The 72,089-nt window shown below is 43.9% G+C and overlaps 1 long non-coding RNA gene across 2 annotated transcripts; it reads right to left on the bottom strand.

Annotated features, from left to right (window-relative positions):
* Positions 1-15,417: 15,417 nt before the first annotated feature.
* LOC308597552 lies at positions 15,418-29,320 on the bottom strand. 2 transcript variants are annotated; one of them, XR_014013053.1, is made up of 4 exons: positions 29,271-29,320; positions 28,359-28,552; positions 20,548-20,593; positions 15,418-15,599 (listed from the first exon to the last, which is right to left on the bottom strand). It is a non-coding gene; the product is annotated as an uncharacterized lncRNA (long non-coding RNA). The 2 variants fall into 2 exon arrangements; XR_014013054.1 differs by lacking the exon at positions 29,271-29,320 and adding an exon at positions 29,062-29,254.
* Between the last annotated feature and the right edge of the window lie 42,769 nt (positions 29,321-72,089).

The following is a 72,089-nucleotide window of genomic DNA, read 5'->3' as shown; positions in this document are numbered from 1 at the left end:
TTCACCAGTGTTGGAACTGTCCAAGGTTCTGACTGTTAAACCACACCCATATAAATGTTGTAAACTACAACCAATTCCCCCAGTTTATTTATTTTTAATTCTGTTGAATCCTTTTAAAATTCCAGTTCTTTTTTGCCAATTATTTTTTATTGACTTTCCAAATTTCAACCCAATCTTCACAAACTATTACCAGATTAATACAATTTTAATTAAATGACTTCCCACTCACCATTGTCGATGAGAACTTAGCTTCTAATATTACTGCGTTAAATATTTTACATTATCTCCAATTACAATCCATTACCCAAAATTATCCCTTAATTATCAGCTGTATTCTTAGCAATTTCCATTCGTGTTGAAACATCATTTAAAACATTTGCATAGTTTTGTAAAACTTCAAGTGAGAATATAGTACTTCTTTTCATTTCATTCTGTGTATGACAATTCTAGTATATAGCCTTCATATATAATCTTCATTGGCCTTATCCTCTGCCATTTATATCAAACGTCTCCATTTCCAAAGATGACCTTAAGTGGCATTCCTTTCTGGGCGTCTGCAATGCTGTTATGGTTGTTATTCAGTGCATAGCTGGTATCCCAAGGTTAACTCTGCCCCTCCTCTTCCCAGCTCAGCACTTCCATCCCATTGTGCTCTAAGAAGTACATTGTTGTCCAAAAGCAACAGTCCTCTCCATTGTTTTCAACAGGTTCTCCATTTTTTAAAAAATCCCAGTTCTTGGAAGAATACAGGGGAAAGATCATTTTGTACATCCCATGAAAATGCTATCTTTGGTTGCTGGTAGCAAATTAACACCTAAAATGCCAAATTGAAAAATCCAAATTGAAGAAATAATCCAAAATTATTTCACAAAATCCAAATTGAAGAAATAAAAATAAATATGGATATTTAATTTGATAAATTTGCCATCTCCTGTTTTCAAGCATAAACCCAGACACCATGCAGACCATCTGTACCCTTCCCAGTCCTTACAGCATCCATTTTGTGATGGGGAAGAACTCATTTCAGAAAATGATTCCACCCACCCCACCCAACCCACACACACCTACCATATGCAATATATTAGTGTCATAGTATTGCATACCTTCCAAGCGTCCCTATTTTCCAGGGGCAGTCCCAAAATTACAAAAGCCATCCTGGCTTCTGAGTTGATCCCGGAATGTCTCTATTTTCCCTGCTAGTGCTGTCATCGTCAGGCTTGAGGATGAGGCAGTGTTTGTCCTGAGCAGGGGCAGCAGTGGTGGCTGTGAGGGAGCACCCTGTTGCCTCTTCATGGCCTCTCCACGATGGTGGCTGCCAGCTTCTTCCCTTAGGCAGCCTATAATGGCTGCAGGAGAGTGGGTGAGGAGGAGGAGGAGTAAGAGAAGCTGCCGCTGTCGAGGTTCAGTCTCGTGTGACGCACCAGCTCTGGGATGCAGGCAGAGGGCAGGGCCGCCCTCAGTGGGGAGAAAGGGGGAGTGGAGCAGAGTGCAAGGAGTGTCAATTTTTTTAAAAAAAATAAATGCTTTGTGTGTCCACATCTAATCTTGTCCCTTCCTAAAATTTATTTATTGATGTGTGTTTTTCTTTGTGTAAATGTATCAAAGGATAAAATAAAACAAAAGTGGGATTAAGGGGTTACCTCAGGACGTTGGAGGGCGTATGTGCTGTGCCCCATTGCCGTAGTGGTGGCGGCACTTGCCCTTCTTCTGATAGGAAATGCTCAGGGTAGGGGACAAAAAATGAGAGTTTGAAGAATGTCAGTTGTGTGGGGAGTGACAAATGTCTTTATTTTCATCTGAGGAATGTTGGAAGGTATGATATTACATATTAAATGCAAACCATTTGAGTCGGGGTTGTTGTTTCTTGCCAAAGTATTAAAATTCCGTCTTCCTTCTTGCACTTGTATATAATGAATTAGCTTTGCCATGGTTGTGCAGTCCCACACTTTTACCAAAGTGATTTTCCACTGTTGGAGACTTTGCTTGTCTCCAATTACCGGCGTAAAGTAACCTAGTGACCATAGCTATGTATGAAATTAATTCTTTATCTGTCGCATTTATTCTTGATTTAAATATGAGTTGGAGTGTGGAAGTCAATTCAAAAGTTACAAAGGAGCATAAAATGGGAGAATTTCTGTTTCTGCCTCAGGGAGTGAATCTATGAAGTTCAACCCAGGTCAGGTCTGTGAGCTCGAGATTCCGGTGTTCATGTTGATAAGAGTTTAAATAACACTTTCCTAATAATTCAAAGCATTCCACATACAGTACATGATCTCAGAAAGCCTAATAGCAATCCAGATAATAGCCTAAATCTATTACTACTAAAACCAGCCAGGCCTGGGGTTTTTTGTTGATTTTTTTTTTTTTACAAACTGCCTGGATGGGAGATGTATTGGGAATTATAAGTTGTTGTTGTTGTTTAGTCATTTAGTCATGTCCAACTCTTCGTGACCCCATGGACCAGAGCACGCCAGGCACTCCTGTCTTCCACTGCCTCCCGCAGTTTCGTCAAACTCATGCTGGTAGCTTCGAGAACACTATCCAACCATCTCATCCTCTGTCGTCCCCTTCTCCTTGTGCCCTCCATCTTTCCCAACATCAGGGTCTTTTCCAGGGAGTCTTCTCATGAGGTGGCCAAAGTACTGGAGTCCCAGCTTCTGTCCTTCCAGTGAGCACTTAGAGCTGATTTCCTTAAGAATGGATACATTTGATCTTCTTGCAGTCCATGGGACTCTCAAGAGTCTCCTCCAGCATCATAATTCAAAAGCATCAATTCTTCGGCGATCAGCCTTCTTGATGGTCCAGCTCTCACTTCCATACATCACTACTGGGAAAACCATAGCTTTAACTATACGGACCTTTGTCAGCAAGGTGATGTCTCTGCTTTTTAAGATGCTATCTAGGTTTGTCATCACTTTTCTCCCAAGAAGCAGGTTCTTTAATTCCTCCTCACTTTCTGCCATCAATGTTGTGTCATCTGCATATCTGAGGTTGTTGATATTTCTTCCGGCAATCTTAACTATAAGTATTCCGGCAATCTTAACTATAAGGAACTATAAGGAACCCAATTTAAAACATTTAATTTAAGTATTTGGGAGTGCATCAACACGGAACACACTCAAAAGTATACATCTCCAACAAGAGAGACACAAAACTTTACCCCCAACTGTTTACTGACTTTCGTTCTTTTTCTTCCTTCCATCAACCCCATGTAGCACCTCCCTCAGTTCTTTCAACATTGGGGTCATTGTCTGATACTCCTTAAAAAGAGAGACTATTGAGTAGAAACTACTATAGAGCCCTCCAGATGTTTTTCAACAACACCCACCTTCCATCATCCTTCGCCACTGACTGAGGCCAATGGGAATTGTAGTCCAACAACATCTGGAGTCCAACATTGGGTTGGAGAAGCTTGACATACAGTAAAATGGTGCCCGTGATGTATATGTTTGGGCAGGTTTTTAATTTGGGACTTTCAGACTGCATCAGGATGTTCCATCTTGGCAGCCAAGGCTTTCCTCTGTGGGCCTGTGGTGGACTACAGTTCCTATCAGCCCCAGTAGGCATGACCAAGTAGGCATGATGGGAGTTGTAGTCCAACAAGGTCTGGAAGGCACCATGTTGCCTACTCTTTCACTAGGCTTTCTTTTTCAATGCTTCTCTTCCTGAGACATAAATTTTTAAACTGTCTCCAGATTGCTATGGAATCACTCTGATGTTTCCTTCTACACTTCCCCGTTGTCCTGTTCAAGGCCAAAAATGCTGTGGCTTGTCCTATTAGGGGAGCTATTCCTCAGTGTCAGCTATCGTCAGGCAAAATTTATACAATGCAATCTAATTCTTTGGAGCTTGATTGCATATCAGTGTCAAATGTTAAACACAATCTTTTTTTGTATTCAGGACTCATCAGGGAAATGAGGGGGGAATGATTTATATTACCAGCTTAAACATTTATGAAACTAGATAAAAGCAACAGATGAGAGAATTGACGTACACAAATAACAATCTAATGCCACTATAAACACAATCCTCAGCTTCATTGCTGCCACAGTAACTTATTCATTTTAAATGATCCCTGAATTTCTGGTGTATTATTCATGATACGGGGGGGGAGGGGGGAGGCTTCCCAATGTAGTGAGTGCAGAAGAAACAACCAATTTCTTCAAATCTGGTTCTGTTTGGACATCACAGCACTCTTTTAATGTTTAGAAAAATCAAGCTCAAAGTGTTCCAAATGCTTGGAAGTCTACAAATTCAAGACTCTCCTGCCTACACAAATTCATTCATTTTTCTGTTTTTCTTTTTAAAGGTTTGTTTACTTTAGCTGGCATGTGGATTTTAAGCCAAGGGGTAAACTATAAAAAGGATGTACCATCTCTTTATCTTTTTGTTAAAAAAAAAGCAGCCCCCCTCAGTTGCGATTGCAATGCTGATAATGTAGAGCTGAATAGTTGCTTGCAGTGCTTAAATATTTATTATTGCATTATGTTGTCCATTCAGAAGCATAGATATCTCTCTAAGGCTGCAGTTGAATGCATCTATACATCCTTGCGGTACACCACATGTGCAAATGACACAATCAGCGCTTGCTTTCTTATGGCACACCCCAGAATATTGACATCTTTTGGAGGGGGCACTCAGAGAGAAAGAAATGGAGGGATGTTTTGGGGTGAAAGAGTCACTGTATGTGTGGAGAAATCAGTAGTGTGATCTTCCCAACCGAAATCAGCAGGACATCACTGACTTCCAAGGGTAGCCCTAAGGCTCCCCAGGGGTGGCAGTAGTGGGGGGGCATCTAATTTTGTTAAGCCAGGCCCCATGTCAGTGATTTTGTGTTAAGCCATGCCCCATCAGTGATACCCACAACACTACCAAAAAGAAACCCTAACTTTGTTACGTTTTCATTTTTTAGTTATTTATAACTCAAAGTAATAAACAACATGTAGAAAGTGTTAAACTTTTTTTTTAAAAAAACTTTTATTCTGTACTTTTTATTTTCATAGAGGAAGAGGGTAGAGAAAAAGGGGAGGAATGGGAAAGGCATTTTGCAATTTATCAAGTTGTAGGTACCAGCATCTGATTTGATTTTATTTTTACTCCAAAAAAGCAGCACTGGACTTAATTATGCATTGGCCTGCATATCCAGTCACTGCTCCCCCCCCCCCCCCCATAGATGTGAGATTAATGTTTCAAACCTGCTGCTTGTTTTGGACACTTATTTGCAATAACAAATACACAATTTTCACACCAGGAAGGGGAAATTGCAGACATTCATGGCACCCTGAACCAAAATCCTGGCCTCCGTGCTAAGCCTTAATTGACAATGTCATGCAGATTTGATATGTGCTATTAATAAACCTCCCTAAGTAATGGGAGTGAAAAGGCATCTCATGCAGCCAAAGGATGCTCACTCAGATTTGATGGCTACGCTCAGAAAAAATAAATCAATATGGCTCCATCTTACGTGCATTACGATTTTGTACATTTGTGTCAAATTACTGACAGCCATTTGTGCCTGTCCTCTACATTTAGTAAATCATAAATCCATGTTTACTGCTACAATATAGATGTAAGAAGAAGCATTCAAAAATGCACTGCGGAGCCCTTAAATTAAAGAGGAGATAATTTCAGTCCCATTCACAGTGAAGGGGAAGGTAAGATGTGACTCTCAGCCAGGCAAGATAAGACTCCTCTCAGCTGAAAGGAGGAGAAAAAACTTCCCGAATTCATGGACGTTGCAGGGTTGCCTCTGCCATCCATCCATAATTATAATGTATTATTCCTATATTGGGAGCTCTGTCTATCAAAAGTTGAAAAATTGTCATGCCATCTATTTTTGTTCTCATTAGTTGTTTTCAAGAGAAACAGTCTCAATAGATAACAGTGCAATCTCCTTGAATTACAAGCTACAAATGATGCCTTTGTCACATTTTATTTATTCATGCGTTTATTATGAACATTCCTAGCCTAACTTTCTATCCCTTGCAGAATCCTCCAGGACCAAAACGTAAATACAATGCATCATAAAAAAAAAAACAATTAGAAGAAACAGAGAAGACAACAGCAGGATCACATTATTGGAAGCAAACAAAAATCCAGATAATGTCATGCATGTTGGTACAACAACATTTTACCTGTGTTTTAAAGGTAGAAGATCACTATACACAATAAGAATAGCTTGCTGGATCAGTCCAATGGCCTATCTAGTCCAGCATCCTGCTCTCACCGTGGCCAACCAGATCCCTGTGGGGAAACTTGCAAGCAGGATGCAAGAACCAAAGCACTCTCTCCCCCAGTGGTTTCCAGCAGCTGGTATTCAGAAGCATTACTGCCTCAACCCATGGAGGCTAGCTGAGTCACCCAGGGCATGGTGTTGCACAGTCCGGGCACCACCACCGATAAGGCTCTGTCCTGAAATATCCATTTACTGCCCCATTTTCAGACAGTGAATGGGGGTGGGGGTGGGTACCTGGAGGGCACCTGGTTGGAAAAGACTGGTATATACTAGGATGCCTGGTGACCCTCATACTCAGTAATGGTAGTCTTATATTTAACTTTTTTCTTTTTTAACCAAGCAAGTCAACTCCTCACTCACACCAGAAAATTGGGGGAGCAGCAACAGCACAGCTAGGGTCTTCCTACCTCTCTCATTCATTTCCCAAGTGTGCTGGAAAGTACCCTGTGTGACCACAGATCTGGATGAAAGAGAAGACAGGCTGGCAGCAAATCATGAGCTGTTGGGAGTGAAGGGCAAATCCTGTATTTGTGCTCAATGCCTTTGTTAATAGCCTTGAACGCACTAAAACTCAGCTGAAGTTTTGCAGCTGCAGCGAGATGCCTGGAGGGTAGGCGAGAGGCAGCTTTCGCCATCAAAGGAGCCAGGTCCTACCATTTTCCTTCTCTCTGATGTCTGCTCTTTTGATGCAAATCAGCGATAAGTTCCTGCTATTGGCGATCTAACACATCGGTAGTGTGGAAGGCATTTCCCACAGGCAGCTGGCTTAATTTACCTGGCTTAATTGAAAAGGTTAGCCTTGACATTTGTGTAAAATTTTGTATCACCAAATGCTAGATCCCTCAGTAAAGCAGCTGGCTGCAAAGCTGTGCCCCCCCCCCCTTACCGGTGCTGTTAAGATGTCCAGCTTGGTGAAGTCGCTTTGTACTTTCTATGTATTTTCAGCAGACAATATTCAGCTAATTATCTGTGCTGGTGCAAATGGTAATTACCATTAGTACAATGAGATGTCCCGTCCACGTTCCCCCCGGCACCATCCCCAAGTCTGCTCTGGAGGGATAGCGGGAAACCTAGAACAGATCTGGGGAATTCATGGGGGGGAGAGGGGGGAAATTATGTTTCCTCAAATCTGTTGTTGTTGTTGTTACCCAACCCATCTGGCTGGGTTTCCCTCAGCTACTCTGAGGAGCTTACAGCATATATAAAACATAGTAAAATATCAAACATTAAAACTTCCTGATACAGGGCTGCCTTCAGATGTCTTCTAAAAATTATGTAGTTCTTTACAGTGGTGCCTCGCAAGACGAAATTAATTCGTTCCGCAAGTCTCTTCGTCTTGCGGTTTTTTCGTCTTGCGATGCACGGTTTCCCATAGGAATGCATTGAAAATCAATTAATGCGTTCCTAGGGAAACCGACTTCAGACCAGGTCCGGGGACAGTCTGTCCCCGGACCTCTTCTGAAGGCTGGGGGGGGACAAGGGCTTTTCTTCCCACCCCCAGCATTTTAAAAAACCCTGGGACAGCGGAGGACTTCTCCGCTGTCCGGGGCGATCTTAAAATGCTGGCGGGCGGCATTTTAAAATCGCCCCGGACAGCGGAGGACTTCTCCGCTGTCCGGGGCGATTTAAAAGCCCCTGGGAAGGCAGGCAGGGAGGACAAATACTTTCGCCCCCTGCCCGCCTTCAGAAGGTGTTCCCGCCCCCCCGCCCCGCTTCGGAACAGCGTTCCGAAGTGGGGCGGCTGGGGCAGGTCTTCCCGCCCCCCTCCCCGCTTCGGAAAGCGGGCTAAGCGGGACCTCCCGCCGGGCATGCGAGGCTTGCCGACATCTGTCTGAAGCAGGGGGCGGGCTCCACAGCTCACCCCCTGCTTCGGGATGCAGGCTGCCGCCCCAAGCCTTGCGCGCGAGGCTTGCCGGCATCTCCCCCAAGCAGGGGGTGAGCTGCGGAGCCCGCCCCCTGCTTGGGGGAGATGCCGGCAAGCCTCGCGCGCAAGGCTTGGGGCGGCAGTCTGCATCCCGAAGCAGGCGGTGAGCTGCGGAGCCCGCCCCCTGCTTCAGGCAGATGTCGGCAAGCCTCGCGCGCAAGGCTTGGGGCGGCAGCCTGCATCCCGAAGCAGGGGGTGAGCTGCGGAGCCCGCCCCCTGCTTCAGGCAGATGTCGGCAAGCCTCGCGCGCAAGGCTTGGGGCGGCAGCCTGCATCCCGAAGCAGGGGGTGAGCTGCGGAGCCCGCCCCCTGCTTCAGGCACATGTCGGCAAGCCTCGCGCGCAAGGCTTGGGGCGGCAGCCTGCATCCCGAAGCAGGGGGTGAGCTGCGGAGCCCGCCCCCTGCTTCAGGCAGATGTCGGCAAGCCTCGCGCGCAAGGCTTGGGGCGGCAGCCTGCATCCCGAAGCAGGGGGTGAGCTGCGGAGCCCGCCCCCTGCTTCAGGCAGATGTCGGCAAGCCTCGCATGCCCGGCGGGAGGTCCCGCTTAGCCCGCTGTTCCGAAGCGGGGAGGGGGGCGGGAAGACCCCCCCCTGCCTTCCCCCCGCCTGCCCCGGCGATCTTAAAATGCTGGCGGGCGGGAGCGAAGCGTTCGCTGCCGACCCCCAGCATTTTAAAACCTTCCCGGGACACGGGGAGATTTCAAAATGCTGGGGGTCGGCAGCGAACGCTTCGCTCCCGCCCGCCAGCATTTTAAGATCGCCGGGGCAGGCGGGGGGAAGGCAGGGGGGGAGCAAAGACTTTTGCCCCCCGCCGGCCTTCAGAAGAGGTCCTCTTCTGAAGGCCGGCTGTGGGCAAAAGTCTTTGCTCCCGACCGCCAGCATTTCCCTATGGGCTTTCGTCTTGCGATGCAAGCCCATAGGGAAATTCGTCTTGCGAAGCGCCTCCAAAACAGAAAACCCTTTCGTCTTGCGGGTTTTCCGTCTTGCGAGGCATTCGTCTTGCGGGGTACCACTGTATCTCCTTGAGGGATGTGGGTGGTGCTGTGGTCTAAACCACTAAGCCTAGGGCTTGCTGATTGGAAGGTTGGTGGTTTGAATCTGTGCGATGGAGTGAGCTCCCGTTGCTCGGTCCCAGCTCCTGCCAACCTAGCAGGAGCACATCAAAGTGCAAGTAGATAAATAGGTACCACTCCAGCAGGAAGGTAAACGGCATTTCCGTGCGCTGCTCTGGTTTCGCCAGAAGCGGCTTAGTCATGCTGGCCACATGAGCCGGAAAAACTGTCTGCGGACAAACGTCAGCTCCCTCAGCCAGTAAAGCGAGATAAGCGCCGCAACCCCAGAGTCGTTCATGACTGGACTTAACTGTCAGGGGTCCTTTACCTTTATCCCCTTGACATCTGAAGAGAAGGCGTTCCACTACCGAGAATGCCTTCTGCCTAGTTCTGTTGCTCAGTGAGAAGTCCTTGCTCTGACAGAACACTGTCATAAGAACCGAAGAAGATGCCAGCTAGCTCAGGCCAATGGCCCATCTCCTCCAGCATCCTGTTCTCACAGTGGCCACCCAGATGCCTTTGGGAAACCCTCAAGTAGGACGCAAGCCCAAGAGCACGCTCTCCTCCTGCTGTTTCCAGCAACAGTGGAGGCAGAACATAGCTATCATGGCTTCCCCTTAGTGCTACATGGAATAGAACCCAGGTTTTTTAAATAGAGTTTTGATAAATTATTGAATTTTATTATACTTGCAGGTAGAATGTTCAGGACCGTTCACTGCCATGAGCATCATAGAAGTTACTTCTAAATTTGCACCTATGCATAGAAATTAGCTTGTGTTAAGTTTTATGTACAAATGCAAACCTGCCAAGTGTCCCAGAAAAATTGTGACATCCCGTTTTATTGCATGAGACCATAGCATCCATTTTCGGAGTTGCAATCTCACCCCTCCCCAAAAGTACTTTTCCAGGGCGAGATCGTAGCGCAGGTCATGTGACTCGCCCGAGAGCGCTTCCCAGAAGACCTGCATCCTGGTTTTTTATCTGAACAAGTTGGATAGTATGAAAGTGTGTTCTCGTTTCTCCTGGGGCTTTTTCTGTGATATGTATCTGGCCACCCTAGGTGTAATTATGGGGTCATCCAACCTCAGAGCCCCTCTAACTTAGAGGAAGCCCTGCCTCTGTTGTTTTGGTTTTAATTACATACATACTTATTGCTATCACTCTTACATAAGCTCCAACATTTTCTGTCCCAAATCTGGGATGCTACCCCATCATGCCACCCCTGCCCCCACCCTTCACCTGCCCAGGCCACCACTGCCTGCCCCCGCTGCCTGCAAGTGCACCCAGGCCACTTTGGCCTGCCACTGCCACCTCCCAACCCGCCCAGGCCCTCCCCCCGACTTACCTTCACCAGCTCACCACCACCACTGTGACACCCAGGTCACCTTAGTTAGGCTGCCTCCCCCCCCCCAAAAAAAAAAAAACAACCCACCTGTGAGGCCTGCCATGGTCATTTGGTGTGTGCCTGGATTGGCTTCTGTGATCCGACATGTTCCAGTTAAAACGGGACAGTTGGGGGCTATATTCTTGACGCCAAATTCCCTTCAGTCTACAGTAATGTCCCCATGTGCTTTCCAAAGGTATCTGTGATGTTGCTTGTTGTGGTCTCCTTTGGCAGGAAGGTGGCATGTAAATTTAATAAATAAATATACTTCTTGTTTGCATTTGGGGATCTTCCCTAACTACACAGCTTCATAATTTTTGACACGAGGGCAAAAGCAGTTTTCTTTAGTTTCGCTTTCCTTTCTGTGGTTGGTAGGTAAACCCTTCAGGGCTGGGAAAAAGCCTAGCTCTCTAATAAAGTTCTCAGCCCTGTTCAGCTGCCAGACAGTGGAATTATTACAGTGTTTTTCTTCCCTGGTGAGAGGAAGGTGACGTGATTGTTCTAAAGCCTTTTCTTCATCTTGGCATTGTTTTTCCACTACCCCCAACGCATTTTACAGAACTGTAATTTGGGGACAGACGCTGAAAGGAGGTCACAGCAAGTTGGCAATGCTGTTTGATTTCCTACTGGTACCTGATCACAGACTAAAGAATATACAAAACAGTTGGAACAGTTCAATAATTACTACCCACAATTGCTTTCCTTCTAGGAATAAAATCTTCCTGCCTGCCTTCCTTCACTGAAGATGTATTTCTTGTGATTTGTCCTCAATGCCTAATTCACAAGTTTGTTTATGCTGCTGGTACTTTGCCACCTTGTCATCACAAGGGCTCTTGTGACATTTCTTTTAAATAGTTCCCATGCAGGGGGGAACAAACACCCAACATCTGAGAAAATACTAGTTTTCAAGTATTTTCATGTGTGGGCTAATTCCCTACAGGGAAATGAAGCAATTAAACTGATTTTGCTACTGCCCTGCACAGAAGTCTATATACTTCTTAGCTGGAACCATTGAGGTCAAACAACAAGGGACCCTTGAGGGTCTGTCCAGTTTGTAAATTCCCAGGTGCATCTGTATGGCTGCTCCAGGAAGTAGAATGGTGAGCATTTACTGTGGAATAACCACACGTCTGTTGCAGATATTAATACTGTGCAGTTTGAAGTGGCTGGAAGCATAAGAACTGACTCCTTTTGGAATAAGTCATTGTCCAGACCCATAAAAATAATATTCAAACTTTTACTGGCAGAGCTCTTTAAAATAAAACAGAATACAGCAAATGATACTTCCAAAATATCCACAATGTCTTGTGCTGTCCAGCACAGGCTCAGCATTTTACAAAATATGTAATAATCCAAACAGACCTAAAAGCAAAGGTCTCTCTCTCTCTCTCTCTCTCTCTCTCTCTCTCTCTCTCTCTCTCCACAGCCTGAATTCCAGCCTCGAGGCTGTTTACTCTTCTTTCAGGAGAGCTTCATTTTACATCTTCACTCCATTGAGTTTGGGAGACAAAGACTCAAAGGTAACTCCCTTCAAAATGGAGTTTTTGCAACCCAATACCTCTCACATGATCTAAGGTTACAACACTCACATGTTAGCTACCAAAGAAACAATAGTCAGTTACTTAATCACTAGCAAGAGCTCAAAGTGTTCTCCTTGGGTTTAATATAGCCCCATGGGGAAAAAACCATATTTAACCTTTTCACCAATACGCATTTAGGCATTCTCATTTTAAATCTTCATTAGTACACTTTTAAAAAAAAAATTGTGTGAATTAAATCTGTTATACTTAACAACATCTGTGGAATAGCCACTCACTTTTTATGAGGGATCTGCATGAGGTTGGGAACAAAAATCCTCTCTCGTTTTTTTCTTTTCTCACGAGCTCCTTCACTATGAGTACACAGTACCCAAGGATGGCCAAGTGATTTTGGCCCTCCTAGCCAGTAAACATACAATCCTAATAAATTTAATTAATAATAACTTGTTGATCTTTCACAACACCCAAAATTGGCTGTGTTGCTGCCTAATGGTAGGGCCAAGCAGGCTCATCTTATTGCATGGCTAATTCTGGCCACTTATGCCCTGCATAGCTAGCACCAGCCCTTTCCTCTTCTATGATCTTTCTAAATACATCTTCCTTTCTTTTTCAGTCTGAAGGAACATTCAACTTTATTGTTTGGTTATCCATCTGCATGTTGGAGTGGCACAGTCCCAGGTGAGTTGTACTTTGCTTTTCTTCTAAGCATGTAAAGTTCAATAGAGAAGAATCTCAAATGTATTTCCAAACCCATGTTTTGCAGGGGGGATTAACACTGCATTTTCCTCCCAGAAAGAAGTACGAACAAAATTAAAATTAACCCCATTCTGCTCCACACCTATCCTGATGATCATAGTTATGGCAGGAATATAAATAACATACATTAATCTTCAAAAATACAGATGCCATTATTGAACCTGTCAATGATCCCAGCCCAGGTACAACTGCTCCTCATCGGTGTTCATTTGAAAAGAAAAGAAAAAATAGTTCACCTCATTCAATTTTCAGGTGTCTCCCTCCCTCAAATGAGGCAATGAAAGAGATGGAATTGGATCATTAAATGTCAAACTTTACAGCTGAGGGATGTTTAACCACAGGGCTAAAAGGCAAAGGTGGCAGAATCTTGTGTTTTGCATGCAACAAGGTTGTAGGTTCAATCTTAGGCAGTGATGCTATGAAAGTCTTCAGCCTTAGTCCCTGGAGATTTGCTATCAGTCAAAAGTGATAATATTGGGCCAAATGGCCTGACGCAATCAAATAAACTAAGCATATGACCTCTGAGTGATAGACTAAAGATCTATGGAAATTTGCTCAAAGAAAGTGGAAGGAAGTTTAGCAACATTGGCAGTACGGGCTTGGCTTCCCCCACATACACATGCACACCCACCCAAAATCAGAGTTTAACATTTCCACCAACCACTATCCAAATGATATGGTTGTACAAATCTATTGTGTGAAAGTAGCTACAGGGAAAACTGCAAATGGCCCATCTAGTGCAGCCAGCATCCTATTCCCACAGTGGCCAACCCGTTGTCTGTGGGAAACCCGCCTGCAGGGCCCGAGTGCAAGAGCACTTTCCTCTCCTCCTGTTTCCAGCAATTGGTATAGTGGTACCTTGGTTCTCAAACGCCTTGGTTCTCAAACACCTTGGTTCTCAAGTGCTTTGGTTCTCAAACTCCAAAAACCCAGAAGTTTGTGTTCCGGTTTTTGAACAATTTTTGGAAGCTGAACGTCCAATGTCGTTGTCCGCTGTTGTTTCCAGGGTGCCTGCACCAATCAGAAGCTGCGCCTTGGTTTTTGAACATTTCAGAAGTTAAATGGACTTCCGGAACGGATGAAGTTTGGCCCTTTTGTTTTTGCTATTTATTTTGCATTTTTGTTTTTGAGGCTTTTTCAGTTAATATGTTTTTGTGACTGTGTGGAACCCAGTTCATCTACTGATTGATTGATTGATTGATTGATTGATTGTGTGACTGCAGAAATGGATAAAAGCCCCCCATCCAAACAATGACTATGATCAGTGCAAAAAACCAATTTTAATTTTGATCATCCACAATAGTGTCTTATTTATTTTATAGTACAGTACATTGATTATTGCTTTCATTTTATGGATCTCGCTAGATAGTAAAATCCATGTTAAATTGCTGTTTTAGGGGTTGTTTTTAAAAGTCTGGAACAGATTAATTCATTTTGCATTACTTTCTATGGGAAAGCACACCTTGGTTTTGGAACGGACTTCCGAAACGGATTAAGTTTGAGAACCAAGGTACCACTGTATTCAGAAGCCTTCTCACCGTGAAGGCAGAGTATAGCCGTCATAGGCAGTAGCCATTGACAGCCTTGTCCACCATGAATTTTTCGAATCCTCTTTTTGAGCCATCCATGTTTTAAAGCCATCACTGCCTCCTGTAGGAGCAAGTGCCATCATTTAGCTATATGCTGTGTGAAGAAACACTTCTATCTGTTCTGCACCAGTGGATGTTATGTTCTAGTGTTAGGAGAGTGGGAGAATACTTCTCTAGCCACTGTCTTCATGCCATGTGTAATTTAAAACTTCTGTCATGTCACCTCTCTCACTTAGCTTTCCTCCAAACTAAAAAGTCCCAAATGCTGCAACCTTTCCTCATAGATGAGTCGCTGCAGCCCCTTGATTATTTCTTTTTCCAAAACTTTCCCAACTCCACAATATCCCTTTTTAGGTGAGGCGATCGTAGATCTGTATAATGGCAATATGCTATCAGCAGTTTTCTTTTCAATTCGTTTCCTAATAATCCCTAGCATGGATGTTTCCTTTTTCACAGCTGCTGCACCCTGGGTCAACATCTTCAGCGAGTCATATACTATAACCTCAAGGTCTCGTTCCTGGCCAGTTCAGACCGCATAACCATATTCATTAAATTAATATTTTTCTCTCCAACATACATCACTTTACACTTGCTTACATGGAATTAATTGCATTTGCCATTTCACCTCTCACTCAGTCAGTTTGGAGAGGCCACTTTGGACTTCTTTACCATTTCTTTTAACAACCCTGAACAATTTTGTATCATCTGCAAACTTGGCCATCTCACTGCTCACCCCTAATTCTAGATCGTTTCCCTGATATATCACTGCTAACCTACAGTCTTAAAACATAAAGCAGAAATGACACACACAAAAGCCTGTGAGCATTTGCTGGGGCTTGAGAATGGAACTGTCTGCCGTATGGTTTTTACATCAACAGCTTCTGTCTGTGTTTAAATGTAGGTTAGGCATTTTTGTGTCAGCAATGATTTTAATTGGTGCATCCAGACTTTACTATCAATTTATCAAGTAACACCTAGGCGATGTTTATCTTCCATGGCCATGGGCAAAAGCACATATTATATGAAATGAACATCTTAGTGCCAACTATGTAGAGAGAAAAAGCTCTCCTTTGGGTTAGGCATGGGGGGAACATCACGTGCAGATTCAAGATGTTATCCATGCCTGTGAAGAAAAAAATGAGTTATATAAGATTACTAAGATCAGCATGTGTGTGTATGTTCTTCCACATTTCTCTGTTTTTTGTCATTCTGATATTTTAAACCTAAGCTAAGCAAACAGCTTTACAACTGCTAAATTTTATAAAGCTAAAGTTGCCTCAACAGTTATATTTTTCGTCATCATCAGAGTATCACAAACTAATGGGAAACCTTTTTTTAAAATATTCATACAACACTTACCGTATTTTTCGCCCTATAGGACGCACTTTTTCCCCTCCAAAAATGAAGCTCCGGGGACAGTGGGGAGGTGCAGCGCGTCTTCCCGCTGTCCCCGGACCTGATCTGAAGGCAGGCGGCGGGGAGAAGAGCGCTTCTCCCCGCTGCCGGCCCCACAAGCATCTGGGGGGGGGGAATAATTTTTTCCCCCTTTATTTCGCCCCAAAAAAACTTGATGCGTCCTATGGGCTGGTGCGTCCTATGGGGCGAAAAATACGGTATGTCATGAAGCTTATTCTGAAGGAAGTCCCACTACATTCAAAGGGATTTACTCCTGAGTAAATGTGAGTGCAATCCCAGCCTTTAGTATTTTTAGCAGGTATGAGCCATTGAGTAAAACCATTAGTTATTTAGTTCAATTTGAGTTCAGGTCCAGCTGGAACTGAGTTCTAGTTTGGTTCCAGTTCAGGACAGTAAAAGTCTGACAAATGGTTCAGCACACCAAAACCAGCAGTTCTGTCCTGGTTCATGTGAGAACATTTAAATATAAGGCACATCATGGTGATTATGTTGCTTCTTGCTCATATGTGTTTAACAATAATAATAATAATAATAATAATTTATTATTTATACCCCGCCCATCTGGCTGGGTTTCCCCAGCCACTCTGGGCGGCTTCCAAAAGAATATTAAAATACTATGGTACATCAAACATTAAAAGCTTCCCTAAACAGGGCTGCCTTCAGATGTCTTCTAAAAGTCTGGTAGTTGTTGTTCTTTTTGACATCTGGTGGGAGGGCATTCCACAGGGAGGGCGCCACTACCGAGAAGGCCCTCTGCCTGGTTCCCTGTAACTTGGCTTCTCGCAATGAGGGAACCGCCAGAAGGCCCTCGGTGCTGGACCTCAGTGTCCGGGTAGAACGATGGAGGTGGAGACGCTCCTTCAGGTATACTGGACCGAGGCCGTTTAGGGCTTTAAAGGTCAGCACCAACACTTTGAATTGTGCTCGGAAACGTACTGGGAGCCAATGTAAGTCTTTCAAGACCGGTGTTATATGGTCTCGGCGGCCGCTCCCAGTCACCAGTCTGGCTGCTGCATTCTGGATTAGTTGTAGTTTCCGGGTCACCTTCAAAGGTAGCCCCACATAGAGCGCATTGCAGTAGTCCAAGCGGGAGATAACCAGAGCATGCACCACTCTGGCGAGGCAGTCCGCGGGCAGATAGGGTCTCAGCCTACGTACCAGATGGAGCTGATACACAGCTGCCCTGGACACGGATTTAACCTGTGCCTCCATGGACAGCTGTGAGTCCAAAATGACTCCCAGGCTGCGCACCTGGTCCTTCAGGGGCACGGTTACCCCATTCAGGACCAGGGAATCCCCCACACCTGCCCGCCTCCTGTCCCCCAGAAACAGTACTTCTGTCTTGTCAGGATTCAATCTCAATCTGTTTGCCGCCATCCATCCTCCAACCGCCTCCAGACACTGACACAGGACTGTCACCGCCTTCACTGGTTCTGATTTGAAAGAAAGGTAGAGCTGGGTATCATCTGCATACTGATGAACACCCAGCCCAAACCCCCTGATGATCTCTCCCAGCGGCTGCATGTAGATGTTGAAAAGCATGGGGGAGAGGACAGAACCCTGAGGCACCCCACAAGTGAGAGCCCAGGGGTCTGAACACTCATCCCCCACCACCACTTTCTGAACACGGCCCAGGAGGAAGGAGCGGAACCACTGTATGACAGTGCCCCCAGCTCCCAGCCCCTCAAGACGGTCCAGAAGGATGTTATGGTCGATGGTATCAAACGCCGCTGAGAGATCCAGCAGAACTAGGAAACAGCTCTCACCTTTGTCCCTAGCCCGCCGGAGATCATCAACCAGTGCGACCAAGGCAGTTTCAGTCCCGTGATGAGGCCTGAATCCCGACTGGAAGGGATCCAAATGGTCCGCTTCTTCCAGGCGTGCCTGGAGTTGTTCAGCAACCACTCGCTCAATCACCTTGCCCAAGAATGGAAGATTTGAGACTGGGCGATAGTTGGCCATCGTGGCCGCATCTAAAGATGGTTTTTTAAGAAGCGGTTTAATAACCGCCTCTTTCAGCGGGTCTGGGAAGGCTCCCTCACGGAGGGAAGCATTCACCGCCCCACGAAGCCCATCGCCCAGCCCTTCCCGGCTAGCTTTTATAAGCCAGGATGGGCAAGGATCAAGGAGACAGGTGGTTGGTTTCACTCGTCCAAGCAGCCTGTCCACATCCTCGGAGGTAACAGATTGGAATTGATCCCACTCAACTTGACTAGACAAAACTCTAGCACTCTCCCGCCCCGGCCCTGCTCCCACGGTGGCGTCTACCTCTTCCCGAATCTGAGCGACTTTATCTGCAAAAAACTTTGCAAAATCATTGCAGGAGATCATGTGGCCCGTACTGGGCCCCGATGTAGCAGGTGGTTCCGCTAAATTGCGGACCACCTGAAAAAGTCTCCTGCTGCTGTTTTCTGCAGATGCAATAGAGGCGGCGAAGAAAGCCTTCTTCGCCGTCGCTACCGCCACTTGGTAGGCTCGACACTGAGCTCTAACCTGTGTCCGGTCAGCTTCAGAATGGGTCGTCCGCCACCGGCGCTCTAGCCGTCTCAACGATTGTTTCATTGCCCTCAGATCCGTGGAAAACCACGGGGCTGTCCGGGCTCCATGCAATCGGAGAGGGCGCTAAGTATATTTCCCAATAGTCTGTAAGAGTTGGCACCTTAGCATGGTTTGTACACAAGGACTGAACTTGTAAGCTGAAGAACTTGCGTTTGGGCTTGCTTTTTTCCTCCTCCTTCCCTTTCCCTTCTCCTCATGTGTCATGCCTGTTTAGATTGTGAGCCAGAGAGCTGTGCCTGTCTTAGTGCAGGCAACTGTCAACTTCCATGCTGTGGATAGTGCACAAAGCCAAAATTGTGTATAGTCAAAACACCTTGGGTGCAATGATGGGTGGGGTTGCCAAAAAAATTTCCCAGACGCCTGCCCCCTTACAAGTTCAATGCATGTCACTTGCAACTTACTGGTAGTGATTTTGTAAACCACTCTTGAGAGCTTTTTTAAGCTGGGAGGGGGGAATAAATGCTTTGAGGGAAGGAAGGACTAAGGCAGGCTTCCTCAAACTAGGCCCTCCAGATGTTTTGAGACTACAATTCCCATCATCCATGATCATTGGTACTGCTAGCTAAGGATCATGGGAGTTGTAGGCCAAAAACATCTGGAGGGGCGAGTTTGAGGAAGCCTGGACTAAGGCAACAGGAACAGCATGGTGAACTGAGTCTGTATGGCTCATTGTAAGCCCTGCTTGTTCAATAAACCTGTTTCTTGGCTGCATAGCAGGTAATGGTTTCTATGGAAATGGGGGGGTGCAGCGGATTACAGGAATGCAGTTAAATATCACCTAAAACATTTAATAACAGATCATACAGTATTTCTAAACTAATAGACCTTCTAAAGCCATAGAGCTAGAACACTCTCATGACTGAGTTAACTCATCTTTACTCATTCTCATGGGAAAGTGTCAAAACAAGTAATAACAAATTTATAACTGAAGAAATCTTACGGCATTTCCTCACACACAGAGATGGGATGTCGTGAATGCTTTGTGCTCTTGAGTGAACCACCAATGCCTACATCTCAAAAGTGATTGGTATTTGATACCCTTATTAGAACAATTATCTAAAAAGCCATGGAAAGTCTGAGTTTGCAATGTGGTCCTCTTGAAAGGGGGGTGGGGAAAGTGTTGAGTCAGAGGTGGGTTAAGGGAAAACACACAGCAGGGAGACAAAGCACCTCATTCATATTGGTCTTCTGCTTGACAGCGATCAGGCATGGGTGTCAGCCACCATATTTTAAAGAATATTGAAACACACCTCCAGATAAAGGCTCAAAGAAAACCAATATGGGGCAGATCTCCCAGAATGATTTCAATAGCAGTGTCAAACTGATAAACAAGAAATCAGCAACCTGCTGGTGCCAGTGGGTATTTGGAATTTTGAAAAAGGACTGTGGGCACCAGTCACAAAATGGCTGCCACGAGGGCACAGAATAACCCACAAAATTGCTGCCACATCTAAAAGAGTGGTAAAAAGAGACCACAAATTGGTGCAGACACGTCCGCCATCCAAATCTGCAATGAAATGAGAAGAAAGGCATCTGCATCAACCACGCTCGTGTCTCTCCTCAGTTCAGAACTGAAGAACAAAGGTAGGAAACCTTTCACAACTTCCACAGAAGGTACTGGCAGGCACACAGGATCCCATGGGCACCACATTGTTGACCTTTGTGTTATATTACAATTGAATATTGGTCATGGCCAGGGCTCTTTGTGCATCTGGCACATTGGTAACCAGTCATTCTTTCCTCAACTCAGGAATTGAATTTCAAAAAATTGTGGTGTGTAGAATGTATCTGAGAGCCAGCATTTAAAATAAATATTGGAATACACTCTGCATGGAGATTAGGATAGTGCCAATATTTTGTTCTTTTAGACATCTCCTTTAGAATTTCTTACTCAGGCTTTTTCAGAGTAGCATAGTTCAATATTGATCATGTTTCTTTTACAAGTGGATTGAATATATTCTTATTTTTTTAAAAAAATGTTCATTTTTTCCTCCCCCCCCTTTTTTATGTACACTGCCACAACATTTGCAACTGGAAGACAGTTTATACATTGTTGGACTAAGACCAGGGAAGTCAGGGTTCGAATCCCCACTTACCCATGAAGCTAACTGGGTGTCAGAGATATGGCCAGCAGAGAGGAATCTGCAGAGGGGAAGGAAGAGGCAGAGGAAAATAGAAACTTGATTCTTTCACACAACGAAAGTGAGATAAGCCCCTCTCGCTTGGGAATACTGCCTGTAAGTTTTCGCAGCAGCACAGAGATGAAGGAGCAGGGTGCAGGTGGTAGGAGGGAATTGGATTCAACTCCTGAGGAGGAGGAATTGGCTACACCTGAGTCTCCAAAAAGCAGGAGGCAGAGCAAGCGATGAAAGCAAAGGAAGACCAGCAGGAAACAGGGGTTGGCCCGGGGTATAGCTGGCCTTGGGAAGGGCAGGAAGCCAGTTGAGTCAACTGACTCCGACGGTGAAGAATGAGTTGTGGGAAGCTGGGTTTGCTGAAAGCCTGTTATTGCTAATAAACCTCAACTAGTTAAACTGCCAGCATGTTGTGTCTTGTGTAAGAGAAATGTTAAACCTGACACTGCATGACATTAGACCAGTCTCTGCCTCTCAGGCTAACTTACCTCACAGGAGGAAGGGACATGTGTGTGCCTCCTTGGGCTTCTTGGAAATCTATAAATGGTAATCTATAAATGCCACAGAGAGTTGGGGGAAACCCCAGAACAAATAGCCACCTGCTATTTTAATTCTCCCCACAATGCCTCAGAGTGATGCAATGTCAGGTCCTCTGGGGCATTGTGGAAACATTTGCAGTGCGGTTAACTGACAAGACTGCAGCTTGCAGACTGGGTAAACAGAGGGGCCATGGGTCTTTTGACCAATGGAGCTGTCTGAGATTGCTGGGTACTGATGTCAGACCTACAGTCCATGTTTGCCATCAGTGACTGGAAATCACTGAAACAGCAGGGTTTGATACTGAAGGGGCAAAGTGAGTGCTGAAACCAAGAAAAAACTTCTTGCTGTCTGGCTTTCTGCATGCTGAGGCAAGGCCAGGATATGCACATTTTGTTTTGTTTTGTTGTATGATTGGCTCAACATGTGGCATCAGCAGCTAGAAGTTAATTCAAAGGACTAAAAAACCACGGCTACCACATGCTGAGAAAGGATGCAAAACAGATCCATGCAATACTGGTCATTCCTGTGTTTCCTGTTCTCAGAAAAGGATCTCAACTTATTTAGAAAATTGTGGTGATACAGTAACAGATGGTGTTGGGTTTACAGAGATATTTCTTGTTTCAATATCCAGCACTCATTTACATTTGATAACGTGCCATTTTCAATCAACTGAAGATCCCTGGAACATAGTTGGGGATGTACTTTGCTGCTTCATAAATTTAAATAAGTCAGTCCAATTACTCCATAACTGCAGCCCTGATCAGTTAAAGGAAGTAACAGTTTGCAAGGGCAGCCATGGGTAGAGTATTATCATTGCATTTGTTACTGTTTTGGCTTAGAATCCAAATATATTTCCATAGCTTGTAAACTTTTATGAAGACAGCAGGTTTTTTTCTCCTGAAGTCATCTGGTTTCTAATATCAAAAGACAGAACTGAGTGGGAGTTTGCTTATTAAAAACATTGTTTTTATGACTAAAAATATTACATTTCAGGGTCTACTTTGGAACTGGGCAGGGAGGTGGAATTGCTGCTTTTTTATACTCTAATGCTATTGATCCTTTCTTGGACCACCAAGTTAATGTATTCTTAAATACATTTTCCAGGCAAAAATGATGAGCAGCATATAAGCCAACTTCGGTTTTTGCATTCTACTGTGTCTGACCCTCGTTTAACTTGTCCTCCCAGCTTCATAAAAGGGAAATTGCCAGGTTATATTTTGAAATTATCTATATAAATAAACTGCTGCACTGCCTGAAGGAAACCCCTGAGTCCATATTCGAGTGCAATGCCCCATCCAGGGAACTACCTGGAGCAACTGACAAGTTTCACTTATATTCACCATCTGATTTTTTTTTGATCCTCCACAGTCACTTTTGGGTCCTCAAGAACATAGACAGCAATGGATTCAAACTGAAGCTTGGTCCAAAGCTGGACTTGCTTGACAGTCCAATGCAACCTATTTCATGGGAACATACTGTAGAAACATTTCATAGTCCTACCGAGGAGGGAAACCATTGCTTTGTGAAGAATAGTCAGGCTCAGGGTGCTAATAGGATCCAATAGGAAGCCATGGCTGTTTAAAGTGGGATAGTGCTGTTTTAAAGCTATAGTACAGACTGATCCCATCACCTCCTGGCAAATAGAAGGGGAAGAAATGGAGGCAGTGAGAGATTTTACTTTCTTGGGCTCCATGATCACTGCAGATGGTGACAGCAGCCACGAAATAAAAAGACACCTGCTTCTTGGGAGAAAGGCGATGGCAAACCTAGACAGCATCTTATAAAGCAGAGACATCACCTTGCCAACAAAGGTCCGTATAGTAAAAGCTGTGGTTTTCCCAGTAGTGATGTATGGGAGTGAGAGCTGGACCATAAAGAAGGCTGATCACCAAAGAATTGATGCTTTTGAATTATGGTGCTGGAGGAGACTCTTGAGAGTCCCATGGACTGCAAGAAGATCAAACCTCTCCATTCTGAAGGAAATCAGCCCTGAGTGCTCACTGGAAGGGCAGATCGTGAAGCTGAGGCTCCAATACTTTGGCCACCTCATGAGAAGAGAAGACTCCCTGGGAAAGACCCTGATGTTGGGAAAGATGGAGGGCACAAGGAGAAGGGGACGACAGAGGACGAGATGGTTGGACAGTGTTCTCGAAGCTACAAACATGAGTTTGACCAAACTGCAGGAGGCAGTGGAAGACAGGAGTGCCTGGAGTGCTCTGGTCCATGGGGTCACGAAGAGTCGGACACGACTAAACGATTAAACAACAACAACAAACAACAGCTGGGACCTATTTCATGGAGGATACTACTACTCATGATGGTTACATGGAACCTCCAATTCAGATTCTATATGCCACTGAATACCAGATGAAATATCACTGGAGAGGGCTATTTCTAGCAATCCTTTCTTGAGGACTTCCCAGGGGAATCAGGTTGGCCACTGTGAGCAGGATGCTGGAACAGATCGACCACTAGTCTGATCTATCCGGGAACTCCTTCTGTTCTCATTGGTCTTAAACCCAGTGAGACTTCTTCCTCCATTTTGTTCATGAAAGAGAACGCTTCAGTCTAGATTTCCATTTATTTCTGTCATATGCTCAAAGCTGATAAAAGAAAGTTACAGCCTTGGAGTTCTTAGCGTTTGCATGAAAACATTTTGCCATGGACTTTCATAAGGCTATATATGATAGAGAAGCAATATAACATTTGCAGAGCCTTCCTGATTTTATTAACTTTGGGCACTTTTACTTTGTCAGCACAGTTATAGCAGTGTCTGCCAACACAACAATAAATTGTTGCCCTGTCAGTTTGTAAACCCTCTTGCTCCCAAGAGCCTTGCCTTTATGTAACAACCTTTCATTTCAACAGACGTTAAACTGATTTATGACTTAAATGCTGGAGCTTCACTGACATCACACTGAGGCTGGACTCCTCACCTTCTTGTATCTGCTTTCATGTAGTAAATTATTAGGATTGTTGCTTTAAGAGAACTTTGGCTGAAATCCGAAACACACTATCTAGGAAGCAAGCCCCATTGAACATAATGGTACATGATTCTGAATAAACATGAATATGATTGCACTGTTTATGTGTTGTGGATATGGCAGAAGCTACACATTCAAGTTCATATCTAAGGAACATTTTTTTTGTCAGTGCCTTGATCATCTCATCTGATCACAATCTCTGATGACTCATTAAATCTCAAGAGTATAATGGTAATGGAGACCAGATTCAGACTAGGCTGCTGTACTGCTTACATTATCCCTAGTCAGCATTGCTGGCATCTGTCTGTCTCAAGACAACTGAGTGCACTACTGGGGGTGAAGTCAAACTGTGATTTAGCAGCACCAAAGTGACCTCCCTGGGGTGGAAGTCTGGGCAGTGTGTATAGAGGTCCTGAGATGCCCAGACAACAAGACACACACACCCCTTTGGCCTTGGCAATGTGGTCCAAAGGAAAGCAGAGTAATACGTTTGGCACCAGCTTGGCTGAAGGAGCTGCCAGAAAGAGGTGTACAAGATACCACCCAACCTGTTTGCCTGCATACTTGTGGTATGCCTGCAACTTTGGTGGGATATATAAAAGATATTTAAGCTTCACCTGGGCTATCTGTTGAGGAGAAGCACCCAAATTATTTGGTGTTCTGACAATCAGGTGCACACATACCCCCACCAAAAATTAGGTCGACAAATCACTGGTGGCTTTTTTTTCTTCAGAGCATAATGAATGAGTAAACACATTATTCTCCTAATGCCTTGGGACAATCTATTCCATTAACACTCTTTATACACACTTCAATGCATGTTCTTATCAGGGTCAAATGTATCACACTGCATTCCTCATATTTGAAATTGAATTTACAAGTGAGTTCTTGAACTCTTAAATACAGATTAGTACATACAAATAAGTTTATAGCCTAATCATATGTGGCTATGTAGGAAAATATATTATTTTCAGTATTATGGTATGGCAGCTGCTAGAGGTAGGGAAAGAGGAAAGATTTATTTGCTTGACATTTAAATTTGAACCTACCTAATTCATACTTCCGCAGCCAAAACACAGCTGCCCTTCAAAATTTTCACTTATTTGAATTTTGTAATGCAGCACTTCCTGACCTGAAAAAGCCCCACTGGGGGAGCTACATCTTGACATAAACATAAGAAATGAGTTTAAATTGCTCAAGATAAATTCCTAGTGAATCACATCCCATAGCTATTGCTTGATGTACTGAATTTGTGGCAAACAATTAAGTAGTGACAATAAGACAATCCTAAAGAAAGTGATAAAAAATTAAATGTGCTCATTTGCACATTATTGCACACAGCCCAATTTTATTACCTGATAAGTGGGGAGCAACACAGTAATAAAGTTGCAATGAAAAAGAATTAGCACCCACACAGACCCATAGGGGACACAACAAACAATTTCATTTCAGCCATATCTACTGTTTGTAGACTTCATTGAATAATAGTGGGGAAGTTACATGCAAACAGTTACACAATGCGGGGAAATGGGGTGGTTCAATGTGCACAATTCTTTTCTTATTAGTATTTTACAGCATGGCTGCAAATTAGTATTAGCAGTCATTTTCTAATTTGTTCAAATGGCAAGCTAAAGTAAATAAAGAACTGGCCCTGTAAGTGAAAGAAACCTTAAGCAACAAACCAAAGTAATAAATTGAACCCAGCCATAATAATAATATTGTAGAGAATGTTCAGTATTGAAGGTAACATTGTGATAGGAAGAGATATCAAATTACTGTACTGGGTTTACATTTGTGGACTAGACAAAACATCCTCTTTGTTCTTCAGACCGTTTCCTGAAGAAGCTAAGTCTTGATAACAATATAATATTATTAGACAAATTACAGTAGTATCTAGAGGCCGCTGACAAGATTACAGTCCTGCTGTGCTAGACACTTTTCCATTGCTTCATAATGGAAATCTGTGTTGTGGACGATTTTAAGTCACTGTTTCTTTACTGAATGCGTGGATTATGGTGCCTTTTTAAAGAAGCAACGATAGAAAGTATTCACTTTCTTTCCAGAATTTTCTGGGTAGGGAACCTTTTGCAGCTCAAGGGCCATATTACCTTATTAGCAATCTCCTGGGGGCCGCATGAAAGGGATGGATGGGCTGGAGGAATCATGTGACCCATACCTTCATACAGCAGGCTACATCCGCTGATGATGGTGGCACTACCCCTCCTCCAGGTGGTAGCTGGCTTCCCCTCCCCTCCCCTCCCCCAGGAATGTATCTTGAGAAAAGCCTTTAAAAGACAGGACTCCTTTTTGGAGCCTGAAACAACTCCCTTCATCTGGATCAACCTAGGGACATGGGTGCTTTGGAGGTCCTGACTCAAACCTCCAGAGGCCCCAATCCACTGGACATGATGCTGGGGCCCAAGTATCCTCTGTCAAAACTGGGCTTCTGAATCCCAGCCTCTTTAAGTTTGAAGTGATAACAGGGTTCAGTGAGCAGGAAGAGTCTGTAGCAGAGAACAGTCCAGAACCAGAGGTAGAAGAGAAGGCTAGAAAGGGGGGGGGTGCTGAGAGGCAGCCAGGGTGTCACCCTGTCCTGTGGAGACCAGCTCCTCTCCCCTCTGGTCTCCCAGAACCCACAGAGGTATGAAGAGGGTGGAGCAAAGACAGACATGATAAATGAGCCTCAGATTGCTTAGGAAGGAGCTGGGGGAGGAGGAGACTTAGGGAGCTGTGGGAAGTTGGGGACCTCACAACTGCCTCCTAGGGGCAAGTTCTACTGGGAAGAGTTGTGGTACTCTCTAGGCCTGGCTTCCAGAACTGTCTTGTTTGTTTGAATGAAGAGTTAACTTCATTGAACCCATGTGACTTACTGGTAATCTGCTCCTGGTACCTGCTCCTGTCAATAAATCACACAGAAAGAAATGCAAGGGGTAGTTCTTACACTTAATGTACTTCAACTTTTTTTCCTGGTCTGAGAGTGATGTGTTCCTTATTTATTTATTTATTTATTTCAGGTTTAGAAAGTGCTGCAGCTTCTTAGAAACAAGGTAGACAGAAACACCACTGTTTAAATTGAAAGCATCCGTTTCTGTAATATGAAGAAAAACATTGACAATATAAAGGAATCCATTTAGCTAAATGTTCACTGTCAGACACATAACAATGCATCCGTTTCTTTTATTACCATCTTATGTCGTCTGTAATCTTCTAATGGAAAATAATACGCTAGTGATGAGAACAAATACCAGGCTGAATGGGGCAGAAGGTAGGGAGAGATTTGCTTTCAGGACTTAATGTTCTCTCCCCGAACCCGCTTCCATTGTCTTTGTAACAAATCTTCCTTTGACAAATATTGTATTAATTGACACTGTGCTTTGAAATATTACAGCTGCTTCAGCAAAAGGCAGGGCTTTGGCCCATAAAAAACTCTTGGGTTTTTGGCTGAAGGTCACTAACAAGGTAAATTTCCAACCTCACAGCCTGATCCTCTGCATAGTTAGACATCAGAGCTGGTTCAAGACATTTTGTGGCCAAGGGCAAAGCAGCAAACTCCTGCCCCACAAATCAAGATGCAGAGCACCCAATGCTAGTTGTATTTTTTTGGCTCCTGAGGCAGAAAATTCCACAAGTGCCTCTCCCCATCCCTGGAAGTAAACAGTGCAGTAATGATTATGTTTAATAGAAGAATATTGTTTGGACTCCAACTCCCACCAGCCCTCAACCAGCATGTGCAATGGTCAGGGAAGATGGGAGCAACTTGAGGGTCAGTTTCCCCTGCCTTTGTCATAATGGGTTGGGGCTTTCTAAACCCGCTGCCACTGATGTGTAGTGGAGACCACATATCTTAATAATAACTCAGGAATTATACCAGCAATCCAGGTTGCAAATTTAAATGGTTCATCAGAGTATGAGCCAAGGACCTAGATTTGTGGAACGGGTTAGAAAACAACAGGATCTTGGACATTCAAATTGTGTTTCTCTTTAACCCTGAACTAATCATACCTACTTTATTTTCTGCTGTTGTACCATTCAAAGTTTTAACAAGCAATTGATTTTTATTTTCTAATTCAGACTAACGATGTTTGCATTCCTGACTATGCACCATGAAACTTTAAACCTACTGTCAGTAAAACTGATTAGACAAATAAATGCATTTTATTCCTGTCTGGGAGCAGAATATCAAAACCTTAAAGGCTTTGGAAAGCCAGCTTTTATTGGGCCTTCAGCTGCAGTCTGAAACATACATACCTGAAAATAAATTCCATTGAAATCAACAAGCCATAGCCAAGTGCTTCTTTCCATTCACAGAAAGCTCTTTGATCCAATGGAGGCTTCCATGAATGAAGGGGGACAGAGCTGACCTTCACTGAGTCCCTCTTCTATCGCTTCAAAATCTGTGGATTGGGGAGCCCAGTGGAACAGCACAGGAGGTGGCATCAGAGCTGTAAGAGAATTTTCAAAAAATTATTCCCTCCCCATTCTGTTCATGGAAGTCTCCACTGGATCAAAGACTTCCATGAATGGGAGTCACAGTTGGATGCAAACCAATGTGCCTTAGAGGCAATTTACAGATGCATAATCAGCCAGTAATTAATTGTCAAATCAAGAGTCAAGTGGTGATCTGAGCTGCCTGTGTGAATGAGCCATGCCAGCATTAAAATCACTCTACATTTCATCTCACCCAGTGTCAGCTCAAATGCAATGTGCCTTCCAAGTGGAGCCATTCACACAACTATTATTTATTTAAGAGGATTTATACCCTGTCCTTTCAATGTAAACACATTGCTCAGGGAAGCTTAAAACAAGTTAAAAGCAGCACAGTGAAATGATTAATCTCAAGACACAGCAGATAAAAAAGCACTGGAATTCCACAACTTGGCAGGTTAAATGTCTGCTGTAAGAAAAATGTCTTAACTAAATAGCAGAAGGTTAGGAGATAGTCCAGGAGCACCTCTTGAAATATGGAGTTCCATAATCAAGAATCAGCTACAGAGAAAATCCACTCTGAGATCCCAGCCAACCACGCCTCTGTCAATGTCATGGCACAGAGAAAAGCCGCCTTTGCAAATCATAAAAAAGGCTTTTACAGGAGAAGATATGCTGAACCCAAATCACTGAGGGCAGGGATGGGGAGCCTGTGGCACTCCAGATATTGCTTGCCTTCAACTCCTCTCATCCTTGACTACTGGCCATGGCGTCTAGGGCTGATGGTGGCTGGAGATCAACAGGTTCTGGAATGTGGGATGTGAAACACAAGAGCAGTCAAGTACAACATCCCTAGAGTGGACATAAAAAGGGATGTCTGGACCAGCCAGTGGGAACTTCCTGTTTCCCCTAAGCTGGGGCAGACTTCCTCTGTATGTGACTAGAGGTGGGCATGACCTCACCTGTCCAGGTAACAAAAGAGCAGGACTGGTCAGTCATCTCTCCCTCTCTGACCACATTCATCGAAGGAGCAACATCTGCTTAGCCTAAGATGCTCTCTTGGCTTCCAGCCAAGAGAGGACAAAGGGACGGTCTCCTTATGTGATAGTTTCCAGGTATATTACTTTTGTAACTTAAAGTCTGCCTTCTGGGATCCAATTGTGAACAGAAAATGTGAGTAAACTCTTTTTATACTTTTATAGAAGACTGTCGTGTCTATCTTTTTATGAGGAACTAAAGGGGAAATAACCAAAAGGAAAACTTATTATAGAGGCTTTAGCGGGCCTGAGCAAATGCATCCGCTGTGCAAGTTTAAAAAGGGGAATGTTACTCTGCTAAACTGTAGAACATGTTAACACTTTCCAACTTGTTAGCACAAGTTGGAAAGGATAGACTCAAACAATATATCCTCTCCTGCATCCCTGAACATTCCCACATGGAAGGGCACAGAATAGCCACACCTGATTCAGGGCCTTAAAGGTAATAACCAGTACCTTGAATTGTGCATGGGAAACGAACTAGACTGCAGTGCAACTACTGTAAGTTAGGCACTACATTATCCCAGAATGGGCACTCAACCCCCTGCCCTTGCTGCCGCATTCTAAACCAGCTGAAATTTCTTTTTTTACTCCAATGAGCCACGTGTCCTATTGCCTATGGGGAGGATTCAAAGAACAAAGCGAGCCCAAGGACTCCCACTCACCCAACAGAACGTTTGATTTTTCTTTTAACAACAAACCCCTTTGTTATAACATAAACTCTTTACAAAACATTCCTCATCTCCAAAGTAGTTTGTATTGTGTAGCATTGGCCACTCTGGAAGGGAGGGAGGATGAGGAACTGGGCATAAGAAACCTATGAGTTGGAGGTGGAGCCTAGAGTAAGTCCAGAATGGAGCTGGGGGACTTTGGGGGGGGGGACCATAAGCTGAAACACAAACATTTTTAGTTGATCAGGGTAAGAGTACAGTGAGGTTTAAAGGATGATCCAAGCTTAATGGTCTCTATTCATCAAAGGTGCATAAACTTTTTTTAAAAAATAGCTGACCACTGGTCCTGATGTTTGACCTGAGTGTGCAAGTAGTCCTTTTAGTCCCCCACAATGCCTCAGAAATCAAAGGCATTGTGGGAATTATTAAACTGTGGCATGCAGCTGCCCATCACTGCTACCAGATAAGCCTGCAACCAAGGGTCCACCAATATAGGAAAAATCCAGTGTGGTTTAGTGTCTAGAATGTTGGACTAGGACCTTTGGGAAACCAGGTTTCATAGCTCCACTCAGGCATGAAGCTCACTACATGAGCTTGGGCCAGTCACTCTCTTGTCAGCCTAATCTACCTCCCAGAGTTATTGCGAGGATAAAGTGAGGAGAAGGAGCACATATGCAAGGTTGAGCTCCCAAAAAGAAGGGTGGGATATACATGCATACAGTGTTGTATGAATAAATGAACAAACATAACATATGAGAAGGATAGAGGCGGAGGAGAAATTCAATTCAAAGCTGGCTCTATCAAATCCACACTTTCTGAAACAATATGCAAACTGAAACACAGCTATACTTTGAAATGTGAAGGTAGCTGAATTTTGTGGGTGCAGTTCTCCAACCAAGTGATCTTTATAAAAAGGCATATATGTATTAGGGCAAGGTGTGCCTAAAAATGAAGCCATTAGTGAAAATAACATACAGCATACATATATTAGGGGAAATTGCTAGCAATTGGTGTGCCTTGGTCAAAGAAGCATATAAAAATGAGCTTATTAGGGAAAAAATAGCAATGAAATGCTGAAGAATTTTCATGATTTTTTTAAAAAATTGCAGATTGCTGCAAAATGTCAAAAACTGAATTTAAGACTGGAAAAATCAGAAACCGGGAGAACCAAAATTGACATATCTTTCCACCCCTAAAAAGGGGGGTGCACCAGATATCACTTTTCTGAGGGGCACATCAAACCCACAGCACCCAGGCAGCTGGAGGGGAGTAAAAGACTTTTCTCTACAGACTGGAATGAAAGAAAATGTTCAGATCTTTCTCATATGTTTTGGGATTAGAAAGAAAAGTCAGCAGGGGAGAAAAAGTAGTCTTACGATCTCTCGTGGTAATTGAAGTAGCTCTGAGGTTCTTTGCATCTTAGACGTTGCTCATGTAAACAGATCTATTAGCCTTATGCTACAGAAGTAGTAATCCTTTTATCTAAAGTATAAAAGCAAGGTATATGATCATAGAGTGTAATCCATTCGTGGGTTGAGCTAATAATGTTTTAGAAGGTTTTCTTGGTTCTTCTCTCCCAAATCCATTATCTGTGCCCTCAGGTGAAAAAGAGGAACACAACAGCATGGAATTTTATTACACAAGTTGCTTTAAGAAGTACCGTATTTTTTGCACCATAACACTCACTATTTTCCTCCTAAAAAGTAAGGGGAAATGTCTGTGCGTGTTATGGAGGGAATGCCTACGGGTGGCATGCCTACGGATTTTCCTCCTCTAAAAACTATGTGCGTGTTGTGGTCGGGTGCGTGTTATGGAGCGAAAAATACGGTAATTTTTCAAACCCTAAGGAAAGATATAATTATGATTATTAAAAACTCAATCTGTTTTGGCTGCATGTGTTTGAGCCAGATCAAAATGAAAAAAAGAGCTGGACAGCGAATGATACTCATCTAGAAATTAAAACAATTCTGCAACTCACATTAATGAATTATGCAATTTTAATACCTTCCTTAGGAAATATTATATATTATTATTCTGCAAACAGTAGAACAGAGGACTGCAATGGAGGACTGCATACCCTCTTTCATATTTGGAAGGCAAGAAAATCCAAACTTTCAAAGGCAGAACCTTATCCAGTAGTGGTTGTAGTAGCATTTTTTTACAACACTGCTTTGCTCTTGTCTAAATTGGCAATGATGGTGGAGCTCCTGTTTTCATCTCACCTGCCCCAAATGCCCCTTTGGACTGACACTGCTTCATGATGTGACCATGGGGAAATGAAAATGGTAATAGGAGCTTGGTTGCTGAAGCTTGTGGTTTTGACAGCACCACTTTCTTTTTAAGGAGGCTGGCAGAAAAAGCTGCAACTTCCACTACTGTCAAGTGAGTCTTCGCTTCTGAAAATCAGGTAGAATTTTCACCTACTTCAAACTGCTGAATAGGTCCCCCAAATGCTTCAACCCCAAACAAGGCAGTGATTTTTATTTTTTTGAAGGAAGACATTTTCAGCACCGCACTTCAAATGGCTATCAACATAGCCAGGGTTTCTAAGCAGGGGTTGGATGGTCATCTGTCATGGATGCTTCAGTTGAGATTCCTGCATTGCAGGGGGTTGGACAAAGATGGCTGTGCTGGTCCCGGGGGCTAACCGAGAGGCAAGGTCCGAGTCCAGTCCAAGGTCAATGGTGCGGTATGGAGGCTGTCCGTCAAAGCTGTAGCTGAGTCAGGTGGGGTCAGGAACTCTGGCAGAAGAGCAGGACAGGGTGCAGGCAGGAATAAGCTAGCAACAACGTTGCTCCTGCAACCTGGGGCTGGGGCTGACTGGCTTTTATCTGCCCCGAGGCATAGGGCGGCCCCGGTCCACAAGTGACTCGCCTCTCCTGGCCTGGAAGCAAGCACTCCTCCTGCGGGAACTTAGTTCCCTCCACCTCTCTGCCCTGAGCCTCTGCAGCTCAGGAGAGGCTGGAGGGTTACCGGACCCAGAGGCAACCTCCTCTTCCCCTGATGGGGCTGAGAGTGGAGCACCTGCAGGCAATGGGTCCTCCATCACCTCAGGGGCCAGAGCAGACTCAGCTGGTGCTTGCACCTGAGGATCCAGCACAGGTGAGAACCCTTCAGGCTCAGGCCCCAGCCCCGGCTCAGCTGGTCTCCTGTACAGGCTGGGATTCCTCAGGTTCAGCTCTGAGTCTGAATCCCAGGCCATCACAATGGCCCTTGGGGTCCCTTCCAACTCTACAGATTTATGATTCACAGTGTGAATGTTATGTGTGACTCTATTCAAAGCACAGAACCTAGAGCCCACCAAACTGCCATCTTAAGACCAAAGTGCATGGGGACATCAATGAGCATTGAAATTTGTGAGTCTTTCTTTTTACCCTTCAGATGGAGACTGGAATCTAACCAAGACATTCTGATGCTGTAGCCAGCCCAGCTGTATAAATGGGATCACAGATTGTGGTGACAAAAAAAACAACAACCCAGCAACAAAGCAAACCTCTTAGGTTTTCAAAAATATGTAGCTGTTTACAGAATTGCTCCATTTAATCTAATTGCCTGGCAAGTTTAAAACATACAGTCTCTTCCCAAAGGCAACAAGATTTGTTGGTTGTAAAAGTTGAGATTACTTACATTCACTAGTGAATGGAAATAGTACAAGAACGGAAGACAGAGAATGAACCCTTAAAATGAACAAGCACAGTGGTCTTTCCAAAGGAGAGCATACTTAAAATGCATCAGGAATAGGATTAAATGGAATGATCCTGACAATAAATATATATTTTTCAGCAATCAAAAAATTCTCAGATTGTGTGGAATAGACCCCCAGACAAAATGTTATTTGCAGGAGACCTTCATCTGCTGCAAAGGACAGTGATTGACTATATCTATCCATCTATAAATATAGATATACACACACCTAGAATCTGCTTGTAGGATATTCTACTTTTGTGAAAGTGTTATTGTTCGTGCAACTTGCCAGCAGAGAGAGTTTAGCATCGTAATCTACTGTTATCAAATTCTGAGGAGCTACCTACTAATGAGTTTACATATTTTGCTTCATTTTCATACTCTACATATATATTCTGATTGCATTTTCTTTGAAGTATTCACCCTTCAAAATAATTTGCCGCATGAGTTCTGTAAATCATTTTAGACCTGTGATTTATTCACATGCAGGTCATTTTGAATGTTAATGTAATTTTGCTTCTATTTGGGTTGAGTGCAATATGGGCTGGGAAAATGTGTGTAGTAATTACTCCATTGGCTATCCTTGATTGCTCCCTGGTTACATCCCCTCTATTTTGTCTATTTTTTTGGATCAGGGCCAAGAGTAAACAGCCAATTATATTATTGTCAATATATTTGTCAACTAACACAAGAACGTGACTAAAGGCTTCTTGAGAAACAATATCTCATTCTAGTTTCTTCTATTTGTTCAGTTGTCCAATTAGCTCTGATTTAATTGGCAAAAGAAATGCAATGTGGAAGTGTCTTAAGAGAGAAAGCGTTTATATTACCTTTGTATGGATGCTCATAATGTTAATTAAAATTTGGGGAACAACAACATATTTTTCAAAGACTTCCGGAGATACAGCAGTTGAAGCCAAACAAAAGATTAAACAATAAACATATTTTATCAAGGAAGCATTAAGAACCATAGAAAACTTGTTAGTTTTCTTTTTTTTCCTAATTAGTGCTAGAAAAACTTTCTTGCAAACAAAAAACAGTTTAACTGGAATCCATTTATGATGTCTCTCTCCGGCAATGATTTGCTGAGGACGCCCAATCTCACAGAGCAAGGTTGTGGAATCTCAGGGTCCATCCAGTCTAGCATTCTGCTCTCACAGTGGCCAACCAATCTAGTTCCCGTGCCTAGAGGCAGTTTTAGGGTAGCACAACTGGTGCAGTTGCAGAGGGTGCCACAACAATGCTGTAGAATGGAGAACGAGAGGCGACTGATGCCAAATGTTAGCGTCGCAAAGGGCACTGCTGAAATTTGAGAGCCCAAAGTCTGCCACTCCCATGTCTGTGGGAAGCATTCGAGCAGAATATGAGTGCAACAGTGCTCTGCCCACCTGTGATTCCCAGCAACTGGTATTCAGAGACATCCTTCCTCTGCCTCTGTTCACAAGAGATGCTGTTTCCAGATGATGCAACCTTGATAGAGCACTCCAAGAAAGCTCTACAGAAACTCATCAGCCGTTTTGCCCAAGCCTGCAGGGAGTTCGGCTTGACCATCAGCCTGACAAAGGCAAACACGCTACCAGCACTCCACACATCAGCACTGGTGACCACACTCTTGAGGTGGTAGATGATTTTGTCTACCTGGGTTCCACCATAACCAGTAACGTTGCCACTGACGCTGAGCTGGACAGGTGTATTGGCAAAGCAGCTACGGCAATGGTTTGCATCTCCAAAAGGGTATGGGAGAATGTGATGCTAACGTCAAATACCAAGATGAAGACTGAACAGGTTTGTATGTTGCGTGTGCTGCTTTATGGACGTGAGATGTGGGCACCTTACAACTGCCAGGAGTAGTGCCTCAATGCCTTCCACATGTGCTGCTTAAGGTTTTGGGCATCGCATGGCAGGACAAAGTCTCAAACAAAGATGTGTTTTCCCAAGACCACATTTCCAGCATGTTCACATTCCTTTCTCAGTGATGTCTACGCTGGCTTGGTCATGTCCAGAATGTACATGACTATGCTGACTTAGGGACACGGGTGGTGCTGTGGGTTAAACCACAGAGCCTAGGACTTGCCGATCAGAAGGTCGGCGGTTTGAATCCCCGTGACGGGGTGAGCTCCCGTTGCTCGGTCCCTGCTCCTGCCACCCTAGCAGTTTGAAAGCACGTCAAAGTGCAAGTAGATAAATAGGTACCGCTCCGGCGGGAAGGTAGACGGCGTTTCCATGAGCTGCTCTGGTTCGCCAGAAGTGGCTTAGTCATGCTGGCCACATGACCTGGAAGCTGTACGCCAGCTCCCTCGGCCAATAAAGCGAGATGAGCACTGCAACCCCAGAGTCGGCCACGACTGGACCTAATGGTCAGGGGTCCCTTTACCTTTCCCTTTTATGCTGACTTGGTCATGCCCAGTATTCCCACAGAGCTGCAGCAGCAACCTTGAAGGCCCAGCTTCTAGCTGATGGTAGATACACTACTGGGCCACAAAGAGCTATAATAATACCTCAGCAGAGGAACACAATTGCTAGTCAGCTATATGGACCAAAGTGGCCCCACTGGTAACACACACCCCCCAAGTTGTACAAAGATGGCTGGCTCTGTCAATTTAATTTCTTCCCGTTTCTAATTTTTCCAATATTAAATTCAGCTCTTCATGCTTCTGGAGCAATTTGAGGGTTTTTTAAAAAAAGAAACCTTAAGCATTTTAGAATGGATTTTTCCTTGTCTGTAGTTATGACTAATGTACACATTTTTGCAAGCAATCTCTCCTAATATAAAAGATGTTTGTATGTTGTGTTTACTAATATGTTTCCCCTAACCTTGCATTTTTGGAAATGCTACTTGGCTGGAGAATTGTGATGGGAAATTCAGACAAGTGCAAATTTGGTAGGATGCCTGTGTTTCATGTCTCATATTGTTTTGGAAAGTGCAAATTTGATAAATTTATCTGCAGATGCAAACTGAATCGAATTTTTCCCCTGTCTTGAACTGAGCCTGGCAGCATTTCGGAAGCTCCAATTATAGCCTATTGGCAACTACTTATATGAGGCAGTGGTAAATAATGCAGGGGAGAATATTCACTGCAGCCACACTCCGTGAACGCTGAAGCCCACTTATCAGAACAATGGGAAAGGAAGTAGCCTTTTTCATTTCTGGGAGCGGAAAATGGCAGAAGGGCTTCTCAGAAGAATGTAGCTCAAGCACCTCTGAATCCTGAAAGCCAAGCTGAAACAGGAAATTTAATCTTCACTTAAAAGAGAGCAGGAAGCAGGAAAAGAAGTCTTTTCCAGCAGATATCAAAATAATAGGGTTTGGGGGGGGGGAGTACTGAACTGCAAGAGCTCTCAGGGAAGATCAAGTGAGGATTAGAGGCCAGGAGTGACATAATCACTACAAAACAGGGTCAGGGGACATTTCATAAATTGGTTACATCTTTCACTGTTCCCCTGCCCCACTGGAAGATCTGCACATGTTAGCATCATGTTAGCAGGGAGTTCAGCTTAATTCACACTAACTGTGTGACTCCTTGGCAGTGTCTCTCTTGCAATACAGCCGACCTTGTAGTTTTTTGCTCCGTGGTAAGAGGAGCTGTGATGAACAGCGGGGGTGACAAGTTCAGACTGTTTTCAGGGTTTCAAGCCACATTACTCTTGGAAGCCCCCTGCTGCTTCAGTAATTCATGAGGCTGCACTGATAGCTTTCCTGGAGCAGGTGGGGACCTTGGCTTTCCCCAGCCCAATCAAAGCATCTTGCATCCTGCAACAGCAAACACACAGCACAACAACAAGGCAACAGCACCTGGCAAGGCTCCAGCAAGTGAGTGATGTTATAATTAAGCTGTCTTTGTGAGGAGCCATGGCTTTCAATGGAACGCAGTAGGGAGCTGAGAGTCAGGAATGTCAGAATTATAATCCTGGCCATGTGAGGAGTTTTCTGTATGTGTGTGTGTTTGACTTTATATATATGTTGTATGTGGGGCTGCCTCTGAAGACAGTTCAGAAACTTCAGGTGGTGCAGAATTCAGCAGCCAGGTTGCTCACCGAGGCAAGACAGTTTGAGCATATAACTAGCCTGACTCTGATGGCTGCCAATTTTGGGGCCCAATTCAATGTGCTGGTTTTGACCTATAAGGACTCAGGACAATACCTCAAGGACCATCTCTCCTCATTTGAACCAACCTGGACCCTGGCAACACAATAATGGGTGTGTTTTTTTCCTGTGGAGGCTTCCTGTTTGTGGAATGCCTCCCCTGGCACCATCATATTTAGGCATCAGGTAGAAACTTTTCCCTGTAACCAAGCTTTTGGTCTTTAGCTATCTGTGACCTTTTAGAAGTAGGTGATATGTTTTTAGCGCATTTTCTTTCTCCCTTGATTTTAATGTATCTAAGGGAAGTTTCTTGGTTTCGTTTATTTAGCTAGTTACAGTGGTGCCCCACAAGACGAATGCCTCGCAAGACGAAAAACCCGCTAGACGAAAGGGTTTTCCGTTTTTTGATGCGCTTCGCAAGATGAATTTCCCTATGGGCTTGCTTTGCAAGACGAAAACGTCTTGCGAGTCTTGCGATTTTTTTCGCTACCCCCCCTTTTTCTAAGCCGCTAAGCCGCTAATAGCCTTTTAGCCGCTAAGCCGCTAAGCCTTTAATAGCCGCTAAACCGCTAAACCGCTAATAGCGCTAATCCGCTAAGCCGCTAATAGGGTTGCTTCGCAAGACAAAAAAAACGCTAGACAAAGAGACTCGCGGAATGGATTATTTTCGTCTTGCGAGGCACCACTGTAGTTAGTTAGTTGGTTGGTTGTAAGTTGCTTTGGATGGCCTTGGGCATGATAAAGTGACTAACAAATTTTATTTATCTTATTATTATGTTACCTGGAATGTCAAGAAGGCCATCTCTAAATCTAAGCTCTTCTGCATAGACAACAAAGAGGCTGCCACTTTAGCTATGCTAGGTGTGAAGTTACAATGGTGTTTTGGCTGCAGGATCTACATAGCACCTGGTTCTCTGTGCCTCTCTTACTCTCTCTCTCTCTCTCTTAATATCAGAAGCACTGGCCTCTGAATATTGACTGCTAGAAATCACAAGTAAGCAGAGTGCTGTTGCGCTCAGATCCTGCTTGTGGGCTCCCACAGTCATCTGGTCGGCCACTGTGAGAAAAGGATGCTAGACTAGATAGACCTTGACCTGATGCAACAAGGCTTTCCTTATGTACTTATGTCCTTACAACCACCAGGGCTTTCTATAGGTGGGACCTGCTGGCCTGCTATGAGTCAGCACCACCCAGATGACACTGGAACAACTAGTACAGCAGAGACCAGGTGCCGTAAGGAGCCATGAAGGTTTCTTCTGGTCCTATGAAGCTTCCAGCTCTAGTGTAGAGTAGCTTTTCATTCTGAGTAACTTGTTCAAGTGTAATCTGAACTGCCAGACCCCAACTGCTCTTGTAGGAAACTGCCTTAGCCCAGATTTGACTATCCATCCATCTAACCTAGAATTGTCTAGCAGCAGCTCTCCAGGGTCCCAAGCAAAGGCCTTCACAGTACCTGATACTTGATCTTTTTCAACATGTGATACAAGGAATTCAACCCCTTCTGCATGCAATGCCTGTGCTCTGCCACTGAGCTTTGGCCCTCCCCATCTGGTACGTGCCTGCCTGGAACATGCTTGCAACTGTGGTGACACTGCACTACTTATGCTATAAATTGTTCACTGACATTTATTCATGTTTTGGAGGTATTATTATAGTCTTTAATTCATCGAAGAAGAAGAAGAAGAAGAAGAAGAAGAAGAAGAAGAAGAAGAAGAAGAAGAAGAAATTCATTATTTATACCCTGCCCATCTGGATGGGTTTTCCCAGCCACCCTGGGCGGCTCCCAACAGATTAAAAACAGAATAAAACATCAAACATTAAAAAACTTCCCTAGTTATATAGTTGTTTATTTCCTTGACATCTGATGGGAGGGTGTTCCACAGGGTGGGCACCACCACCAAGAAGGCCCTCTGCCTGGTTCCTCTTGCAGTGAGGGAACCATCAGAAGACCCTCGGAGCTGGACCTCAGTGTCCGGGCAGAACAATGGGGGTGGAGACGCTCCTTCACTCTCCTTTGTTCACTCCCAACTCATGCAAACAATGCTTCTCGGATTTGGCTCATGTTTTTCAGATTGAGCCTGTGGGAAGAAACTTGTGTTTCTAAAACTCTCTATGTATTTTAGCTGCTTTAAAATAAAACAGCATGATGGTGGCATGGCCAGGTGGTGTCCAAGAGGCATTGAATGACTGCCCCATTTTTCTGCATTTTTCTCAGGGTACCTTATAGAATTTCTTCAGAATTCCAGTGGGTGCAGAGAGTGGAGCATGTGGTATATTAGTTTGAATGTCAGACCTGGGAGAACAGGATTCAAAGCCACATTCAGCTATGAAGCTCCCTAGGTGACTTTGGGCCAATCACTGCCTCTCAACCTAAAGAACCTCACAGGGTTGTTGTGGTGATTAAATGAGGCAGAGACAACCATGCACAGCATCTCAAACTCCTTGGGGGGAGAAGCTGGCATGTAAATGCAATCAGTAAAATAAGGAAGATTCTAAGGCATATCTAAGGGATAGCTAATGATGGGAAAGTCTCTGGCATCAGCCTCCCTCTCCTTCTGCAAGCAGATGGTTCAATAGGTACATTGCTACAGATCTGTAGGTGTCCACCACAACATATTCCCCATTAAATATTGTCCTGTACATTCCAGTACCAGGCCTGCCTATTAGAGAGTTATAGCCTTCTTTGATTCCCCTGCATCCTTCTCCCCTTGTACTGGCATGGATCAGCAGTTCAGTAAAACTGAGTTCCTCTGCCACTTATCATCAGTCAGTCTTTGTGAAAAATTTAGATTTGGCAAGGTTTCGTTCCACATTTCTCACAGCCTGACGTTTCCTTTCGTTTATTGCTCAGTGGCTACGTTGTTTTGTTCCCACAAATTACATTCAGTGACTATGAGCCCTTTCTAATGGCATCAGTTCCAGCTGCTGCTTTATTTTAATCCTTGATTATTATAGTTTTTGTGGGTTTTTTAGCTGCAGTTAAACAAGATGTGTAATTCAGCACATCCCTCCCCTCTTGTAGGCTTTCAAACCTGCAGGTCTCCTAGCAATCAGTCCTAGGTATTACCACCACAAATCTTTGTGACATTTACCAGAAAATTGGCTGTCTGCCCAAACTGAGTATTTCTTGTTAGAAACTTCCTATTATTGTTTTAAATATTGCTTTGTTGTGCCGTGATGTGATAATGTGAAACTGGTGCAACTTCATGCTGGTTAGCCATATTCCTGTACCAGCAGACTGAAGGCCTTTCATTGGTCTCTACAACCACAGAAGGTGCTTCAGCTGTCCAACACTTTGACCTCACCCCCAAAGGCACACTCCTCCATTGTCTCTTGAGACAGATGGATGCCAGCAGTATCAAAGACCTTTACATATTGCTCCTCCTACAATAGAATTGTAGACTTAGAAAGGACCCAAGAGGTCACAGACGCCAACTTGAGCAGAAGATTGGGGGGTGATGTTGCGTATGAGGCATGTGCATGACACGTTTCTCCTATAAAAATAGGGACGTCCTAAGGAAAAGCGGGACATTCCAGAATGAAATCAGAAACCAGGACGGCTTCTGTAAATCTGGGACTGACCCTGGAAAATAGGGACACCAGGAAGGTCTGCCCCTCGCTCTGGATCTCCTGCAGTGGGCAGAAGACTGGACCAGATGGCCTACAAGGCCCCAACACTTACCCCTCTGTGACCAGGACTCTCATTCCTGAACAGCTTGGTCATCCATGCTTGTGTTTCCGATAGAATGCCAACTGAACTGAACAAGCTCCATTCAGTTTCATTCTTTCGCTTGCCCTTAAACAAATGCAAACCCATAGCTACAGCCACTCCCAGACACCTCAGATTAAAATTCCGATGCATGTGCACATTTTCAAACACTTTTTGCCAAATCCCCACTTATCATTTTGAGATTCACGCTGAAAATCTTAGAGCATGGCTTTTGAAAACAGGCCCTCTGTAAAAAGACAATCATGGGGGGGGATTAACTTGTCTAGATTTATGCTTTATTTATTTAGAAGAGGGGAATCTGTCCTACTTTTTAAAAAGCACTCCGTCAATCAAAATTGAAAGCTCTAAAAACAATTGCATCAGCTTTTTTGAGACAAATGGCAACAGATGGGATGAGAGGGATAAAAGAACTCATAAAAAGAATAATAGATAATCAATCCCTGGTCCAATTGCATGCCTGCTGGTGTTTTGTTATATTTGCATCCCATTCAAGTTGCTCATGGGAATGGTCTTGGAAGTCCTTCTGCTGTGTCCCTGAGTGGTATAAATGTTTCCCCCCCCCACCTGAACATCATGACTTAGTGATTTGAAGCCTTACCCACCTCAATCTCCCAGACCCCCGTGACCCACTCCACTTAGAATCATAGAATCATAGAGTTGGAAGAGACCACAAGGGCCATCGAGTCCAACCCTCTGCCAAGCAGGAAACACCATCAGAGCACTCCTGACATATGGTTGTCAAGCCTCTGCTTAAAGACCTCCAAAGAAGGAGACTCCACCACACTCCTTGGCAGCAAATTCCACTGTCGAACTTGAATTGGACTAACATGGCAGACCATAAACTTCCCAAGAAGCTGTTTACCACTTGCCTGACAGCTCCTTGTTGTTGTTGTTGTTGCTACTACAGCCGTACCTTGGATCTTAAACACCTTGGCTCCCAAACGATCAAGACCTGAAAGTGAGTGTTCTAGTTTTCGAATGATTTTCGGAAGCTGAATGTCCAGCACGGCTTCCGATTGGCTTCAGGAGCTTTCTGCAGCCAACCCAAAGCCATGCTTTGATTTCCGAATGTTGTGGAAGTCAAGCGGACTTCTGGAATGGATTCCGTTTGACTTCCAAGGTACAACTCGCCCCTGCTGCCTCTCCCCTTTCCCTGCCAGTAAGCAGCAACAACCCCACTTCTGGAAAACTAACACCAGGACCCTGCCACACCACGTGAGTCACTTCTGCTTCCCAATGGGGTATTTCAGATCAGAAAGTATGCAAGCAAGGGAGCTGCATAATGCTGGATAAATCTTTAGGTGAAAGATTAATGAGCCTGCCACTGTTATACACCCCTTCTGCCATTATCTCTTGCAAAAGAGGCCAAAAACAAAACTAACCAGAAACCTCTTTGGGAGAGAAGAAAAACTTTGGAGAAATTGAAGGACAGGTTTTGGCAAAGCACTGGGGTATATAACCCTCTTTCATAACTCTATTGCATTAGCAACAGCTGTGCGCTGCCTTAAATCAGTAGTCAAGGTTCAGCAGAAAACAGACGTTCCATCAAACTTTTCATGGAGATGAGCATTTCAAAGAGCAGTTTCTTTCCCCACCACCACTTTCAAATTAAATAGTTTTGTCCTCTCATACCACATAATGATGGAAGGAACAGCTGTTTTGGAAACAAAATGGTCATCTCTTTCATTTATGAGTACAAATGCTAGTGTGCTGCCACTGTTTCCTGTTCACTGTGAACCTTGTCATACCATAAAAACATCACACAGTATTAGAACACCAGTAAAAATGCTTGTGTTCTCTCCAAGGAGAAGAACCACAAGTAACAGAACTCACGTATGCCTATTGGCAGCCAAATAGGTTTCTCTTGCTATATAAACACACACACACACCAGCATACTGTGCATCTTTCTTGGGTTCAGTATGGCTTACTCCCAAGAAAGTGTGTGTAAGATTGTAGCCATACAATTGTATGTAAAACAATTCAAATAGATCAATGTTTTGTAAGTACAGGATGAACATTTTGTTTGCCATCAGCAGACTCAAACATAGGTGGCCATCACCATTCCTTTTATTGCGGGGGGTTAAAACCTCAAAAATGATGGTGAGGCTCTTCACATCACCTCTTCTTCTATGTTAAGGGGATTCAAGGTCCCCATCTTCCTCTCTAGTTAGAGCAAGAATGAGATGCCCGCCAGACATTGTTGGTCTCCAATACCCATTTAGCCACAGCCAGCACGACCCACGGTCAGGGATTTGGGAGGCTGTAATTCAGCAATATCCAGAGGGCACCAAAAAAAAAAAAACTGAGTGGGAATGAAGTGACAGAAAGGTTGTCTAGTTACTTATCTCCTTGGCTCGGGGGTCACATAACTCCATACCTTCCAACATTCCTCTGATGAAAATAGGGACGTCCTAAGGAAAAGCGGGACATTCTGGATCCAAATCAGAAACTGGGACGGTTCAAGGGCCTCCTTCCTCTCCACTTCAGGTCCTTCCTACTCACCTTTATTGACACACTTCCCAGCTGCTGCTGCTGCTGCTGCTGCTGCTGCTTCTTTCTTCCTCTTGCTTTGTCTTTCACACTCCTAATCCTCTCCACTCCTTTCCAGTGCCTACTCCTCAGTTTATCCCACTCACCTTCCTGCCAGGTTCTTCAAACAGCAGAGCAGACATGTCCCTCAGCTGCTGCACCCATCAGTCTTCATGATCATGGCACAAACCACCTAAGTGAAACTTTGGGAACTTCCGCTCTATGCCATGGACACAGCAGCACTATGCTGATGCAACATTGTCACCATCCTACTACCTATGCATCGTACAAAGCAAAAAAATACCAGAAGAAAGAAGAGAGAATCCAGCAACCCCAACAGCCACTTCCACAGTGTTCCTAGCAGGTCACACCACTGCCACATGCCAATCATGACCAAGGCAGAATAGTGTGGTACTACAGTGGTACCTCGGGTTAAATACTTAATTTGTTCCGGAGGTCTGTACTTAACCTGAAACTGTTCTTAACCTGAAGCACCACTTTAGCTAATGGGGCCTCCCGCTGCTGCCGTGCCGCTGGAGCACAATTTCGGTTCTCATCCTGAAGCAAAGCTCTTAACCTGAAGCACTATTTCTGGGTTAGCGGAGGCTGTAACCTGAAGCGTATGTAACCCGTGGTACCACTGTACTGCTTCTGTTCCAACATTAACCAGCCATTTAAAAACCTTTTGCAAAGCCCTTTAACATCCTTTGGGAATGGTCGCGCAACCCCCAAAATACATTAAAGTGCAGCTTACAATATTTATCAAGTGCCCCCAATGTTTAATTTAAAAGCACACACGCAAAAGATTGCAGAGATCCGAGTGTTAGCTTTGGACAACTGTGTTCGGTCTTGAAAATATTATCTGATTATGGGCCTTAACAACTGATAATTTGGCACTCTAATGTGATGATCCTTGGAGCAGAAGTAGAGCAGGAAGGGCACTTGATTAAAAAATAAAAAAGAGGGCATGTGATGAGGGATTGTACAGCTAATTGCAATTGTGTGGGCAGCAGAGTACTACTGTGTTTTACGTTTGAACCTAATGAAGCATTGTGCTGTATTCAATTATTGCCAGCAGGTCACTGCACTTATTGCCCTGTCAGGAGCAAAACAGCAGGTGATTTCAAGGCAGCATCTTGAAGGATTTTGATTCCAACCAGGAGATAGACATACAAAGTCCAAACTGGCCAGATGTGAAAAGCTGTCATCTGCAGAGGCAAAAAGTGCAATAATGGCATGCGCACATGCACACATACAATAACAAGAACCCAAACACATTGTTGTTGTTTAGTTTTAAGCAAAGCATCCTTTAGGATCACGGGGATAACCCACACAAAATGAGGAGGTGGGAAAGAGGAAGGAGAGAGTCAGAGAGGAGGTTTGGGGTCTTCAAAATCAGGGATAGCGCACCCATGAGGTCACGGTCTCAGGTGATGGAGTCAACTTGGCAGCAGAGCTGGCCTCCTAGGAACGCATCGACCTCTCCTGCTGCCACGGTAGCAGCAATGGTTTCAGCACACAGATCTGTCTCTACAGATGCTGCCTCTGCACCAGTCTCCTGGCAAATAGAAGCTGCTGCTGGTCTTCCCCCATCCCAAGGGGGGGGGATTGTGAAGGCTGCCCTCTGGGGTCTCCTGGACTCTGCACCTGCTCAGTGTTATTCATAGTGGTGAAAACCTCCTGTTATTTCCACAGAAACCTTGCATCTGGACAAAAATGGGCTGTGGCATTGTCATATTATCTCTTGGGGGCAGGGTTTTCTCTTAAATCTTTGGAGAGGAAAGAAGGTCAGAGCTGTCACTTACCTTAAACATGCCAAGTGGCCATGGTGCTCTTTGTTGTGAGTTTTTAACCAACAACAACGAAACTCCTTATAGACTTTTAAGGAAAGGATCCCTCATCTCTTATAACAAGCACTAGTCCAGTACTAGTTTAAAGGAACAACAAAGACAAAAATCAAGAGAAGACGGAAAGCATGCAGTCAAAGTGCAACCCAAACATACTACTTTTGCGGATGTCTATTCACCTTCTGTTAGCAAAATTCAAAACTGCTTTTGAGAAACAGTAATAGTTGTAGCCGAATGTTATGGTTGATAATATAGCACCATCGGTATGAATAGCAGTTCATGAAGTAAGGAGGGGTGAGCATCTCTACCCCAGATCTTACCATTTTTAATTCTGCCCTGGAGATAAGGAAGAAGAAAAAGGAGAGAAGTGAAGTTAGGTATGCATAGCAAGGCCCATGAGGCAAGTTGAGGTGTCCACCTCAGACAGCAGGATCTACAGGGGCAGCAGACCCAGCCTCCAAGGAATGCATTGACTGCCACTGCTGCTGCCACAGTGACACCCAAAGCTGTCACATGCTCCTTGGAGGTCGGCTCTCCCACTTCCTCAGCAGCCCCCTTCCCCAATGCCACATCTACAGGACCTTCTTGGCAAACAAACAAACAGGACTGCTGGCCTGCTCCCACCCTTAGAAAATGGTGGGGGCTGCCTTCTGGGGTCGCCTGGGCTAGGCACCTGCCCAGTGTGATTCAGAGTAGGCCCCTTTCCCTCCCACAACAGCCTTTGATTCCCAAGTCAACCATCAGGTAAGGTTGATTTGAGACACAGACACACACACACACCTGTTCCTGATGTAGATCTTCACTCACACCTTCTTTCCTGGCTGGAGGGATGCCATTTTGTCTCAGGTGCCAAAATGTCTTAGGCTGGCTGTGATACATAAGGAAGCAATATGTGGATGAAATGTGGTCCTCTGGGACTCTATCCAGCCTTCAGGACACATCCATCCCCAGCCACACCACACTGATTCCTCCACTAGTCTTTGGCCTGGCTGGAATGTGTACTATAATAATATTTGCCTGAATGAGGGGGTGAAAAGATGTGTGTATTGTGGGCGGGTGGAAGAAAGCCAGAATAATTCATTGTCAGGCATTGTTTTAGGGGTCCTGCACCCATAAAACCACAAAACTTGGGGCATATACATGCAACCATCTGGTTGGCCAGTCAGGTCATGTTTCTGATTCCCACCTCCCCTTTTATAATCATTAGAAGCGAGATGCAGGAATTTGATGCTGTAGGAAACAAGTGATGAGGAGCCGGTCCATTTGTCACACCTTCTTGGCAGACAGATGCCTTGATCTCAGAAAATCTCTTGAGCTGAAACATTTGTTTGGCAGCAAAGCCAAGGCAAAGAGAAACCAACAGGGGGCTGATTAATAGCATACCTTTCCAAAAGTGGCAGTCCAGCTGCAAATTTGAATGTCCATAAATCTCATTTGGGCATTGGAGGCTTATTGGTGATAACCATGGCTAGGATAACTCACAGCTTAGCCATTTACAGAGGAGATCCATCACGGGGCTCATGTGGATAATTGCTTCCATTTTTTACATATGCCACTATAGCATGAAAGGATTTGATAATCTACTCTGTGCAGCAAGCTTGATGAGACCCGTCAGCTTGGACTTTTTCTTCGCTATCACTCCAGTTTACTAAAGGACAAAAAGACCTTAGAGCATGAGCATCTTACAGTGGCAGGAGTTCTCCTGCTGTCAGCAGGCTGTTTTGTTAGATGCTTGAAGTGAATTGAGAAGGTGGAGAGGGCAGGGATGACTTGGTAAAAAGGAGAACAAACCAATGGATGAAAGCTCTGCTTGGATATTATGTGAATTTATTCAGGCTTACGGCATATATAAAGCATAGTAAAGCATCAAACATCAAAGTTCAACACACACAGTTGGTCAGAGACACCAATCCATACTCAATGTTTCAGGGAAATTGTGTGGTTATTTGGAATAAAAAATGTAGAACATCTTCATCTGTGGCCTACATAGATGCCAAATTCTCAACAGGTGTATTTCTAATTTCAGGTGCATGAGGATTCTATATGTTAAAGTGCTTTGAGAAGGCTTGTTGCCTTCAACAACAGGGTGTGTGTGGTTGTGGGTGGGTGGGTGGGTGGGTGTGGGTGTGTGTGAGAGAGAGAGTATTAAAGCACATCATTTGTTTATTTTGAAAATGTATATTCTGTATATTCCCATGGACTGCAAGAAGATCAAACCTCTCCATTCTTAAGGAAATCAGCCCTGAGTGCTCACTGGAAGGACAGATCATGAAGCTGAGGCTCCAATACTTTGGCCACCTCATGAGAAGAGAAGACCCCCTGGAAAAGACCCTGATGTTGGGAAAGATTGAGGGCACAAGGAGAAGGGGACAACAGAGGGCGAGATGGTTGGACAGTGTTCTCGAAGCTACCAGCATGAGTTTGACTAAACTGCGGGAGGCAGTGGAAGACAGAAGTGCCTGGCGTGCTCTGGTCCATGGGGTCACGAAGAGTCGGAGACGACTAAACGAATAAACAACAACATAAACAACAACAAATATTCTGCTCAATTTTCAAAAGAAATTCAGGGCAGCTAGCAAATCCAAACATGCAACAATAATAATATATAAAACAATGCCAAATCCAACTCCAATCATAAGATCAGAATAATAGCACAGAAATCAAATTACAAATTCAAATTCAAAGACAGCCATCAAAACTAAAACACCAGAGATAACCCAGAAAAGAATATCACTCAGAAGAGAGGGAAATTTTGCTGGAGTATGCTCAGAGCCAATTCTGGGTCTGATTTGCCAAAGCATGTACATCACCAGGGCCACACCATACATTTAAAGCACTATGGTACCATTTTAAAGAGACATAGCTTCCCCCTCAAAGAATTCTGGGAGCTGTGGTTTCTTAAGAGATCTGAGCATTTTAGGAGACCCCATTCTCCTCCCAGAGCTATAGTTCTCAGAGTACTTCAACAGTTCATCCCCATTCACAGGGAACTCTGGGAACTCTAGCTCTAGGAGGAGAATAGGGATTAGGGAAATGCTCCATTGCACTAGCAGAAGCCCTTTGGTTGGCTTCCACTGAGGTGCCACATGGATTAGTTGAACCCGGGCCCATATCTCTACATTTTTGTGGATGTTGAATCTTTGATCGATCTTCTGTCAGCTTTTAACTGCAAAGCCCATAGGGTACATTCCAACAAAATTAGTTGTGATTAAGGCTCAAGAGTTAGTTCCACTGAAGTCGCTGGGAAGTCTGAACAGGCACGTATAGGATTGCACCACTTCTCATTTAAATCAATGGGACTTAATCACAACTAGCTTAAACCACTTCTATTGGCAGGACTTTGTCACAGATACATTTTCCTGGAATGTTCCAATGGAGTGCAATTCAGAAAACGTTAAGCACACTTACAACTCATTGAAAATATTTTATCCGATATTTAATTTGAGTTGATTGATTTGTTGATGGAATCTGGTAATTTGATCCTCAGACACAAATATTTTAATGGATTGAAGCATGCTTAATCTTTTTTGGATTGCACGTGTACATCTAAGACACCCGCAGCTTCATAACTGGGTTAACTCCCCCCCCATCTGCATTCCTACTTCCAAAGGTACATTAATTTAATTAGACAAGCAGAAATTACCATCCTAGAGTTCTCTTGACACAAGTAGCACAGATAAATATGAATAGCTGATAGCATTGCATTATAGAGAGGAAAATTTCAAAGTGATTATTCTGCTTTACAGCCCAGTCCCATATATGATTTCCTTAGATGAATGTTCAGTGGTGCTTGCTCACAGGTAAACATGAATCGCACTGCAGCATTACACTAATTCTTTCTCAGGTCTGTTTACAAACTATTTTTCCATCTTTTTCGGGTGCACGTTAACAAGCAACAAAATATTTTTTTGACATATGGCTAGGTATAAAGGTTGTCATTACCTAATTTTCAGGTGCCTTAAGAAGTAATTAGTGAGACTACCGTATCCAAGGCATTCCACAAATAGAGCAGGAATAAATACAATTTAAAGACTCAAACAATAGATAGAGCACAAACTATATCTCTAGTTCATTTTCCTTATAACATAGGAGTGAATGCAGCATGTGGTCACAGAATTATTATTATTTTAAAGATCTTAGTAGTGCAAAACTACTCAGTTGTATAAAACATAGTAGAGTAAAGCTATGCATATTTTTGATGATTTGATTATGTCTCCTGATTTGTTGATGTTTAGTCGTTTAGCCGTGTCCGACTCTTCGTGACCCCATGGACCAGAGCACGCCAGGCACTTCTGTCCTCCACTGCCTCCCGCAGTTTGGTCAGACTCATGTTTGTAGCTTCGAGAACACTGTCCAACCATCTCGTCCTCGGTCGTCCCCTTCTCCTTGTGCCCTCCATCTTTCCCAACATCAGGGTCTTTTCCAGGGAGTCTTCTCTTCTCATGAGGTGGCCAAAGTATTGGAGCCTCAGCTTCATGATCTGTCCTTCCAGTGAGCACTCAGGGCTAATTTCCTTCAGAATGGAGAGGTTTGATCTTCTTGCAGTCCATGGGACTCTCAAGAGTCTCTTCCAGCCCCATAATTCAAAAGCATCAATTCTTCGGCGATCAGCCTTCTTTATGGTCCAGCTCTCACTTCCATACTGATCTCCTGATTTAGGTCTATTTTATTGCTGTTTTAGTGAATCTTTTGCACTATTTTAAGTAAACTACTTAGTGATATATTTTGTAATTAAGCAGCCCGATCAGCAAGAGTGCACTTGAACCTTTGTGTATAGAAGATTTTGAATGGATAACCCCTGCCACCACCATCATGTCTTTTTAATGGAGAAAACAGTGGAGCAGAGGACTAAGAAAGCTTGAGTTTTTTCATTCTATTGGCTACGTTTAAAATGAGGCTGCATTTTAAATTGCATTTTAACCTGTATTTTAAATTGGGTTTTTTCCCCTATTAGGTTTTTACTGTAATTTTACTGGTGTCAGCGGCCCTGAGCCCAGCTCTGGCGGGGGAGGGTGGGGTATAAATATTATTATTATTATTATTATTATTATTATTATTATTATTATTATTATTATTATTATTATTATTCAAGGACTGCCTGCAGATCCACATAGGCCTTGCCAAAAAAGGAGAAAACAAATCACTGAAAAAGTGAGCAAATGTGGTACAGATTTGCATAACATTTGCATTTGCTCATTTATATGTACAGATGAAAATGTGGAAATAATTACCATGATTTGAATGAGAAATTCAACACATTCCCCATATTGAGGAACGCGGGTGGCCTGTGCCAATCTGCTGTTGATCGACAATTTCATGGCTTCTGCTCTCGATTCTTAATGGTTCTTTAACTTTAAACCAGATAGATGATTGCTTCAACTAGGGGAAAGAACACAGCTCAGTGGTAGAACATTGGCCTTACACGCAGGAGGTTCCTGGTTCAGTCCCTGGTATCTCCAGATAGGACAGGGGGAAGCTAATGGCTCAGACCCCAGCAGAGGATAGCAAACTGAAACTCGACGGAGACAGCTTGAGCGATGCTGTTAAAACTGTGAGTGATTCTGACTGTGCAAAAGATAGGATATAAATTTTAAAATGCCCAACTTTAGCTCAACCAGAACAAGATTTGAGGGACAATTTATTTTGCTTCTAGCCCCTGGACATTGTCCTGCCTGCTCTGACCTTGAAATCATTGTAATGAACCATGTGTATAAGGAAGATTCCCAAAGATAATGAAGAATATACCCCAATCTCCAAGCAGTGTGAGATTCCAGGGGTCCCTGGGTTCAGGCTTCCTTTGGAATGAGGGACAGTTCGTCTGGCTATTCCAGGAACTGAATCTGTGTTGGATCCAGGAATTTGAAAGGAGCCCAGGCATACAGTCTAACTCCATGAAAAACTCATAACACTATTCGTTGTCATCTGGATTTGACTGGATAAGAAACTCGTGATCTAAAAACAGTGTGTTCTATTTTATTTGACATGCCAGATTGATTGATTTAAGTAAAAAAAAAATGCTTTAACAAAGCAGCTGTAGTCTTAAAATAAAAATAAAAATCTGTTAACTAGGTGTTCATTTAAGTCTAAGAATACAGCTACTCTGTAGCCTAAAGAACCATGCTGGCAACACTTCAAAAAGTTACCTTGTGGTTGCCTTCAGGTTCCAGTATCCAGAATGCACCTTTTGGTTTTCCTGATTTTTCCTTCTAATTGGGAAACTCATTGTGCTACATCTTACAGAATGCCTAACCTTCTAGAGGGCTGTTTCAGGGACATAAGATAAAAGTAAAGGGACCCCTGACCATTAGGTCCAGTCATGACCGACTCTGGGATTGCGGCGCTCATCTCGCTTTATTGGCCGAGGGAGCCGGCGTACAGCTTCCGGGTCATGTGGCCAGCATGACTAAGCCGCTTCTGGCAAACCAGAGCAGCGCACGGAAACGCTGTTTACCTTCCCGCCGGAGCGGTACCTATTTATCTACTTGCACTTTGACATGCTTTCGAACTGCTAGGTTGGCAGGAGCAGGGACCAAGCAACGGGAGCTCACCCCATCACAGGGATTCGAACTGCCAACCTTCTGATTGGCAAGTCCTAGGCTCTGTGGTTTAACCCACAGCACCACCCGCATCCCTTGTTTCAGGGACATAATTGTTTGTAAAAGGGGAAGGAGAAGGGGAGAAAGGCCTGAGAAACTCTTGTGCATAGATGGAAGTGTAGCGAACATGAAGAAAAAAGACTTCTGCCACTATTATTTAGTTAGTTAGTTATATCCCACTTTTCCCCCAGAACTGGGACTCAAGGTGTCTTACATAACTTCAACATGGATAAAACACAGAACGCAAATATCTAGGGCAGGGGTAGGCAAACTAAGGCCCAGGGGCCGGATGCGGCCCAATCGCCTTCTCAATCCGGCCCGCGGACAGTCCGGGAATCAGCGTGTTTTTACATGAGTAGAATGTGTCCTTTTATTTAAAATGCATCTCTGGGTTATTTGTGGGGCATAGGAATTCGTTCTTTTTTTTTTTTTTCCTTCCAAAATATAGTCCAGCCCACCACATGGTCTGTGGGACAGTAGACAGGCCCACGGCTGAAAAAGGTTGCTGCCCCCTGATCTAGAGTTTATTAAATATAATAGTTTAAAAGGAATTAAACTACAGTGGGGTTAAAATGATGCAGAAACCAAATCTATTAAAACACAGACAATAAAAACAGCACAGCGCTATTAAGAGCCCTTTCCTTTAAAACAAAAACAAAAACATCAGCTGTTAGGTGGGGAGGCAGAGCAGCCTAAACAAAGACCTGCTGCTCCTCTGGTCTCCTTGGAGATTCCTGGACCCTTACTGACATCCTCTTCGGGCTCTGAGGAGGGTCTCGTCACAAGCCATGAGGACTCTTCCTGCTCTCTCCCGCCAGTTTCAGGTTTCAATATATTTATTTACGTGGTCGTGCGGAAGTCAATCACATGTAAGCGCGGGGATGCCTGTACTATAGTACTCCCTCCTCCCCTTCAGATACAAAAATCTGTTTAGGACATTCTTCCAGATCAATGGAATAGCAGTACTTATTTCTTTCTTCTGGATACTGTCAGAAACGCTTTTTACAGTCATTCTGGACTGTGTTTAACACAATTGATCGCTAAGAGAAAAAGCAGCCTTCGTTTATAATGCCAACACTGCTGAAACAGAAATAGCACATGCCACTTTAGCACAGAGAGAGCTATTTTTCCCCCTTTTACCCGAAACAGTTATGCAATAATATGTAACCAACTTCACATAGTAACATTGTGGGGAATAAGAGAGCTTGTTAACATCTTGTGATCATTGTGCTGGAAGGGTATTTTTGGCTCCTTATCAAACTAATGATCATTCTTGTCAATACACAGAGCGCTGAAGAAAATGAGGGGTAGGGGGATGTTCTTTTTTAAAAAAAATAAAAATAAGGACAGTAGCAGATTTTACTTTTTTTGATAAAGTCCCTGGTGGCCAGGGGGAGAAGAGGAGGGGATGTGTTGTGGATTTGGCAAGTCATAAGAAATTATTTGAAACATTGAATGTGGGGAGTTGACAAGTGAATGGAGAACTCTGGATCCTTCACTGGAGAAAATATTGTGTAACTGATGAAAGAAAAAGGTGTTCTGTACCCTGGAAACTATTGACAGTTGACTTTTTATGCTGTCACTGGCGGCTGCTACCACTTGTCAGATCCAGCCAGCAAGTGTAAGATAAAGACAGTTATCGTCTTGATCAACGTAAGGATCAGAACCATTCAATTTGCATTACAAACAGCTTGAAGCAGCAAAGAAAGGCCACAACGTCCCTGGATGTTAAATGAAAGAAAGACTACCAAGCGGTAATTACTTAAGGGTGCCTGCTGACTTAAGCCATGTATCACAGTGACTGAGCACCTGCCTTTCATGTCAAGGCCTCAGGCCCAATCCTTTGCTGCCTTCAGATGCAGTCTCAAATAACAAGGCAGGAAAAGTCTTCTGTCTAAAGAACGTAAGATGATCCCTGTTGGAATCTGAGTGAAGGACCACCAAGTCCTGAAGTTTGTTCCTACAGCAGCTAGCCAAATGCCTATGGGATGCTCAAAAGTTGGTTGTGAATGCATTCTCCCACTTGTGATCACCAGCAACTGGTATTAAGAGGCATGCTTCTCGGATACTGGAGGTAATATACAGTCATTATGATTAGTAACCAGCATACCTTTGTAATCCCTCTTTTAAACCCACCTAAATTGGTGGCCATCGCTACATCAAAATCCCAAAGTTTAACTATGAGCTGTATAACTCCTTTAGCCCACCTGAACCTCCAACTATTCCACTTCATGGGATGACCCCAGATTCCAGTATTATGAAAGAGACAGATTGTGCAATGTTATACACCTCTATTTTTAAATAAACTTTATTAATTTCTGAAATAAAGACAGAATACAAACAACATCAAACATACTGATACAAAAGGGGGGAAAGAAAACTAGAATAGCTGGAATATAGCCGGTTCAGCCCAATGCTTAAGCCAATACCACTCACATTCTGTAACCAATAAAGTTGTGGCCTTTATTAGCCCATTAACCTAAAATACTGGTGTTCACATGTTTTATTCATCAAGGGATGCATGTGGGGCCTTGACACGCAAGAGTGGTAGACTCGTAATCTGGTGAACTGGGTTCACGTCTCCGCTCCTCCACATGCAGCTGCTGGGTGACCTTGGGCTAGTCACACTTCTTTGAAGTCTCTCAGCCTCACTCACCTCACAGAGTGTTTGTTGTGGGGGAGGAAAGGAAAGGAGAATGTTAGCCACTTTGAGACTCCTTCGGGTAGTGATAAAGCAGGATATCAAATTCAAACTCCTCCTCCTCCTCCTCCTCCTCTTCTTCTTCTTCTTCTTCTTAAAAAAATATAGCCTCGCCACAAACTTAATGGAACCTTCCTATGTTCTGTTTCTGTGTATTGACGTGTATCAAAAACGTAGACCAAATAGAATAAAAATGATCTGATTCAAATTCTCACCTCATTTTCTTTGATACGCAAAATGCTCAGAGAGAGGCATATTCCAAACTCAACACCTCCATCATGCACCCCACTCAACCACCTTTTTCGTAAGCTAAAAAGCCCCGGATGGTCTTAAAACTTTGCCTTACAACGTGGAGAGATGCTACCAACCACGGTAGGGAGTACTCAGCTTAGGTGATGGACTAATGCTCTCAGCAGTTTTATGGTATCTGGCAGCTCCTCATATCCTCAGAAAAGTAACACCCCTTGATTAGAGGTAGTCACTGGTGACACCATTACCCAGAGAAGCTATTATTTCTATCATGGGCCCAGAGAGTATGGAGATAAAAAAGATTATATTATTGACTATGATCATGAGTCATGGATAGGGTTAAGAATTCACACTCAGGACAACTTATTGGGTTTAGTTTAGAAAGGGATTCTAAATGTTCCCCCCCCCCCTTCTGCACCACTGCAGTGGTGAGTAATTCCTGATACTTAGAAGTGGTACACCAAACCATATTATTTGCAAAGCAAAAAAAATGAAATATTGTCCATTCATTTAACTGAAGATGCAAACAGAGGATATTTATTTTTGGGTACCTATCTGTCTCAAAAATCTGTCCTTACGCTTCATTATAAGCCTCTTTCCCTATCATTGCAGCACAGTCAGGTTATTAAACTTGTAAAAGACAAGTTCCTTTGTTGCACTTTTGGGATTTTTTTCTCTGATTCCTTCAGCTCGACGTGACTGTGTCAGGTCAATCCACAAAGCAATTAATCCCTAATGCCTGGATTGAAAATGATTAAACCCCATTGAAGTTTTGGCGGGGGGGGGGGAATATAGCAAAGCCAAGTAATCGAGCTGTGGGTTGAAGCTTGTGGGAGCACCAAAAAGCAGACAATGAAAGAATCCACAGGCAGAGCCATCAGGTCTCTTAGAAAGCAGGTTGTCATGGCTGTTTACAAATCTGTAGCTTATTGGCAAAACAGGAGAAAAGTTGGCCTAGGATGCTGAAGAGTGCAGTGGTGTGGAAGAACCTAACAACCTACTGGATGATTTCTCTATTTACCAACCATCAGAAGCTGACAGTATTATATAAGGGCCAGTAAACACAATCATGCTCACACAGAGAGACCTTGCTCTCCGAGTGATGCAGGCAATGAGCTAGAGTGCTCCTGTTTAAAGTCCCTGCATTTGACACTGAAACACAGAGCATGGCGAGGAGGGGCAGATAAAGATTCTGGGTGCCAACCATATCTGATAACATTGTTCTGTTATCCAGAACACAGGCTGGAAAGAGGGTGAAGCAAGTCTTTGATCATTCTTTTTTCTTTTAGCACACAGGAGTGGATTACACAGCGAGGGAGGGGTGGAGTCCATAATGAAATCCACAGCCCCTCTTTCACTGATTTCACCCCCCAAAATACTAAGATTGATGGGGGTGTCAATGCTCGGGTTGTATACATGTGTAAATAAAATCCTATATCCTAAAAATACCATAGTCTTCACTGACTTCATTCCATAGAAACAGAACTCTGGGTAAAACACTTGGAAGCTCCAGAGTCTCTCACTGCTCAGAGAGTGGTCTTGCTACCCTAAAACCACCTCTGCATTACTGAGGTAAATATGACTACAGTCTTCCCTGTGCTACTTACCTTACTAATCCATCCATTATTTCTTTACCACATGAAGGGATGGGAGAGAAATTCAGTTCAGTTTATATTTAAAGGCAACCTACCCAATTTGCACTTTCTCAAACAACACAAAAACTGAAACGTAGTATACAAAAAATGCATATACAGGAGTTGTCTCCATAAAAACACACATCTGTGCAATGTTACGGAAAATACAGGGGGGGTCACATCTTTAAAGTTAAATGTTACAAATATTATGCCTGAATGTATCCTTTCAATTTGACAGCTCAGGGAAGTTACCTAGCTTTTAAAATAATATAAAATCAACTCCTTTGCCAGTTTCCTCCATTCCAAAGCTATTTTCCCCTTGAAAAGGGACTCCAGGAAGTTCCCAGAGGTGACAATTGCTGAGCTGATTGTTGGCCAAGGAAAGCCTAATCCCATCACCAAACTTGCCAAGGGGCCCAGACATACAAAGGAAGTTCTATTGTACTTTGGGTGGTGGGACTTCAGAGGTGTTTGCCTATGCTAATCTTATACAGTGGTGCCCCGCAAGACGAATGCCTCGCAAGACGGAAAACTCGCTAGACGAAAGAGTTTTCCGTTTTGGAGGTGCTTCGCAAAACGAATTTCCTATGGGCTTGCTTCGCAAGACGACAATGTCTTGTGAGTTCCTGCTGGTTTTTTTCCCTTTCCCCCCCTTTTTCTAAGCCGCTAAAAGCTGCTAATAGCACTAATCCGCTAATCCGTCAATGGGCTTGCTTCGCAAGACAAAAAAACCGCTAGACGAAGAGAATCACAGAACGTCTTTTCGTCTTGCGAGGCACCACTGTACCTGAGTCTTGCCCTGCCATGCCTGTTTACGCTAATCTTATACCAAGGACTTGTCTGGACATGTTTGCCAAGGTTAAACTAGTGTAACCCCTGTCTCCCCCTCCCCTTTTGTGACATGTCAGTGATGTAGCAATGATGCTGTACGAACTGTATTCTGGGATATCGTGGGAAAGTTTTAAAAGTCTTTGTCACCCCATCCTCAGGGTTCAAAATTCCTCTTTGAACCTGTTGCGCAATAAACTTTGATCTAGAGCTATTTGCTCTGGGTAGTGGCTGGACTCCTTCCTTTATTTCGCAGGGACCCAACGAGCTGGGTGACTGAGCAGCCTCACACCTAGATTTTTCCATAACAGCAAGGAGCATACAAAAATGCATAATACAGAAATGTTCTATAGAAATGTGTATACAAGGCAAAATTACAATACAAAAATGTGTGATTATGAGAAATTTGCACTAAAACACTGCTGGGTTTTCACTTTTTTGAAAATTGCAAACTGATGTGGAAATGAACTGAACTCAAGAGGTAAAAAGCAGAAACTGAGAGAAACTCAAATGATTAACTCACTTATCCCTAGCCTCGCATCTCTGTGTTTGCAACAACACGCCAAGATGGTATAGAAATTGCTAGCCGTGAAAAGCTTTAAGCACATGCCTGCATTTCTAGTTGTACAGGAACTCTACTGATTTAATATTAGATAGGCAAACAGATTTTCCCCTGCTGAACAGCCCTAGCTGAAAATGCATATGGCAATTCCTTTAAAAATCACGGCGCCTGCTTTGTTTTTTCTCAAGTATTGCCAGTGTAGCAGCAATCCTACAGTTTTTTTCTTCTTCTAATGAAAAATAAACTGCTTCAGGTTAGAATGTTAAAATGCACCATAAAGTCTAGTGAAGCCAACTACGGTGTTTCAAACTTGATGCCATCTGCTGTTAAGGCTGTCACCTGGATTAAAAAGTTTTAGGGCTATGAATTCTTGACGCACTGTCTCTCTGGCCTGAAGGAATCTGTTGGCGGTAGCTGCTGAATAATTCAGGGATCTCCGTTTAATAAATGAAAGTTTAAGCCTAGGGAAGAGTTTACATACCCTAATTCGTCACAGGATTCTATCTGGCTGAAAACCACAGTCCTAAAAGGCTTCCAACAATACAATTCATGTCAACAGAGTTCCAAAACGATCAACAAGAGACTCGCCTCCTTAGCCTTCTTAATTCCATCTCCTGGTTTGAAACAACAACAACAAAATTTTGAAACTATACTGAAAAAAAGAACTGCTTTTCATCCCTTTTAGAAGGGCTCTCGGAGGCATGGGAGAGATTTGTTTTGTTTTGCTTTCTCCCACAGTATCTGTTCCTCAGCCATTTTCCTTAAAACATCAGCTTGCTTTTGTTTCAACCTGCCACTCATTTATAATACTGAAAGGACATAACAGAGTTTTAGCAGAATGAGCCAACATGGATCCCACTTCCTCATAGGACTAAGCCATTTTTGTTTCCACAGTAATTAATCCCGAACATGCTTTCAGTTTTGCCAGCCTATGATCTGCGTGTTTCCATTCATAGCAAGCAGCTGCTTTTTTAAATAGGGCGCTACTTAAATTTGGATGAAGGAGCCTTAATTGCATTAAGATGTTCCACAAACATGGCTAATGAAGGCCGGCAAAGTTTTCCTTTCCTTAGATGCAGCTTCACCTCTTGCAAAACAAAACAAAAACCTGCTTTAAAAAGAAGTGGAAGATTAAAAACAAACGCTTAACCTTTATAACTTGCAGAAAAACTACCACTGCCGCTGCTGCTATAATAAAATAAAATAATAATAATAATAATAATAATAATAATAATAATAATAATAATAATATACCACCCTTCATCCAAAAATCACAGGGCGGCTCACAACATAAAAATACAAAATGAGAACACAAAATACATAATAACACAATAACAAACAATAACACACACACATTTAAAAGGCTATAGAATGTTAATCAGCCAATGACCTAGTTATAAAAAGCATTTTTGCCTGGCAGCTAAGAATACGTAATAAAGGCGTCAGGCGAGTCTCCCGGGGGAAAGCAGTCCACAAACAGAGAGCCACCTCAGAAAAGGCCTGTTCTCATGTTGTCCGCCTCTGGAGCTTTTGTGGAGGAGGCACATAAAGAAGGGCCTCAGGTGATGATCGCAGAATCTGGATTAGTTCACATGTGGAGAGGCTTCGACCTAGAACAATGAACTATTTACTTTGCAAATTCACCTTATCCGTCATTTTCTATTTTGTGTCAGTTCATAACCTGATGCAGCTATATGATAAATGTGCAAACCGGATGCATAAATTCCCCTCAGCAGTGGGTAGAAATGAGTCATTAGATCCACAGCAGGCATTCTTCCCCGTATCCTGAGGGAGAGAGAAACAGGTGCTAAATACCTGAAGGCTAGCCTACCTGCAATTAAAAACGTGACTTGAGAACTAGAAATAGAATCAAATTATTTATCCTAACACCTTTTCAAGGAGGGTCATGTTCCCAGGTGTTGCAGTTTGGGTAGTTGCTGTGAAAATGGCCTTGTGCTCATTCAGACTGTTCATGCTTCCCTGCACTCACCCTCTCAGTCTGACCTGGGGCCTGATCCAGCACTTTGGCCAGTGAGTGGAACTGTTCACTGCCTCCCTTCTCCCTATCAATAAATGACATTGGTGTGTGGCATTGGGACTGTGAAGCAGTCTTATAATAATAATGCTGACATCTTTCATATTTGGAGTACCTGTCCTAAAACAGGAAACTCTGGACCATATACTACCATATACACTGGTGCTACCATATACACTGAAATCACCATGAGACATATCCTGCCAATGGACCCATTTTTTTCTCTTGCTTCATTATATTAAAGATTCCATACCAGTGAGTGCAGACATCTTTGTGGGATAATCAACCTCATACAGTGGTGCCTTGCAAGACGAAAATAATCCGTTCCGCGAGTCTCTTCGTCTAGCGGTTTTTTCGTCTTGCGAAGCAACCCTATTAGCGGCTTAGCGGATTAGCGCTATTAGTGGTTCAGCGGATTAGCGGCTATTAAAGGCTTAGCGGCTTAGCGGCTAAAAGGCTATTACCGGCTCAGCGGCTTAGAAAAAGGGGAGGAGCGGGGAAAAATCGGAACACCCGCAAGACGTTTTCGTCTTGCGAAGCAAGCCCATAGGGAAATTCGTCTTGCGAAGCAGCTCAGAAACAGAAAACCCTTTCGTCTAGCGGGTTTTCCGTCTTGCGAGGCATTCATTTTGCGGGGCACCACTGTATAACCAACATGCTTAACTCTAATGAATGCATGAAGGAGTTAAGACCATAGTGTAAGCCAGTGTTTCCCAACCTTTTTTGGGCAAAGGCACACTTGTTTGATGAAAAAAATCTCGAGGCACACCACCATTACAGCCCCGTGACGTCAGTGCGCAGCGTCACGCCGGGAGGGACGCACGAAAGTGTAAGTTTCAATTTTTTCCCCTCCCCCTTGCCGGGGAACCTCCAAGCTTTGGGGGTGGGGGGGGAGGAGGCAGCAAAGCGAGGCAGGAAGGAGAGCACGGCTTGGCTGGGTGAGCTTTGGCAGGGGCAGGGAATGAGAGCCGCGAGGCGGGCGCTGCGGACGGAGGCGCTGCCCGCCGAGCTCGCAGGCAGCCAGGCAGGCAGACGGCGAGAGTCTCGCGCTGGGCGGCCTCTCCTCGCCGCCGCCGCCCCGCCTCTCGCCACCCGACTCGCCCGCCTCCCTCCAGGCAACATCTCGTGGCACACCAGGCAACATCTCGCGGCACACTAGTGTGCCGCGGAACAGTGGTTGGGAAACACTGGTGTAAGCTGTCCAGCCAGGCTTAGCTAGGTCACTTTCTTTCACATTGGGAGGAAGGGTTATCAAGCCTTTGTTTGTCCTTTTTCCACCATGTGAACGCTACCAGTAAGGAGCTCTAAGCTGGATGCTCCAAGCATAGATTGTATGGCTTAAGCAAACCAGCTTTGTGTTTCTATACAAATAATTTAGAAATATTTACCACTTTGGAACCTCAGTTTTACTGTCTGTATTGTTTTTTTCCTGCTGTATGGGAAAGCACATGAATCTGACCTTTGAGGAGTTTGTAAGTAAACCCTTTTAACTTACCAAATGTGTGGTCTCTTTTGATCCTAAGGGAAGTGGGGACCTTGGAAGGAACTTAGAAGGGGATATTTAAAGGTCTAACAGCCTCTATTTCCACACTTTTCTTTGCTGCATGTTTTGTGATTTTAAATCTACTGGGGTTCTCTCACCAAAGAGTACTTGCCCCAAACATGGATCGTAGGCAACCAAAGTACTGGTAGTCTCTTTTCATTATACCTATATCTTTTTCCTTTACCCACAATACAAAAACCAACATGATTATCATTGAAATCAGATTTGTTCCCTGAGTTGGATGACTAATTGATTAAATTTTGGGATATAGCCTAAATGGTTAAATTGGGCAATATGATTCAAGTCAGAAAGGGTAGGCATACATATGACTACTTTGATGAAAACAATACCAAGGACACATGCTAGCTAAGCATTAGAGAGTGAGACCTTCAGAACATGTAATACCTTCTTCTCTGCCTGACCACTAATGTAATCAAGCCATCCAAGCCAAATCCTGGTGGAGGATGTTCTATGTGTGAGGTTATACAAACTGTTGATAAACACATTATAGGTGTACTTGAGCACTCATTCTCCTCCATCAAGGTTAGGAACCTCCACCTAAATTGTACACACCGAATCCTATTGCATCCCATACTTCTGTACTCACCTCTGACGAGAAAACTAAATATTGCTATCTGCTCTAAGGTTATGTACAAGACTAAATACCCCTTGAATGGATCAAATAAATTGCAGAGTGGAATGACTTGAGATGTTTTGATTCTCAGTGCACCTTGAAGGTCTCTGCTCTTTTGCCATAATACTTATTTCCTGCTTGTGTTTTAAGAATGAGTCTTAGAATAACACTGAGTGGATGAGGTACCATAGTATCTAACCGAATTTGCTGCTACATTAGTTTTCTCAGCCAAGGGGTCAAATGTGAAAGTGTCACAGCATGAAGGCTGGCTTTGAAACTAAAAATTAGCCAAATCACAACCTCAAAAAGGATGAGCGCCTAGCTTGTTTCTAGCTCATCTGACCCAATATATCAGGCAAAATTCATGGGTCAATTGCACTGCATGCTCTGCTTCATTTCAGAAAAAGCTTAAAAATCTATTTGAGGATCCAGCCCCATACACGCTGACCTGAGAAGTAGTCCCATTGAATGCATAGGACTTGGGAAACACAATGTGCCACACTGAGATAATCTGAGCCAGTTCAAACAATTGGGGAAATCATGTGTAAGCATTCTGGATGCAAAGACATTTTGGTTGGAGGAGTACTTTCACATAAAGTCCCTGATGTGCTGAGTTTTTTAGTGCGTGGTGTGTGTTTTTTTACAGTGGTTCCAATCCCAACTCCGGGGTTGTTTCTGGGGAATAGCATTGAGTAATTGTCCTTTGCTTCCCTGCCAGTTGCACAGTGGGGTGTAGCAGAGTTATCATCTTGTCCCTGATGCCGCTTATATGAAGCTGTTGGGGGCAATCATTAGGAAATTCTGGGCAAGATGTCACTGATGATACCCAACTCTATTTCTCTGTAACATCCAAATCAGGAGAAGCTGTGCAAGTCCTGGAGCAGTGCCTGCGTTTGGTGGGGGGCTGGATGGGGGCCAACAATCTGACTATGAATCCTGGCAAGTTGGGAGGTTTCCAAGTCAAGATTGCATGCTTTGAAATAGCAGGTGTGCATCCTGGGGTTTCTCCTGGATCCATCTTTTTCACTAGATGCCCAGGTGACCTCCGTGGCTAGGAATGATTTTTCCCAGCTTGGCTGTTAAGACAGCTATGCCTGTTTCTGGACCAGGATAACATGGCCATGGTTGTCCATGCAGTGGTATAACCTCTAGGCTGGATTGCTGCGATGCACACTTTGTTGTGTCATCTACCCTTTGTCATTCCCTTACATAGCAGATAAGTGCTCCCCCCCCCATCTTTTTGGTACCTTCTTCTTCCAAAAGCCTTCTAAGTTGAGATATTTCCCAGCCTGCATTGGGATTGTTCTTAATATGATTGCATTGTTTTATCACTTGTTGTTTGCTGCCATGGGCTCCTTTGAGAAGAAGACATACCTTCCAACATTTCTCCAATGAAAATAAGGATGCCCTATTCCATAATAATAATAATAATAATAATAATAATAATAATAATAATAATAATTTTACTATTTATACCCTGCCCATCTGAATGGGTTGCCCCAGCCACTCTGGGAAGACACACACACACACACACACACACACACACACACACACACAATAAAACATCAAACATTTAAAAACTTCCCTACACAGGTCTGCCTTGAGGTGGCTTGAGGGGTCAGATAACTCCATACTTTCCAACATTTCTCTGATGAAAATAGGGATGTCCTAAGGAAAAGTGGGACATTCCAGGATCAAATCAGAAACCAGAACAGCTTCTGTAAATCCAGGATTGTCCCTGGAAAACAGGGACACTTAGAGACTGTGGGAAGGCTGGCTATAAATTTAATAAATATAATCAATTTACTAAAGATTCGTGAGCACTATTTTTATACAGTTACTTTTCTGAGAGCCTACTCAGCATTTCACATGCATTTTCTCACTCATCCTCACAACAGATCTAAAGGGTAGTTCATTAACCCCCAAATTACAGCAGTGGGAGCTAAGAGTGAATCACAGACTTCCGAGCTCTCATAAGAAGCTGCCTTAGACTACACCAGCCTGTTTGTTCATCTGGTCTAGTACCCTTTACACTGCACAGGGGGCGGGGAGCTCAATTTTAGCAAACGTTTTCAATGCAGTCTGCTGTGTGCTAATGGAGCATGCCTCCTTAAAGGGCTGCTCCCACTGACAATCAGCTGTTTGGCGGTGGGACTCCACCTTCAAAGGGGGTTGCTCCATTAGTACACAGCAGATTGCATTGGAAACACTTGCTAAAATGGGGAGAGCACTGCCTTAACAAGAGGATGCAATGCAAACTCCTTTGTGATGATGCAGCAAACCCCTTTGAAGGTGTGCTTCCACCATCAATCAGCTGATGATCAGCGTGGGCACCCCTTCAAAAGGACTAGCTCCATTTGTGCAAAGGAGTTTGCATTGAAACTGCTTGCTAGCTCTTTCACACACACAGCACTGCTCATTTGTGCAAGCAATTGCAACGCAATCTGCTTCACACTGCTCAGGACCCCAATACCTCAAGGACCGCCTATCCCTATATTCACTCATCTATTTGTATGACACTTTTCCACAAAAGAAATCATGCTCAAAGCAGCTTACAACAAAGAAGCAAGGATGCATTTCGAACAAACACTGCAAAAATAATTTCAAAATAACATAGCAACAGTTTTATAGCATAGCAAAACACCAGAAAATATAACAACATACCAAAAAAACCACATTCCAATACTATAAACATAACAAGATTACTTACACACCATGTAGCATGCAATAGCAAAAATAACAAAGGGAGTTTCACAGTTTCACCTTAGTTCTAGAAACACCCCATCCCATGATGTTGCTCAAAGTCCCTCTCCTGTAGCAGCAGGAGCCTGCCATCACCACCTGAGGCCTTTCTTCACATGCTTCTGAGAGCGCACTTTCAAATGAAGTCCCTGTTACTACCCCTCAGCTAATGGTTGGTTATAGCAATACCCTTTGAACTTTCACGCGCACCTGACATCTGACATCATTATGAATTTACTCTCAGGAAAGTGTTACTGGATTGCAAACCTATGCATAGGTATAGGATTACAGCCTTGACTTCTTTGACTATAATTTCTTTGATTTGTCATCTGCACTGATGAATTTAAACTATGACTCAAAGATTGCAATTGTTGCATTTACATCTCTCCAGACCTCCTAGCTGACGAATCGGGTCCCTGATATACAATTTGTTTAGAAATAATTTTAAAATATTTTCTTAAACCACCATCATAAAAATTGGCTTATACTTGATTTCCAGTTTTGAAGTATGCACATCACAGCAGGATCACATTGCAATTTTTCCGACTGACACCTTTAAGAAAACAACCCTTTTATTCATGAACTCTGCAATGAGCTTACAAGGAGCCTAAGGGATGCTGTCTGCACGACTGAGCAACAGGCCACTCAAACAAAAAGTCATGCCAGCTGTGTTTCCAGTGGAAAATAATCAAGCAAAAGCTTTGACTCTGTCATGTTAACTTATATTATCCCTTAGCCAGGCACACCGTAATCTCTCTCTTCGCTACCTGAAATCTTTCCACAGGCAAACCTCAGCTCAATCAAACACAGAGATTTATCCATGTATAAGCAGAAGGAGCAAAGCATCGCCTAGCTATGGAATCCCACACACTCACACACAATGTATTTTTTTGGAGTACGCGATGCAGTTTTCATTCCTATGCATAGCAAGTTTTCAGTATTTCTAAATGCGCAGCTAAATTAACTTAGTAGGTGTGCAGGGAGAATTGAAGAATGATTCATCTCTTTCATGTTTCCCCCTCCATTTCCCTTCAGTGCCAGGTAACAGCTGCACAAGAGGTGCAAAAGCTGAAGGATCATGGGAGATGTAGTTTTCCCAAGGGTTGGTTAAAGTGCTTAACTCCCCCTGGACCATACAACAACAAAAGTACAAGGGTGATTTGCCCTGCACCCAATCCTCAATTTTCATATTGAAAATCATAGAAATATAGAATCGTAGAGCTGGAAGGGACCCTGAGAATCATCTAGTGCAACCCACTGCAATGCAGGAATATGCAAGTGTCCCATATGGGGATGAAACCTGCTACCTTTGTGTTATCAGCACCACACTCTAACCAACTGAGCTATCTAGGCTATCCAGGCTTGGCAACAGTATGCACATGGTTCTGGGTGTGGTTGAGCCCTCTTGAACTGACCAGTCCAAACCTCACATCTCGCATTGAGGGAACTGCCAGAAGGCCCTCGGCGCTGGACCTCAGTGTCTGGGCAGAACGATGGAGGTGGAGACGCTCCTTCAGGTAGACAGGGCCGAGGCCATTTAGGGCTTTAAAGGTCAGCACCAACACTTTGAATTGTGCTCGGAAACGTACTGGGAGCCAATGTAGGTCTTTCAAGACCAGTGTTATGTGGTCTGGGCAGCCGGTCCCAGTCACCAGTCTAACTGCCACATTCTGGATTAGTTGTAGTTTCTGGGTCACCTTCAAAGGTAGTCCCACGTAGAGCGCATTGCAGTAGTCCAAGCGGGAGATAACTAGAGCATGCACCACTCTTGCGAGGCAGTCCGCAGGCAGGTAGGGCAGGTAGGGTCTCAGCCTGCGTACCAGATTGAGCTGGTAGACAGCTGCCCCGGACACAGAATTGACCTGTGCCTCCATGGATAGCTGTGTGTCCAAAATGACTCCCAGGCTGGGCACCTGGTCCTTTAGCGGCATAGTTTCCCCATTCAGGACCGGAGAGTCCTCCACACCCACAAACATCCTGTCTCCCCAAAACAGTACTTCTGTCTTGTCAGGATTCAACCTCAATCTGTTAGCCGCCATCCATCCTCCAACCACCTCCAGGCACTCACACAGGACCTTCACCGCCTTCACTAGAGATGATTTGAAAGAGAGGTAGAGCTGGGTATCATCTGCATATTGATGAACACCCAGCCCCAACCCCCTGATGATCTCTCCCATCGGCTTCATATAGATGTTAAAAAGCATGGGGGAGAGGACAGAACCCTGAGGTACCCCACAAATGAGTGTTGGAGCAGGAGAACTTTTCATAACACCAACTGCAAACTGCCTCTTTATCACCCTGGCCATCTACGATATTTCTTTTTCAAGCAGCTGTGGAAAATCCAGAATAATGTAGACATAATTGCTTCCTTGGCTTTGGTTTATTTGTGTCATTTTAGATTTTTTTTATTGTGCTGTTCGCATTTCGTTGCTATCTGGTTTCAAGCAGCATCATAGATTTAATTTTGTTATAACATTTTTTTTGTTATAAAACACCCTCGGGAATTATTTCTCTATAGAAACACTAGAATATCAACAAAGAAAGCGGGTATGTGACGCAGTGAAGTGGTTCATGACCTGAGAGTAGGGTTGGGCAGAATACATATAACTGGTCGTTCCAAGTAATCAGATTCCCTAATTATTATTTTTAAATACCTAGAATCATAGAATCATAGAGTTGGAAGAGACCACTAGGGCCATCGAGTCCAACCCCCTGCAAAGCAGGAAACACCATCAGAGCACTCCTGACATATGGTTGTCAAGCCTCTGCTTAAAGGCCTCCAAAGAAGGAGACTCCACCACACTCCTTGGCAGCAAATTCCACTGTCAAACAGCTCTTACTGTCAGGAAGTTCTTCCTAATGTTTAGGTGGAATCTTCTTTCTTGTAGTTTGGATCCATTGCTCCGTGTCCACTTCTCTGGAGCAGCAGAAAACAACCTTTCTCCCTCCTCTATGTGACATCCTTTTATATATTTGAACATGGCTATCATATCACCCCTTAACCTCCTCTTCTCCAGGCTAAACATGCCCAGCTCCCTTAGCCGTTCCTCATAAGGCATCGTTTCCAGGCCTTTGACCATTTTGGTTGCCCTCCTCTGGACACGTTCCAGTTTATCAGTGTCCTTCTTGAACTGTGGTGCCCAGAACTGGACACAGTACTCCAGGTGAGGTCTGATCAGAGCAGAATACAGTGGCACTATTACTTCCCTTGATCTAGATGCTATACTCCTATTGATGAGGCCCAGAATTGCATTGGCTTTTTTAGCTGCCGCGTCACACTGTTGGCTCATGTCAAGTTTGTGGTCAACCAAGACTCCTAGATCCTTTTCACATGTACTGCTCTCAAGCCAGGTGTCACCCATCTTGTATTTGTGCCTCTCATTTTTTTTGCCCAAGTGCAATACTTTACATTTCTCCCTGTTAAAATTCATCTTGTTTGTTTTGGCCCAGTTCTCTAATCTGTCAAGGTCGTTTTGAAGTGTGATCCTGTCCTCTGGGGTGTTAGCCACCCCTCCCAGTTTGGTGTCATCTGCAAATTTGATCAGGATGCCCTTGAGTCCATCATCCAAGTCGTTGTTAAAGATGTTCAATAAGACCGGGCCCAAGACAGAACCCTGTGGCACCCCACTAGTCACTCTTCTCCAGGATGAAGAGGAACCATTGATGAGCACCCTTTGGGTTCGGTCAGTCAGCCAGTTACAAATCCTGTCTGTCCAGGATCCTGTAAAGTCTTGCACATGTTTTGCCAACTGGACCGCATGATGAATTCAATTATAGCAGGAATGGAGAAGCTGTAGCCCTCCAGGGGTTGTGGGACTTCAACTCCCATCAGCCTCAGTCAGCATGGCTACAGTCATGGGTGATGGGAGCTGGAATCGCTTGCACCAACCAAAGCAAAAGATGGAGGGCCAGCTTTTCCCATTCTCCTCCCCTCGCTTACACATTTTCCGCAAATTGGTTCCAAATGGAGAACAAATAACTTTGCTAGGGCTCGCGTAGTTCCCTCCCCCCACCCCCATTCCAGGGATATGTCTGGGGATATGTCTGCCTCATGGGGACACATTTCAGGGATATGCTCACTTTATTCTGGTGATATGTCTGGGGAATGAGTGGACTTCAGATCTAGTCATTCCAAATTCTCCCCTAACACACCCATGGAGCTTTTGCCCTTACTGCTTAGGGAGTAGCACCACAACCTGAGTCATGGCAGCAGAGCTTTCCAACCATGGTTGGATTATGGGAAATGTAATCCAACAACACCTAGAAGGTCACAAATTACCCATCCCTGGTTTACATCAAGGGTGAAGAACCTGGCCCTCCAGATTGTTCAACTCCAACTCCAACATAGGAACATAAGAATAAACTGCTAGATCGGGTCAATGGCCTGTCTAGTCCAGCATCCTGTTCTCACAGTGGCCAACTAGAAGCCTGTGGGAAGCTCACAAGAAGGACCTGAATGCAATAGCCCTTTCCCCACATGTGAATCCCAGCATCTGGCTCCAACTGTGGAGGCAGAACATAGCCATCATGGCTAATAGCCATTGATAGCTGTATACTCCATAAATTTGTCTCATTCTCTTTCAAAACCATCCAAGTTGGTGACCGTCACTACTTCTTGAGGAAGCCAGTTCCATAGTTTAACTATGTGCTGTGTGAAGAAGCACTTTCTGTTGTCTGACCTGCCCAGTGCTGTAGCCCAAGCATATCTGGAGGGCCACAGATTTCCCACCTGTGGTTTACATGGAGAAAGCTACTGAATCTTCACGGTACAATCCTTTGCATATCTATGACCTCCACAGCATTTCTCCTTCTCTGTTGGTGGACCTTTCTTTTCTGCCCAAAGAGGGATAAGTACACAGTGTCCTATGGCCCCTGGGATGCCCTCAAACTGATTAAGCATTGGAGATCTGCATTTACTAAACAAATGCTTCATGCTACACATACTTGCCTAAAACTAAAGGTAAAGGGACCCCTGACTGTTAGGTCCAGTCGCGAAGGACTCTGGGGTTGTGGCGCTCATCTCGCTTTACAGGCCGAGGAAGCTGGCCTTTGTCTGCTCCGCAGACAGTTTTTCCAGGTCATGTGGCAAGCATGACTAAGCCACTTCTGGCGCAATAGAACACCGACACCAGAGCAGCACACGGAAATGCCATTTACCTTCCTGCCAGAGTGGTACTTATTAATCTACTTGTATTTTGGGGCGTGCTTTCTGCTAGGTTGGCAGGAGCTGGGATCGAGCAATGGGGGCTCACCCCATCGCAGGGATCCGTACCACCAACCTTCTGATCAGCAAACCCAAGGCTCAGTGGTTTAGACCACAGCACCACCTGTGTCCCATAAAACTAAAACCTAAAACTACAGAACAGTAAAAGAGAGACTGGTGATAAGAACGGTTCAACATGGAATTATCTTGTGAATGCAATTGGCCAAAGCATTGTAGACCAACATGCCTTCTTTACAAAACAAGGCAAACCTGTATTAACAAATAACTGCATGCTGCTGTGTCTTTTTTACATTTTTTATTTTATTTACTCCATTCACTGGCCTTTTATTTCAGAATTCCGTAGCATCCTTCCTTGAATGTCTTTTCTAATTTTTTCTAATTTTTTCACTTGATTTGGGATTACCATTTTGAAGGCTTATTATACAATAAGTCTATACATTAAATATTCATCACATAATGATAATTCATATATACATAACCCCCAAAAGATATTTATAGCAACTTTAAATAGACTGAGCTTAATTAAGGGAGTTAAAGGATTAAACGATTTAATATAAAGCTCTTTGGGGTTGCTAATGGGGCACATATTAAAGGATAAAATAATCTTTTGTGTATTTGGGGCTTCAAGGCTAGGAAGAGAAAATGGGGAAGGAAGAAACAGAGGGAACCAGCATGGCTAAAAATACATTTCAAGATCAAGCACGAATTAGACTTGCTGTTGGCATGATGAATAATGTATATAGGTGGCAATAAGAGCAGCCCAGGTTTGTCTTAATATGGATAAAGCTGATCCAAAAATCATTTCCACATGGCAAAAATCAACTCCTGATTACTCTTTCCCAACTCCTGAATATTCCCAATCATGTAAAAATGAGCTGGAGGAAAATTCATGTTGTAGGCAATGGATTTATCAGAAACGCAACTGCTGTTGTTCATGTTTTCTAGGTAAATGTTTGTCATTATTAGAGGAGGACTGGATGTGGATGTGGAGCCTGTAGATTGCAGAGACCCTGCAAACGTCTACTTCTGGGCCACTCTCAAACCAGCCTGTTGTGTCCCTGAGCTACCTGTTGGAAAAACGCCCTGGGGGTGAGCCTGCAAGCCCCCAGAACTGCAAGCGTCCTCCAGTATGCGCAGCTCTGGAGAAGGTATTCTCCCCTCCTCTCCAGTGTGCTCAGCGACATATACCAGCTAGTATAGACACACTAATCTTCTGGCAAAAC

Source organism: Podarcis bocagei, assembly GCF_964188305.1.
Source record: "Podarcis bocagei genome assembly, chromosome: 11".
In the NCBI taxonomy this organism is placed as follows: Eukaryota; Metazoa; Chordata; class Lepidosauria; order Squamata; family Lacertidae; genus Podarcis; species Podarcis bocagei.
Note: the sequence above shows the minus strand (reverse complement) of the source record. Positions and strands in the feature narration are given on the sequence as shown.